Source organism: Glycine soja, chromosome 2 (assembly GCF_004193775.1).
Source record: "Glycine soja cultivar W05 chromosome 2, ASM419377v2, whole genome shotgun sequence".
Lineage (NCBI taxonomy): Eukaryota > Viridiplantae > Streptophyta > Magnoliopsida > Fabales > Fabaceae > Glycine > Glycine soja.
Window position 1 is genome coordinate 22114612 of NC_041003.1, and position 71687 is coordinate 22186298.

The 71687-nt window shown below is 38.6% G+C and overlaps 5 protein-coding genes, 1 non-coding gene and 1 pseudogene across 7 annotated transcripts; 4 read left to right on the forward strand and 3 right to left on the reverse strand.

Annotated features, from left to right (window-relative positions):
• The first annotated feature begins 3322 nt into the window (after positions 1-3322).
• Positions 3323-4315, forward strand: LOC114373754. The gene is made up of 3 exons (XM_028331281.1): positions 3323-3776; positions 3894-4032; positions 4153-4315. The coding sequence occupies exons 1-3, from the start codon at positions 3323-3325 to the stop codon at positions 4313-4315; spliced, it is 756 nt and encodes a 251-aa protein (XP_028187082.1).
• Positions 4316-7974: 3659 nt separating this feature from the next.
• Positions 7975-8890, forward strand: LOC114373758. The gene is made up of 3 exons (XM_028331294.1): positions 7975-8367; positions 8442-8633; positions 8726-8890. Exons 1-3 carry the CDS (start codon positions 7975-7977, stop codon positions 8888-8890), a joined length of 750 nt encoding a protein of 249 aa, XP_028187095.1.
• A 1833-nt stretch (positions 8891-10723) lies between these two features.
• LOC114373767 (protein MAIN-LIKE 2-like) lies at positions 10724-11760 on the reverse strand. The gene is made up of 2 exons (XM_028331307.1): positions 11386-11760; positions 10724-11290 (listed from the first exon to the last, which is right to left on the reverse strand). Exons 1-2 carry the CDS (start codon positions 11758-11760, stop codon positions 10724-10726), a joined length of 942 nt encoding a protein of 313 aa, XP_028187108.1.
• A 10813-nt stretch (positions 11761-22573) lies between these two features.
• LOC114404609 lies at positions 22574-22680 on the reverse strand. The gene has a single exon (XR_003665055.1). It is a non-coding gene; the product is annotated as a small nucleolar RNA R71 (small nucleolar RNA).
• Positions 22681-33128: 10448 nt separating this feature from the next.
• LOC114373784 lies at positions 33129-41527 on the forward strand (the record flags this gene model as incomplete). The annotated part of the gene is made up of 2 exons (XM_028331330.1): positions 33129-34331; positions 41513-41527. Coding segments are annotated over 2 exons (1218 nt in total), but the record flags the coding sequence as incomplete, so codon positions are not given.
• Positions 41528-48496: 6969 nt separating this feature from the next.
• Positions 48497-56814, reverse strand: LOC114391485 (CDPK-related kinase 1-like). Of its 2 annotated transcripts, XR_003662166.1 has the most exons (12): positions 55600-56814; positions 53703-53833; positions 53374-53415; positions 53133-53241; positions 52215-52293; positions 51830-52126; positions 51617-51732; positions 50709-50742; positions 49858-49965; positions 49719-49781; positions 49467-49634; positions 48933-49174 (listed from the first exon to the last, which is right to left on the reverse strand). XR_003662166.1 is itself a non-coding variant. In XM_028352494.1 (11 exons), exons 1-11 carry the CDS (start codon positions 56098-56100, stop codon positions 49037-49039), a joined length of 1752 nt encoding a protein of 583 aa, XP_028208295.1. In that variant the 5' UTR covers positions 56101-56807; the 3' UTR covers positions 48497-49036. The 2 variants fall into 2 exon arrangements, 1 of the variants encoding a protein (XP_028208295.1); XM_028352494.1 differs by lacking the exon at positions 50709-50742 and having other exon boundaries at positions 48497-49174; positions 55600-56807.
• A 3966-nt stretch (positions 56815-60780) lies between these two features.
• LOC114373793 lies at positions 60781-64254 on the forward strand (annotated as a pseudogene).
• Positions 64255-71687: the final 7433 nt, after the last annotated feature.

The window sequence follows — 71687 nt, forward strand, 5'->3', positions numbered from 1 at the left end:
GGAAACTGGAAATAACCATGCCCTTCGGAGAAGCTTTGCAGCAGATGCCACTCTACTCTAAATTTTTGAAAGATATGTTAACATGGAAGCACAAATACATTCATCAGGAAAACATTATAGTGGAAGGAAATTGTAGTGTTGTGATCCAGAGGATCCTTCCACCCAAGCATAAAGATCCTGGGAGTGTAACGATTCCTTGTTCAATTGGAGAAGTCAATGTGGGAAAAGCTCTTATTGACCTGGGAGCCAGTATCAATTTGATGCCACTCTCCATGTGTAGAAGATTGGGAGAGTTGGAAATAATGCCCACTCGAATGACTTTACAATTAGCTGACTGCTCCATTACCAGGCCATATGGAGTAATTGAAGATGTTTTGGTCAGAGTAAAACATTTTATCTTCCCACAGATTACAGAGAGATTGAGGCTATCTTATGCATACCGGGCCGAGGGTTCATTTTGAACGCTGAGGGCCATCCTAGGAGGATTCTCAGGAAAGATTTGACTACTTTAGCCCAGGTGTGGAGTGTTCTCTCATACTCCAACCTGGCCCCCACATCACATACCTCTAATCTGACAGTGGACAGAGCTAGGATGATCTTTGGCCTAGTCTCTCGCATGGACATGAACATAGGAGCTCTTATTTCTGGCCAGATGACTTTTATAGCCCAGTCTAACACTTCTAGACTTGGGTTTCCTACTCTGATCACCGCCATATGTAGAGCCAAAGGGGTTGTCTCTGACAGCCTTACTTTTGAATGCCTGAGCCCAGTTATTAACTTGGCCTACATCAGGAAGAACTGTTGGAATCCTGAGGATCTAATAGTTTCTATCTGAGGGGCTAGGAGGGCAAGGGCAAGATCAGCTGAGCTTCCTTCCATATCTGCAGCTCCTACTCTAGCATCCACTTCAGCAGCTCCTTCTGTCCCAGCTCAGACAAATTCTCAGCGCTTTGAAGCCATGCTTCAGAGCATTCATAAGGGACAGATCATTTTATTTCAGAGTTTATAGGTGGTGGCGCCTCCAGGATCCATTCCTTCAGCCCAGGTACCACAGCATATGGAGGATGAGCCATCTGAGGCCACCATTCCAAAGCCATTTGTTGTAGGGGAAGAGGCAGGTGAGACAGGTAGTTGCTGCCACTCCTGAGAGATCTCTTGAGGCCACTTTAGAGCCTTCTGCACCAGTGGAGGACCTACCTTCACCTCAGCATACAATAGACCTATCCTAGAGATACCTGAGGACCCGACCACACTGGTCCTGACTCTAGACACTTCTCCTCCAACTACTCCAATACTTCATCTGACAGATGAAGAGGATGTTCAGACACAAGATACATAGGACCAGTCACAGGAATTCTAAATTCCTGATGATGCTTTTTGATTATTATTATTATGATTATAGTTTCAGTACAGTATTTCTTTTATGTTTATATACACTGCTAGTTTTGTTTATGGGTAGTTGATTTGCTCATTCTAAAGCATATGGAACAGTTTCACTTGATTTTGATGATTATGCAATGAAACACTTTTATCTTTTTATGAAAATTGGTGTATGATTTGATTTTGAATTGAATGCATGATTGTGATTGAGTTTGTGTTTCTTTTCATGAGTTTGAGCAAGGGTGTATTTTAGACAAAGAAAAAACAAGAATGTGAACTTGCAATTAGAATTGTTAGTCAGTAGACAGATTGATTGAGAAAGAAAAACTTGAACCAAAATCGGTGAGAGTGTGATCTTAAACTGTGAGTGAACGACTAGCTGTGAGTAATAATCTTTGCATCCATCTCTGAATTTTAGAATGAAATGTATAAATGAGGACATGATGAAGGCCATGATTGTGTATATACAAGCCATTTGACCAAAAAGCTTACCTTGAATTATAATTGTATCATTTACACCCTTTGTGAGCTGAATGATTTTATCAATAATTGAACCCTGAACCTAAATGATTATCTCCAGATACCTTGTTTAGATTCTAGGAGAGCATATGGTTCAAGGAAAATTTACCCCAAATTTGGGGGAGTGGAACTGATTGGGATGCAAAGAAAAAGATAAAGCATCAACACACACAATAAATAAGTTGTGTGTTAAACAAAAGAAAGAAAATAAAAAGAGCAATCACACAACAAATAAGTTACTTTCTCTCTCCTGGTTTCCTCCACTCTGGTGCATGTTTTCTCCGTTCTGGTGCGTTTTCTCCGTTTTGGTGCTTGTGCTGTGCGATTTTTGTCGGTGCTGGTTGTGCTTGTGCTCTGCTTTAGTGTGATATTTATCAAGTAAGGTATGTAGCTGGTTTGTTTGGTTGATTGTTTATTTTTGGTAGTAGAATGGTGTAAGATTCGACGCAAAAAATTTTCTTCCGAGTAAGACATTACAACTGCGGAAGAAAAAAACTTGTTCCGAGGAGTCTCGCGGAAGACGTCTTCCGTGAGATTCCACGGAAGAAGCAGTCTTCCGCAGTTGACATTACAACTACGGAAGAAAAAAACTTGTTCCGAGGAGTCTCGCGGAAGACGTCTTCCGTGAGTGTCCACGGAAGAAGCAGTCTTCCGCAGTTGACATTACAACTGCGGAAGACAGCTTCTTCCGTGGAGACTCACAGAAGACGTCTTCCACGAGACTCCTCGGAACAAGTTTTTTTCTTCCGCAGTTGTAATGTCAACTGCAGAAGACAGCTTCTTCCGTGAAGTAATTTGTTTTATGATTTTTTTTTAAAGATTATTTTGAATGTTATTTTGGTTAATTCTATTTGTAATTTATGTGAAACATAAAAATATATTTGTTGGTTGAATTGTTGATTTTTTTTGCCTAGGTTGAGGTATTTTTTGGTTAAATGAGCTTTGTAGGCTATAATTTTGGAATTATGTAATTAAAAGTTGAATTTGGTTATGTATATGTAGATTAAATATTTGTGTGAGGTTGTCAAATGTTGAATTAGTTTGATATTGATAGTTTTAAATTTTTTTGGGTTGCTGTATTGTTCAAATTATTTAGTTGAATGTTGAATCAGGTGATAGTTATACTTTGAATTAAGATGGATGAAGATCAATGGGCATATTACAGTGCGATGTCCGAAGAAGTTGATATGGATTTTCAAAATGAAGAAGAAGATTGTGGTGTGAATGAAGCACATGTTGATTGTTCAGATGCTTTTAATACTTCTCAGGTAATCATGTCGATCAGTTTTAATTGTCTGGTCTAATGTATGATTTGTGTAAAAATTAATATGTCGTGGTTGTGTCCTAGGTCTTTGAAACCCAAGAAGATGTTTTGAAGTGGGCTCGAACGGTTGCCCATGAAAATGGTTTTGTTGCAGTAATTATGAGGTCTGATACATATACTGGCAGCAAAGGAAGAACTTCATTTGTCTTAATTGGGTGTGAAAGGAGCGGTAAGTACAAGGGTAGGAAGAAAGAATTTGTTAGAAAAGACACAGGTACTAGAAAATGTGGTTGTCCATTTAAGATTCGTGGAAAACCAGTGCATGGAGGTGAAGGTTGGGCGGTGAAGCTGATATGTGGGATTCACAACCATGAATTGGCGAAGACCTTAGTTGGACATCCATATGCTGGAAGATTGACATATGTTGAGAAGAATATCATTGTTGATATGACGAAGTCGAATGTGAAACCAAGAAACATCTTGCTAACGTTGAAGGAGCACAACAGCAGCAGGTGCACCACAATCAAACAAATCTACAATGCAAGAAGTGTTTACCGTTCTTCAATCAGAGGAGATGACAGTGAAATGAAACACCTAATGAGGCTCCTTGAACGTGACCAATACATTCATTAGCATAGATTGAAGGATGAAGATGTGGTGCGTGATTTGTTTTGGTGTCACCCAGATGCAGTTAAGTTATGTAACGCATGTCATCTTGTTTTTTTGATAGACAGTACCTACAAAACAAATAGGTACAGGCTCCCATTGCTTGACATTGTGGGGGTGACACCAACCGGGATGACTTTCTCTGCTGGGTTTGCATATCTAGAGGGTGAGCGCGTGAACAATCTTGTATGGGCATTGGAACGGTTTCGAGGCCCTTTTTTAAGAAATGATCGCCTTCCTGTTGTTATTGTCACAGACAGAGACCTAGCCCTGATGAATGTTGTGAAAGTTGTGTTTCCGGAGTGTAAGAATTAGTTGTGCAGGTTTCACATAGACAAGAATGTGAAGGCAAAGTGTAAATCGCTTGTTGGTCAGAAGAATGCTTGGGACTACGTAATGGATAGCTGGGGTAACCTGGTAGGTTGTCCTTCGGAACAGGAGTTCCCTGAGTACCTTCAAAGGTTTCAAGTAGCGTGTTCCCCGTGACCAATGTTCACTGACTATGTAACGACCCGCCTCGTCGCTACGGTATCCACACTCTAATATTCGATAATTTCAATTTTTATAAAAAGAACTCCCTTAATTTTTGATTATGAAAATAGAAGTGATTTTGTCACAACATAAATTCATCCAACAACAAGCCATTACTTAAGTGAATATGCATAATTACATAGAAACAATAATTCGGTACATGTCATACACATAACGAAAATTAAATATGTTCATATATATATATATAATTAAAATTCCAGTTTTACATCTTTAACTCAACAAAATAAAACTTAAAAACCAACTACGGAGGAGTTGATTACAAAACACAACTCTCTCCCAAAATAACGCCAACGTCATCATGTCGGCTCGGCGGCTCCTCACCAGAATCTTACTCCCTACACCCTGCCACTGTCATTCTGCTCCCACGAACAAGGTTCGTGATCATCATAGGTATCAACCACACGATACAAAGTTGCAAGGGTGAGTTTATTATAAAAGAACCAATACCAATTCCAAATAACCACAATTAGCAAGGAACATAGGAAAACATGATAAGCATACACAACAATCATTATTCAACACTCATATCCAACAAATATTCATCATTCACATCCAACAATTACTCATCATCCATCCATGGACCCAATCAAGACTGCACAGAATGATGCATGCACCTGACTCAACACTCAGATGCAATGTGGTACGTACCAACAACAACCAAACCTCAGGAAATAGCCTAAGCGTGTCCACACGACACTCTCACTTAGGGAACTGTGCTAAGTTTGTCGAGACCACCTGGTTGTGCACGTAACAGCCCCCCTCCCATAGGTGATCAGCCTGGGAGCCCAAAGGTGTTCCCTACCAGGTGACAGCCCCCTAGTACAAAGTACACTTGGCCACAGTTACTCTATTTCCTGTGTCGTATGAGTTATGATCACGGCCAAAAGTAAGTGCCAAAGACCATGGACCAATTAAAGCGCCTAAGCATCCCCTTAGAAATGCTTAGATTCTCTAACCATGCTAGTTACCCACGTCTGGGCCATCCGACAAGGTCAGTGCACTCTACCCCGCATGACATACACTTCATACGACGTATGATCGTGGCCAAAAGCTAGTGCCAAAGACCCTGGAAGGTCAGTGCACAGTGCCCCCCACGATCATACACAACATCCAACATATGAACGTGGCCAAAAGCTAGTGCCAAAGACCCTGAAAGGTCAGTGCACAGTGCCCCCCACGAACATACACAACATCCACATGCCAATGCATTTCCAACATCAATCAACAAATCATATTTCCATGTTATTCACAACATAAATATCATCTCATCTCAATGACGTTATCAACAACAACAACAACCTCGTTTCATATTCACATATTCATCAATAATAACAATTGATGTTGACATGGTCTTTATTAACAATGTCATCTCAAATCAATATCATCATAATTATCATTATCATCACATATCAATTAAAATCTTCAATAGCAACATCAACAACAATTCAAACAAACACAACAGTATCATTTCCACACGCACGGTCTTCAAACAACACATTTCAAACAACCAAAACAATATCATTCATCACAATACATACATACATACATACATATATATATATATATATATATATATATATATATATATATATATATATTGCATCCCATTAGTTAAAACGTAATTTTCTTTGAAGAAAAATCAGCATGCAACAGGGACAGGCAGATATCCTCATAGCTAGGTTCCCTGACCCTAACTATGGTGTTAAAACGGTAAATTTTATAATAAACTCCCCTCACCTATCGTGAGCTACCCCGCGGATTCCTCGTCGCGTCACTTGAAGATTCCTTTTTGTCCTTGCTCGTCGATTCCACACAAGCCTCTACCGTGCCAAAACGAAGGAGACTTAGTATGGATTTCAGAAAACAAAGCTAGTAACAGTGCTTTGGGTCAAACACCCACATCACTACATGAAAGAGCTGAGAGCATTTTGGGTTTTACAAAGGAACGTCATTTGAAAATTCCGACCACGCCAATGTGACTGGGGTTCAGTGTAGGTTACGAAAATAACATGCATTTCATGAAAGTATAACGTTTACAAAGTCTCTTTCTCTAAGGTTTTTCAAAGGAAGCATAAGACATGCAATGGCGGTTCCAAAGGCAGAAAAGATGCAAAGACAAGATGAAACTAACAAGAAACAAGCATAGAACCATGGTTACCTCGAAAGAAAACGAAAGGTCATATTAGGATTTTCGTTCTCTACCGAAACCGCAAGCCAAGTTGGAAATTCTGTTTCGGTTGAAGGGTTCCTCTCGGTGCTGGGTTTTCAATGGAGAACAATGATGGTTTGTGGTGGCTAATGGTGGATGTGGGTGATGGAGAAAGTACTTGGAACTTTATAAATGGATTTGGAAGAAAGAAAGAAGAAGAAATGGCGTTTTTCCTAAGCTACACAAAAGCAAAGGCTGAAATGCTTAAATAAGAGATGCTCTCGGGAACGGAAGCTTCTAGCACACTCCCGAAATCTTCTCAAAGATCCCAACGGTCAGATCATGGAAAATTGTCTTGTGAAGTTGCAGACCAAATTTCGAGAAGATCCAACGGTTAACGAAGTCTGAGAAGTGTGTTTACCGAGGCAGCTCCATGTAGCTTTCTCTAGAAGCTTCATTAAGAGGCTTCCTCCAGAAGCTTCCTCGTGGCTTCTTTGAGAAGCTTTCTCAAGAGGCTTCTTTGAGAAGTTAGATCCTTATCTATCCATACCCCTCTATTAACTAAATTAACTTCCTTAAAAATAATTACGAATGAAAATAACGCAACAAATAATCAAACATCAAACATAATTACTAATAATATATAGATATATATATCAGGGTGTTACAGACTACATATGTGAGACATGGATTGTCCCTCACAAGGAGAAATTTATCTTGGCCTGGACGAATAAGGTGATGCAGCTAGGCAACACAACAACAAATAGGTATTTAAATGTTTTATTATATTAGTCAAGTTTCTTTTAATGATTGTTTGGAACATTATTGTTATTAATTTGTCTTTTCTGTTGTGTGTTTTAAATGTAGGGTTGAATCTGCTCATTGGTCTATGAAGAGGATATTACAGAATAGCGTTGGAGACCTTTATAGTGTTTGGGATGCAATGAACAACATGATGACGCTGCAGCACACTGAAATTAGAGCATCATTCGAAACAAGTACGCATGTTGTTGGTCATGTTTTTAAGAAAACCTTATACAAGAGGCTTCTGGGAATGGTGTCAAGGTACGCTTTAAATGAAATTTCGGTTGAGTTTGAGCGCGTACGTTATTTGAAAGACAATGTGTCTTCTTGTGGGTGTGTCTTGAGAACCACGCTAGGTCTTCCTTGTGCATGCGAGCTACAAAGGTATGATGGTGGCAGCATCCCACTGGATGCAGTCCATATGTACTGGAGGAGACTTAATTTTTTAGACCAGGGGCTATGTGAGGCCGAAGTGAGCATCAAGGAAGAGATGGATAGAATATATAAAAGATTCGATGAACTTGATGTTTGTGGGAAAGTTACTTTCAAGAGTAAACTCCAAGAATTCACGTTTCCCGATGAGACCTCTATGTGTCCTCCTCCAACAAAGGTTAAGACGAAAGGTGCCCCGAAAAAGGTAATGAAAAGAAGCGAAAGATCGACAAAGCGTGATCCATCTTATTGGGAGTATGTTGATGCTTATCATTCGGTTCAAAACAGCAACACCTCAGTCAGACCCAGTGCATCATCTTTTGCACCACCGAAGCCAGCAAGGATGATCCCCATGTTGGATCAATTTCCGCCATTTATGCATGGTTTCATTGAGGATGTTGTTGATGTGAAAGCGGATGGTAATTATGGATATCGATCAGTTTTCGCTTTGTTAGGTATGGGAGAAGAGTGTTGGGCCATGATGCATAATGAATTGATTAAAGAACTTGGCAAATGGTCGCAAGACTACATAAAGATCTTTGGTGGCACGGAGAGATATGAACAGCTGAGGTTGTCCCTACACATGGATGGGTTATCCAAGGTATGTGTTTTATGCTTTTTAAAAATATAAGTAATGTTTACATGACTGACACGTGTATTTGTTATGTGATTTAGGTTAGTATGGACAAATGGATGGATATAACAGATATGGGATATGTAATTGCGTCAAGATATAATGTAATCCTTGTATCATTGTCACGACAACAGAGCTTCACATTTTTTCCTCTCAGAAGTCGACCACCGGCCAATTCTGCCGCGCACCGCATAATATGCGTCGGGCATGTGTATGACAGTCATTTTGTTCAGGTCCATTGAAAATTCGTTTACTCAAATAATTTCAATTATTGAATGTGTTGGTTTGTTTGTTTAACTTATTATTGTAATTTCACTTACAACAGGTTTTTCTGAAAGATCGTTGTCCCTTACCGCCTATGGCGTTGTTGTGGTCAAGCAATGCGTATCCGGAGGCAAAACAATGGCCAACTGCATATGTAGGTAGAATGCAACAATACTTAAGCCTAATGACAATTAATACAACGCATGTAGACCTAAGTGGACACTGAACTTGTAATATTTATGTATGTATATGTACATTGGATTTATGTTCATGTAATTAATCAATTGTTCCGTGAACAAGTGTTACTGTGTCAAATTGTTATATTTGTGTTGAACTGAATGATAGTTATATGTTTCTAATAAGCCGAAAACCAACTTTTTTTATTTTTGGTGCCTCCGTTTGAGGTGCGATTCGATGGAATGGGGCGCTGCTTTTATTTTCTTTGGGTTCCTTGACGTGCAAACATGCCAAATAGCGGCCCTGGACAGTCTCAAGCGGCTCCCACATAATTTTAAAAAAAGCCCGAACAGGGGTACTTAGGCATGTTTCTAAAAGGCACAAAACCAATTTTTTTTATATATATATATGGTTAAAATATGAGGGCGAGCCCTGGTGCAGCGGTAAAGTTGTGCCTTGGTGACTTGTTGGTCATGGGTTCGAATTCGGAAACAGCCTCTTTGCATGTGCAAGGGTAAGGCTGCGTACAACATCCCTCTCCCATACCTTCGCATAGCGAAGAGCCTCCGGGCAATGGGGTACGAAGTTTTATATATGGTTAAAATATATAATTTCAGAATAGTTATAAATGTTAACATTTAAATTACAAATTATTTTATCTTCTTTATTTTATATATTCAAATGCCATTATAAATGTGACTCATGTATGTGGTTTATATTTAAATTTCAAACCATATATTTATAGAGAGAAACAAAAATCATAAATGATGTAAGTAAATGTGTTTTATGACATACATAAACAAATACAAAAATTAATAATTTAAGTACAATAAGAATATAAATCCTAATCTATGCGGTGTCTCTGGCACGGCCTAAGACTTCCATCTGTGGTGTCACCTCTAGCTCTCCTCAGACAACGAGTCATGATGTCATGTAAGTCAGTGCCCTTAGTGACCATCCTGAGGTTGATGACCCGCTCCAAATCCTCAGCAATCGCTCCTAAATCCTGAGCCATCCCCTGACATCCTTCGCAGTGAACCTGTCACAGTCAAAATAACAAAGTCAATATCACATTTTAAAAAATTTAAATTATGAAAAACTACAGAAGTTATGTTTACCACTGAATGCGTAGGGAGATCGGTCGTGACTGAAACCTCGGGGATGGGTGGCTCGACGAACTCCTCATGATGAGGGGGAGGCGGATGTCTCGACGCAGCAGTCTCCTCGGTCCGCGTGACGAATAGGTGCGATATCCGAAAAAACCACTCCATGTAGTCTGCTGCCACCTGTCCAGGAACTACACAAAGCTCCCCTGAAGGCACCAAATGGTCTGGAAAATTCAGCCACCGGTCATCTATATCGTCACCCGTCAAAGAATCACAAACCGGCAGCGGAGGGACCGTCTGAAGGTAGCCAAACTGTCGAAGAACCCGCTCAGGTCGAACGTACACCACAATCTGACCCCACCTGAGCTGGCTGGTGTACGACGATATCAAGTCAAAGGCTCTGACTCACCGGTGCTCACCATAGGGCATCCAGCACACATCAGTCACACTCAGGGCATCCAAACGTCTCCGATACGGGGCTCCCTTGATCCCCGTCATATGAGCCTTACCTGTAAGCCACCTGCAGGCTCGTGGGCTCCCCTCATCATAAGCATCATGAACGACGGATGTATGCACTGTAGGAAAGTGCTCGTATATCCAACACTACAAAGACATAGTCAACATCAATACGAAAAAAGAGATTCAATGCTACTTCAATTTAAATTATCAGTGATAATACGTACCTGGAGAAGTGTAATATAACCGCCCAGCTACCGTGTAGAGGCTTGCGACGCGTCATTCAGATGGTCGTACATGTGGACTAATGCAGCCGCCCCCTAGGCGAATCCCCCTGCCTGGGCCAGGTCCCTGAAAGCCTCCAGGTGCACGACATGTACATGGGTTGAACTCTTGTTGGCGAAAAGAGTACAACCCACCAAGTGGAGCAGATACGTGCGGGCTGCTACAACCCATCGTCTGGTCTTGCACTGGCTCTGATACAAGTCTCGAAGCCACCCCAACTGGACATGAGGCCCACCAGCCTGTCGGGTCTCAAATGTAGCCTCCTCATGACTGACCTCAAGAAGCTCCGTCAGTAGACCAATGGCGTCTGAAGTAATAAGCGACTCGAACGTATGCAGCGCGCCAGTGATGGGAAGGTGTAGGAGTGACGCCACATCATTCAACGTGATCGTCAACTCGCCTATTGGCAGGTGGAACGTGCTAGTCTCACGATGCCACCTCTTGACGAAGGCGGATATCAGTCCAGGATCAGTGGTGATAACAGAACACCTGATCAGTGGACTCAATCCGGTGCCAGCAATCAACCCTTCGATCTCAGGCGCTGGTCTCCCAATTTTATCTACTTTTCTACCGTGGGAGACCAACTTCAGATCGGGTCGTTCCTAAATTGAATAACAATTTACAATAACGTGTATATAAAAAACAATCCAACTACAAATAATTTTTATGTAATTACTCAACATTAAAAACTACGTACCCGTCCACTCCAGATGCTGTGTGCGACATGCTCAGCAAAATCAGTCAAAATCGATGGGTCGCGTGGTCCATCGGGGAAACCCTCATCTGCAGCAGGTGACCCCAAGCTCCCATCAGTAGCCACTCCCTCTGTCTGAACAGCATCGGTGGCGCCTGTCATCTCTGGGGTGGCATCAGACACATGAGGAACATCCTCATGCAACTGAGGCACATCCTCAGGTCTCTCTGTCACGTCCTCACGCAGATGAACCTGTTGCCTACGTGATGAAGCAGTAGGTCTGTGACGCAGAGGAACATCAGCCTCATGCGTATCCTCACTAATGCCTCTACCTCTACCAACTCCTAACGCACGACCTAAACCTAGTGTTCTAACCATGATCTGAAATCATGAAGAACATTTATTTTTTTCTATCAAATTAAATATTCAAATAATTGGTAACAAAGCTTTGTCATTACAAATTTGTTCAAACACATGTTTTGTATGTTTCTTACTAATTTGGTCAAATTAAGTTTTCAATGTTTCTTGGACACGATGTTCTCATGACATGTGTGACATTCTCATTTTGGATATCTGTGACATTATGCTTCATTATGAGGGACATGTAGAACCAAGGTGTCATACCCTAATTTCGTCCGGGGATTATTACTTGATAACATGCAACCTCTGGTTAGCCGCTTTGAGATACTTGGCGTCCTTTGTTGCACAATAAATGAAGTCCTGAGACGTGTCAGAAATCAAAAGGAAGCAGGCTTGCGCGATCCGTGAAATTCCGTGATGTGGCGGAAATCGAAAGATGTGTTTTTGCGCGATCCATGAGTTTCCGTAACTTCTTTGAAAGCTAAAAAAGAGTAAATACATAATCCGTAAGGATTCGTAACCTTGTGGAAGGAAAATAAGTATCGTTACAAAATTCGTAAAGATTCGTAACGTTACGGAAAAATAATTACCAAAAAAAAATAGAAGGGGGGTGCATTGAGTAAAAAGGGGGTACAAATAGCAATCTGGCCCACTTGGGCCTTCCAGATCCTTCCTCCAGAAGGCTGTTGCTTCTGGAGGAAGCAACCTTGCTCGCCTGGGCGAGCTGGGTGGCAAGCTCCTGCCCTATTTTGCTATAAATAGGGGGAGGAGTGAAGAAAAAAAGGGTTCAGCCTTCTTGGCACTTCTCTCTCTCTCGAAATTGCTGAGGAAAATTATTTCCATGAAGAAAATCCAAGCCGAGGAGCTTCCGTAACGTTTTCGTAACGTTTCCGTGAGTAATTATGCGAAGATTCTCGACCGTTCTTCAACATTCATCGTTTGTTCTTCGTTTTCTTCAGTCTTCAACGGGTAAGTACCTCAAACCGAGCTTTTCAATTCATTCTATGTACACGTGGTGGTCCACATTTTGTTTCATGTATTTTTATTCTCGTTTTCATTTGCTTTTTATACCTCCTTTTGACGTGCTTAAGCCATTTATTTAAATCATTTCTCGCCTAATCTAAAAATAAAATAAATTTCCACCGATCGTTCGAATTGTATCATCCGTTAATTTCAGTTAAAATGAATTCCGACCGTTCGGTCGTGCCGTAACTACGTCGGAAATAAAAAAAAGGTAAAATAATAATATAATAATAAAAAATACCTTTTAGTAAAATAAAGCGAAAAATCAATCGGACGTTTTCTCTTTGGGATTTCTCATTCTTAATTGAATTGACTAATAACTAAAGTGAAACTAAGGCTAAAATCAACTCGTCTAGTCAAGCTCGTCCACAAAAAATAGGGTTTTGAAAGTTTATCATTTCAGTTTCTTACCAAGTAAAATGGATCGTTTTTAAGGTCCAACGCCTTAAAATGATCACCCTTCAAGTAAAAAGAATCACTTGATTCACGTATAAGAAAGAACTACGTAGGTCTGATTTCCTCTTTGATGGAGGGTACGTAGGAGCAAAAGCCCCGCTTTTGTCGACCTCAAAAAATAAAAAGAAATAAAAGATAAGGTAACACAATTTCTACAATTCTAAAAAATAGGCTGTTGTCCTTTGAGACAAACGTGAGAAGTGCTAATACCTTCCTCAAGCGTAAATACAACTCCCTAACTTAGAATTTTCATTTTGACCGGTTTCCTTCGGTTTTTCCGACGTTTCCCACAAATAAACGTTGGTGGCGACTCCGCGCATCTTTCCTCCTTTGGAAGGCGCACCCATGAGCCTCGCCTCGCTCGCCCGCAAAAGGGCACGTTGCGACAGTTGGCGACTCCACTCGGGACTAATTTTGTGAGTTAGGCCTATTTTAGGAATTGTGGAATTGTGAAACTTTGGGTGTGCTTTTATTGAACTGTGTAAAATGTAAATAATTGTTGTCTATTTCGCATTCTTTACACTGCATTCTAAGCACCCACGGGTTTGAGTAAAAAAGGGGCCCTACACCCGGGTTCATGGGAATTTAAGGAGTGGAGGTGAATCTATCATCATGCTAGGTCTCCGACTTGCTTGATAATAGTGAAACCTCGTCTAGAGATTTCTCTCTTTATAATGTGTTGTCGCTGGTATTCCATACGGCCACAATATTATTATCTTGAGTGATGATACCTCTAGAAAACAGCCGTGTGAGTTATGAATTGTTGGGGAGTAGTTATTAGAGACCCCTAGATATTGTCCTAGGTTCCCAAATAGGGGCAAAGAGCAAACACGCTCCGTGCCATTCGTTCTCATGCATTTTTTTGTAAAATAGCACTAGTTTATAGTTTTGCTAGTGATGGTTGGTTTCTTTGGAGTAATACGTAACCTTTTTAATGCTACGTTGAGGCGCCGTCATGCCCGAAACGTAGCATTAAAATTGGATCTCTGCGGTCTCGTATGTGTGAATTACCCCTTTGTGTTGTTTTCTTTCCGTTTCATGCATACGCATTACACCATTCATGTCGGAGTCTTGATCCACCCCCTTTTTAGGTAAATAATGGGGACAAATCCAAATGGCAAAAGGTTTTATCAAGTCAAGGTTAAAGGTCTAGATGTCACTAGCCTCAAGGAATTGGGACGATTGATGGGACCCCTCTAAAGGCAAGCCTTCCGCAAAGTTTACGGGAAGATTCTACATTTGACCGTAGCGGAGGGATTTACGGAAGCTGTTGTATCCCTCGCCCAATACTATGACCAGTCGTTGAGGTGTTTCACGTTAGGGGACTTCCAAATGGTGCCAACTATTGAAGAGTTTGAAGAGATATTAGGATGCCCTCTCGGGGGGAGAAAACCGTATCTTTTCTCCGGCTTTCTTCCTTCCTTGAGCAATATTGCAGCTGTGATTGGAGATTCAGCAAAAGAGTTGGATCGCATGAAGCAAATTCGGAACGGCGTAGTGGGCCTGCCTCGGAAATACTTGGAAGGCAAGGCAAGGGATATGGCGAGCCAAGAGAAGTGGGGCCCGTTTGCAGATATTTTAGCTTTGCTGATTTTTGGGGTTGTCCTCTTTCTGAATGTTGACGGTTTGGTAGACTTAGCCGCCATTGATGCTTTCCTCGCATATCACCATAGCAAGGAAAGTCCAGTGGTGGCTATCTTGGCAGATTTGTTTGACACCTTTGACCGGAGGTGTGAGAAAAACAGTGCACAGATTATCTGTTGTTTACCCGCTCTCTGTGTGTGGTTGATTTCACACCTATTCCGACAAGACACAAGACACCCGTGTCCGCTTCAAAGCTATCGCTCATGCGCCGAAAAAGGAAGAGTCGATTGGGACCAACATTTGGCTGGGATAGGGGGCAGCGCGATCAATTGGTTTCCTCGTTGGAAGGAAGGCAAGGAAGGAGTTCTTTTCTCGTGTGGGGACTACCCTAATGTTCCACTGATAGGGACTAGGGGTTGTATTAATTATAATCCCACACTCGCCATAAGACAGGTAGGGTATCCCATGAGGGGAGCGCCAACCGAAGAAAGTCTCTCACCTTTCCTTGTGAGGGATCTAGGTGCGCAAGGTCTCAAGGTTATACAAAGAATCCACAAGGTGTGGAGGAGTCCGTTGAGGAAAGACAAGGAGCTTAGAGGCATCCTAAATGGAGTCATCGGAGGTTATCATGGATGGCTAAGAATTCATACGCGAGAGTTAGATTGGCTCTCCAAATTGAAAGTTATCGATGAGGAGAACTTCGAAGCTCCGGAGGAAGATGAAGAAGTCCGAGCTCTAAAATTAGAGCTAGGGAAGGCGAGACTCGCCAAGGAGAAGTTCAAATCAGCTGCTACACACATCCAGAAAGAGTGTACCGAGTTACAAGAGGAAAACGCGGCCACTGTAAGAGCCCTTGAACAAGAAACCAAAAGGGCCCGCAAGGAGGAATATGGCCGAGAGAAATTCCGAGGAGCATTGTGGGGTAGCAACAATGAGCTCAAGCTCCGAAGAGAGGAGAGAGATCGGTCATGGGTGCATGACATGATCTTAAAAGAAGAGTTAGTTGCTTGCGCGAGGTCCAAAAGGAGTTTGGCTCAACACTTGGAAGCCACGGAGCAAAACATGCTAGCTATCATAGGGCAATACAAGGAAGAATTAAACCAGTCCATGGCCCATGAACAAAAGCTAGTGGAGGTTTTTGCACAAATGTATGCCGAAAAAGAAGCAAGGGGGAGGGTGATTGATGCACTGCATCAAGAAGCGACTATGTGGATGGATAGGTTCGCCTTGACCTTGAATGGAAGTCAAGACCTCCCGCGTCTATTAGCCAAAGCAAAAGCCATGGCCGAAGTGTGTACTACCCCCGAGGAGATTCATGGGCTAATCAATTACTGTCAACACATGATAGATTTGATGGCCCATATAATTAGGAATCGTTAGGTTCTCTTGTAACACCTTTTGTATAATTTTGGCTAGATGAAAGCTTTGTTCTTTTTATAAAATGAGAAGTTTTGAACTCATCATGTTATCTAAAAAACCTTGGGGTGGATCCAAGTGCTCCGATCATCCATTTGCATACTCATGTTTTGGTGGCATACTCACTGTTGTTTATTTCTTTAGGAATTTCATCATAACTAAGAAAACACCAAGGCACCCCTATAACACTCGATCCAGAAAAATGGATAATGAAGAGGGCGTGCAGGAACAGATGAAGGCCGATCTATCGGCCTTAAAAGATCAAATGGCTTCCATCTCGGAGGTCATGTTAAAACTCCAAAAAACCATAGAGGATAAGGCCACGGCAACCGCCTCCAGTACAGTTAGGGAAGCGGAGCCAGTGCTGCAGCCCGCCTTGAATCCGGGCCTAGACAGAAACACGGCCGTGTTCGGTCGAAGGTATAGTCCGCAAGCTTATCGTTATGGCTTGCCTCCGGACTTCACCCCCCATGCCACCCCGGAAGATTTAAGCCAAGCCCCTACTTTCGAGGGGCAACTCCCGCCTTATGACGACTATCCCGGGCAAGACGATGAGGAAGGAGATACCCATCTTGGCCCCCTGCTCCACCTCAAAGATCCGTCCCCACATGAACTACCCCAGCCGAACATAGTCCGCCATATCCGGGCCTCACCCACACCCATAAAAGAATATGTTCCCTTCGCGGAAGATAAGGGAAAGATTGAGGCGCTTGAAGAGAGGTTAAGAGCAGTCGAGGGCCTTGGCAATTACCCATTCTCGGACTTAGCGGATTTATGTCTCGTGCCCAATATCGTCATTCCTCCCAAGTTCAAAGTATCGGACTTTGATAAGTACAAAGGGATGACATGTCCGAAGGGGCATCTTCGGATGTATTGCCGAAAGATGGGGGCGTATTCTGCGAACCAAAAATTGTTGGTCCATTTCTTTCAAGACAGCTTGGCCGGGGCAGCTGTAGCATGGTATACCAATCTGGAAGCTTCCCAGATCCGATCATGGAAGGACTTGGCAACTGCCTTCATTAGGCAGTACTAGTACAATACGGACATGGCTCCCGATCGGAACCAGCTTCAGAGTATGACTAAGCAAGAGCATGAGTCCATTAAGGAATATGCCCAAAGATGGAGAGATCTCGCAGCCCAAGTCGTACCGCCCATGACGGAAAGGGAGATGATCACAACTATGGTAGATACGTTACCCACGTTCTACTATGAAAAGCTGATAGGCTACATGCCAACTAACTTTGCGGATCTCGTCTTCGCCAGAGAAAGGATTGAATCTGGACTACGGAAAGGCAAGTTCGAATATGCTTCCAATGTGGCCCCCAACAACAACAGAAGAGCCCCAGTAGTGGGCACGAGGAAAAAGGAAGGAGACGCCCACGCAGTCACCACCGCCCCGACGTGGATGAAAGCACCCCAAAATATCCAAAGCTCATACCAGCCCAATCCCTCAAATTTTTTAATCCTAGCCAGGAATTCCCTCCCGACTCAAGTAAAAGGACCACCTGCAGCAGAAAGAGCGCCGACCCAATGCACAGCTCCAGCCGCACCCCGGCCAGTTAATAATACAGCCCCCGACGCGACCTATAAATATGCACAGCACCCGCCCCCGAAAGACAACTTCCCTCCTATTCCCATGCCATACTCCGAGTTATGGCCTTCATTATTGGAGAATCATTTGGTGGTGGCCATACCTGGGAAGGTTCTCCAGCCACCCTAACCCAAGTGGTATGACCCGGGTGCCAAGTGTGTGTACCATAGTGGAGTTCTCGGACACAATATTGACTCCTGCATCCCGTTCAAGTATAAGGTGCAGCACCTGATTAGTGTCGGCTGGCTATCGTTTCAGGAGGAAGGCCCAAATGTTAAAACCAACCCGCTAGCTAGTCATAGAGGGGCTAGCGTGAACGCCGTCAAAGAGGATGGGCCATCGCGGGCAAAGAGATTAGGAGACGTAGCTACTTCTAGGCGCTTCATCTATCAATCACTGCAAGCGGCATGCATGGTCTCCCGTGGCAGAGGCGAAAGGCACGAATGTTTATTTCACCTCGGGGATTCGCACGACATGGAAACCTATCCCGCGGTAGAAGAATTGCTTCAGCGGCTCATGGACTGGGGGCAGTGATATTTTCTTCTATTTTCTAAACCCTTTTTGCACCATTTTAATTATTGATTGGTCTTAATTGTCAATTAATTAGGCAGTTTTATTATTTGGGCTCATTTAGCTAATTTGATGTTTTTAATCTAATTTCAGGAATTAATGAAATATTGGGCTTAATCCGGATTTTAGTTGTGGACTTTGTCATACCCTAATTTCGTCTGAGGACCTTTGCTTGATGACATGCGACTTTTCTTTGGTCCTTGCAAGGTGCTTGGCACCCATCATTAGGCAATTTGTGAAATTCCAGGACATGCCGGAAAACCAAGAAAATATTGATGCACAATCCGTAAGTTTCCGTGACACACCGGAAATCAAAGGGAAGCATCGTTGCTTAATTAAGTGAGGTTCCGTAGCATTCCGTAAGTCAAAAAGGGGATGATTATGTAATCCGCAAGGTTCCGTAACATTACGGAAAGAAAACAAGTATCGTTACGAAATTCGTAAGTTTCCGTAACTTTACGAAAAAAGAATCACCAAAAAAAAGCAGAGGGGGATGTACTTAGTAAAAATGGGGGTGCAAATAGCACCCAGGCCCACTTGGGCCCTCCAGAATATTCCTCCAGAAGGCTGTTGCTTCTGGAGGAAGCAACCTGGCTCGCCTGGGCGAGCTGGGCGGCAAGCACCTCCCCTATTTTGCTATAAATAGGGGAGGAAGTGAAGAAGAAAAGGGTTCAGCCCCTTAGGCACTTCTCTCTCTTTCGAATTTGCTTGGAAAAATTGTTTCCGTGAAGAAAATCTAAGCCGAGGCGCTTCCAAAACGTTTCCGTAACGTTTTCCGTGAAGAATTTCGCAAAGGTTTCAACCGTTCTTCGACGTTCTTCATTCGTTCTTCATCGTTCTTCGATCTTCAAAGGGTAAGTACCTCGAACCAAGCTTTTCGATTCATTCTATGTACCCGTAGTGGTCCACATTGTGTTTCGTGCATTTTTATTCTCGTTTTGTTTACTTTTTATACCCCCTCTTGACGTGCTTAAGCCATTTTACTTAAGTCATTTCTCGCTTAACTTAAAAATAAAATAAATTTCCACCGAACGTTTGAATTGTATTATCCGTTAACTTCGGTTAAAATAAATTCCGACCGTTCGGTCGTGCCGTAACCACGTTGGAAATCAAAAAAAGAGGTAAAAAAATAATATAATAATCAAAAAACATCTTTTAGCAAAATAAAGCGGAAAATCAATCGGACGTTTTCTCTTTGGGATTTCTCATTCTTAATCGAATTGATTAATAACTAAAGTGAAACTAAGGCTAAAATCAACTCGCCTAGTCAAGCTCGTCCATAAAAATAGGCTTTTGAAGTTTGTCATTTCAATTTCTCACTAAGTAAAAGGGATCATTTTTAAGGTCCAACGCCTTAAAATGATCACCACTTAAGTAAAAAAGAATCACTTGATAAGAAAGAACTACGTAGGTCTGATTTCCTCATCGCAAATTGAGGAATACGTAGGAGCAAAGGGAAACACCCTTGTCGACCACAAAAAGAGAAAAATATAAAAAGGGTATAAAGGATATAAGGACATAAAAGGGAACGTAAAAATCAAAGTCATTTTTGCACATTCGATTAAAGGCTGCCGTCCCTTGGGACGGACGTGTGGGGTGCTAATACCTTCCCCGTGCGTAAATACAACTCCCGAACCTTTCACTTAAAAGTTCGTAGATCGCGTCTTTTCCGGTTTTTCCGACGTTTTCCTCAAATAAACGTTGGTGGCGACTCCGCGCGTATTCCTTTCATGGAACACGCATCCCGTGAGTCTCGCGTCGCCCTCCCGCCGAAGGGTAGGTTGCGACAGACTTGAAGAGGGCAAATAAAGCAGCGCTTACCTTAGTTAATTTCTAATTAGGAAATTTCGCAATTTTATTTTATGTTGTTCAGTGTTTATTTTGTTTTGGGCCAGAGTATTGTAATAGGGCCCAGTGACTTTGAGTGACTCTTTTTAAATAGTTGCCTTGGGATTCGTGCAAGGCATTCTATTCTGCTATTTTCATTATTCAAAGCTTTGGTTTTAGGTTTTCACGTTTTTCTGTTCCCTTGTTACAATTTTCGTTCTTAATGCAAATTTTCGTTTTCTGCTTCTAATTACGAGTTCATTTGTGCTTCTTCTTCTACTTTCATTTACGTTTCTGTTCATTTACGTTTCTGTTCATTTATGTTTCTGTTTCATGTTTCATTTGCGTTTTCTGTTTGAATCCATGGAAGGCTAGATTTTCTGGTGTTGTTTCCTTTTGATGACGAAGCCCAACTCTCTTTGAGGTTTCGCTTGTAATGTGGGTTCCTGGCAGTTTTCCCTTCACCAGTTATCCCAATTTCGTGAATATTAATCAGTGCACGCTTCGTGTTCGATTAATTGCCTCTGAGCCTAACTTGCGTTCATGCTTAATGGACGAAGGGCTAACTGGTGTATGTGGTGCCTAATCACGTATTGAAAACCCTAAGTTGATTTTCGCTTAGTAAATTGAAATAGGGTTGGATTAAGTGGTTGACTGTTAGGGACGAATTTTCCATAACCCATGATAAGAGAATGGCTTCTGAATCAGAGGAAACAACCCGTTTTTAATATTAGTATTTTCGTATTCTAGTTTACTTGTTCTGCTCTTTAATTACCAAACAACCAAACCCCCCCCCCAATCGTTACTGTTACTGCAAGTATATTATGAACATTTGGTCTGTCACTGCTCGTTGGGAAACGACCTAGGATCACTTCCTAGTTACTGCATTTTCATGTTTATTTGATTCGGGTACGGCCTCGATCAAATTTGGCGCCGTTGCCGGGGAGCAGTGTCCAAAGGTTCATAATAGCTAGCTAGTGTTGTGTGTTTAATCCTTTCGTGTTTTATGTTTAATTGTTAGTATTGTGTTAGTATGTGTGTTAATGTTGTTTAGTGTCCTGGTATTTTGTTTAATGTGTGTTCTGTTTCAGTTTTCCCATTTAGCGTTTCCCCTGTTTCAGTCTTGGGTGTTTTGCTGTGAAGAGTGTGCTTGCGGCAAAAATAGAGTAGTAGTAGAAATCAATTAGAGACGGATTTTAGCGACCACCCATGCTGAATTATTTGAGATTTTTTGTTTTAGTAGCTAGGGTTGTTATTTTTGGCTGAATTTTTTTGTGGTAACTTCTTTTAATCCATATTTTGTGGGAAAAATAGCTAGAGCCTTTAGTTTGGTCAGATTTGAAAGTTCCAAAAAACTAGCAAATTTTGTGTATGTCAAAACTTCAAACGGCCATAACTTTTGCTCCGGTTATCAGAATCGCAATTATTATATATGCATTTGGGGTAGAAAAAGATTTCCTATGCCATGGCAGCTGGCCTATGGCCGGCTGAGGTCTCCATCGTCCAAAAAAAGCGATTCTGTTAAAAGTTTTTTATTTTTCAAGTTTTATTCACTTATTTTTCTTAACTTACCATTTTTAGCTTTCATAGTTAGACTTTGAATTTTTGTCTGAAATTTTTTGTGCTATCTTCTCATCATTTTATAAGGTTTATCACAAAATTTAAAGTCATTTGGATATCATTTGAGGGTAGCTGTAGTTCAAACCTACACCTTTATTTACATGATAAGGCAACTAGTTGTGTGCATGCTGAATGTAGTGTATGACTAGAGGCAATCCATCTGACTTACAACCCTTTGATTCTGAGATAGATAGGACATTTCATAGATTAGTTAGGCATCATTTTATACCTTTTGATCATTCTGAGCATTCCATTACTGGTGAAGCTGTGCATTCTGTTATTGGTGATTTTGAACATCCTGATCTTGAGCATTATAATTTTGAGCAATCTGATTCTGAGCATTCTGATTTTGCACATTCTGAGAACATGGCACAACCTCCACCCCGTGAGAGGACTCTAAGGGAAATGGTTGCACCTGATTTCACCTACGAAAGCTTGTGCATCCAATACCCTGATGAGGATGTCCCATATGTTCTTAAAACTGGACTGATTCATTTGCTTCCAAAGTTTCGTGGCCTTGCAGGTGAAGACCCGCACAAACATTTGAAAGAATTTCACATTGCCTGCTCCACCATGAAACCCCCAGATGTCCAAGAGGATCACATATTTCTGAAGGCTTTTCCTCATTCATTAGAGGGAGTGGCAAAGGACTGGTTGTATTACCTTGCTCCAAGGTCCATCACGAGCTGGGATGACCTTAAGAGAGTATTCTTAGAGAAATTTTTCCCTGCTTCCAGGACCACAGCCATCAGGAAGGATATCTCAGGTATTAGACAACTCAGTGGAGAGAGCCTGTATGAGTACTGGGAGCGATTTAAGAAACTATGTGCCAGTTGCCCCCACCATCAGATTTCATAACAACTTCTTCTCCAATATTTTTATGAAGGACTCAGTAATATGGAGAGAAGTATGATAGATGCTGCCAGTGGTGGAGCCCTTGGAGACATGACTCCTGCTGAAGACAGAAATTTAATTGAGAAGATGGCCTCCAACTCCCAGCAGTTTAGCGCCAGAAATGATGCCATAGTCATTAGAGGAGTGCATGAGGTAGCTACAAACCCATCTACATCATCTGAAACTAAGAAGCTTGAAGGCAAACTGGATGCATTGGTTAACTTGGTAACCCAGCTGGCCTTGAATCAGAAATTTGTACCTGTCGCAAGGGTTTGTGGTTTGTGCTCCTCTGCTGACCACCATACAGACCTTTGCCCTTCCATGCAGCAACCTGGAGCAATTGAGCAGCCTGAAGCTTATGCTGCAAATATTTACAATAGACCTCCTCAACCTCAGCAGCAAAATCAACCACAGCAGAGCAATTATGACCTCTCCAGCAACAGATACAACCCTGGATGGAGGAATCACCCTAACCTCAGATGGTCCAGCCCTCAGCAACAACAATAGCAGCCTGCTCCTTCCTTCCAAAATGCTGCTGGCCCAAGCAGACCATACATTCCTCCACCAATCCAACAACAGCAACAACCCCAAAAACAGCCAACAGTTGAGGCCCCTCCACAACCTTCCCTCGAAGAACTTGTGAGGCAAATGACTATGTAGAACATGCAGTTTCAGCAAGAGACCAGAGCCTCCATTCAGAGCTTAACCAATCAGATGGGACAATTGGCTACCCAATTGAATCAACAACAGTCCCAGAATTCTGACAAGCTGCCTTCTCAAGCTGTCCAAAATCCCAAAAATGTCAGTGCCATTTCATTGAGGTCGGGAAAGCAATGTCAAGTACCTCAACCCGTAGCACCTTCCTCATCTGCAAATGAACCTACCAAACTTCACTCTATTCCAGAAAAAGGTGATGACAAAAATTTACCTAACAATTTCTATGCAGGTGAATCTTCTTCCACAGGTAATTTTGATTTGCAGAAGCAGCACATTCCCCCTCTTCCATTTCCTCCAAGAGCAGTTTCCAACAAAAAAATGGAAGAGGCAGAGAAAGAGATCTTGGAAACGTTTAGAAAGGTAGAGGTAAACATACCTCTGTTGGATGCAATAAAGCAAATTCCTAGATATGCCAAATTCTTGAAGGAGCTGTGCACTAATAAGCGGAAGCTTAAAGGAAGTGAACGGATTAGCATGGGCAGAAATGTCTCCGCATTGATTGGTAAATCTGTTCCTCAAATTCCTGAAAAATACAAAGATCTAGGTACATTCAGCATACCTTGTATCATAGGGAATAGTAAGTTTGACAATGCCATGCTAGATTTAGGAGCTTCTGTTAGTGTTATGCCTCTGTCTATTTTTAATTCTCTATCTCTAGGCCCCTTGCAGTCAACTAATGTGGTAATTCATTTAGCTAATAGAAGTGTTGCCTACCCTGTTGGTTTCATAGAAGATGTCTTAGTTAGAGTTGGTGAACTGATTTTCCCTGTTGACTTTTATATTTTGAATATGGAAGATGGATTTTCTCAAGGATTAGTTCCCATCATTCTAGGCAGACCCTTTATGAAAACTGCTAGAACTAAGATAGATGTTTATGCAGGCACACTGTCCATGGAGTTTGGTGATATAACTATTCATTTTAATATTCTGGATGCTATGAAATACCCATCTGAAGATCTTTCTGTATTTCGTGCTGAAATAATTGACCATGTTGTTGATGAATACATGACTGATCTTTATTCTAATCTGCATGCCTCTCACTCTTCATGCATTGAGTCTGAAATTGTACTTGATCATATGTCTGAATTTGATGCTGAGAGTGAATCTGAGAGTGATATTGATTGCATGCCTGGTGGTGGTGTTTTACCTCTTGAGATTGATTTTATAGAGTCAGATAGGACTAACCATGTTTCAGGAAGTACACATACCTCTGACTTTCTTTATGAGGTAAAGGCTGAGAAACCATCCCCTTCCACCACTGTCCAGCCGACCACACCAGAATTTAAGCCTCTGCCAGATAGCAAGAGTTTTCCAATGATTATATCTGCCTCCCTTGCTGATGAGCAAGAGGAGAAGTTGTTGTCAGTTCTCAAGAAGCATAAGAAGGCTATAGGCTGGACCCTGGCGGACATTCCTGGTATTAGCCCATCCACATGTATGCATCGAATAAATTTAGAGGATGGAGCTAAACCAGTAAGACAACCACAGAGAAGACTAAACCCGATGATTCTTGATGTAGTGAAGAAGGAGATAACCAAGCTTTTGCAAGCTGGAATCATTTATCCTATCTCCGATAGCCAATGGGTGAGTCCCGTCCAGGTAGTCCCGAAGAAGACTGGCCTCACAGTGATCAGAAATGAGAAGGAGGAGCTAATTCCTACTCGGGTGCAGAACAGTTGGAGAGTCTGCATTGACTATAGGAGGCTGAACCAGGTTACCAAAAAGGACCATTTTCCCCTACCATTCATTGACCAGATGCTTGAACGCCTGACAGGTAAATCCCACTACTGTTTCCTTGATGGTTTTTCTGGTTATATGCAAATTACTATTGTTCCTGAGGATCAGGAAAAGACCACATTCACCTGCCCCTTCGGCACTTTTGCTTATAGGAGGATGCCTTTCGGCCTATGCAATGCCCCTGGTACCTTCCAGCGGTGCATGATTAGTATTTTCAGTGATTTTTTAGAAAATTGCATAAAGGTGTTTATGGATGATTTCACTGTATATGGATCCTCTTTTGATGGTTGTTTGAATAGTTTGGAAAAAGTTTTGAATAGATGCATTGAAACTAACCTTGTTCTAAATTTTGAAAAATGTCATTTTATGGTTGAGCAAGGTATAGTTTTAGGCCACATTATTTCCAATAAGGGTATTGAAGTAGATCCTGCAAAAATTTCTGTTATTTCACAATTTCCTTACCCCTCTTGTGTGCGAGAGGTGCGATCTTTTCTTGGTCATGCAGGATTCTACAGGCGCTTTATAAGGGATTTTAGCAAAGTAGCCCTTCCATTGTCCAACTTGTTGCAAAAGGAGGTGGAGTTTGACTTTAAAGACAGATGCAAAGAGGCTTTTGATTGCCTCAAAAGAGCGCTGACTACCACCCCCATCATCCAGGCACCCGACTGGACAGCCCCTTTTGAGCTTATATGTGATGCATCAAATTATGCATTGGGGGCTGTCCTTGCTCAGAAAATTGATAAATTGCCCAGGGTGATATATTATGCTTCTAGGACTTTAGATGCTGCCCAAGCAAATTATACTACTACTGAGAAAGAGCTTCTAGCCATAGTTTTTGCTCTTGAAAAATTTCGATCTTATTTGCTTGGTACTTGCATTATTGTTTATACTGACCATGCAGCTCTAAAGTACTTGTTGAAGAAGGCTGATTCTAAGCCTAGGTTGATCCGATGGATGCTCTGGCTCCAAGAGTTTGACTTGGAGATCCGTGATAGGAGCGGAGCACAAAATCTAGTTGCTGATCATTTAAGTTGGATCGAACGTGTATCTGATGCAGATTCACCTATTCGGGATGATTTCCCGGATGATCATTTGTATATACTGTATAGTATTTCTGACTCTCTTTCTACTCCCTGGTTTGCTAATATTGTCAATTATTTAGTTGCTTCTGTTTTTCCTCCCTTAGCATCTAAAGCCCAAAAAGATAAAATTAAAAGTGATGCTAAGCATTTTATTTGGGATGACCCCTACTTGTGGAAATTGTGCAGTGATCAGGTCATTAGACGGTGCATTCCAGATCATGAGACTGACTCAGTCCTGCAGTTCTGTCATTCTTCCGCACCGGGAGGTCATCTGGGTGTTCAAAGGACAGCTCGCAAAGTGCTTGATTGTGGTTTTTATTGGCCCACCATCTTTAAAGATGCGTGGAAGATCTGCAGCACTTGTGAGCAGTGTCAGAGAGCAGGAAATACACTTACATGGCGACGACAAATGCCTCAGCAACCTATGCTATTCTGTGAGGTGTTTGATGTCTGGGGTATAGATTTCATGGGTCCTTTTCCTGTCTCTTTTGGTTATGTTTACATTCTCCTTGCAGTTGACTATGTTTCAAAATGGGTGGAAGCCAAGCCCACTAGAACTAATGATGCTAAAGTTGTCGCAGACTTTGTCAGGTCTAATCTGTTTTGCAGGTTTGGAGTACCTAAAGCAATTGTTAGTGATCAAGGAACCCATTTTTGCAACAGGACAATGCATGCCCTGCTTAAAAAGTTCGGGGAGGTACACAGGGTATCCACACCATACCACCCCCAGACTAATGGACAGGCAGAAATTTCTAACAGGGAAATCAAGAGAATTCTAGAGAAGATTGTGCAGCCAAGCAGGAAAGATTGGAGTACCAGGCTTGGTGATGCTCTCTGGGCACATCGGACTGCCGACAAAGCACCCATAGGAATGTCTCCTTATTGGGTTGTCTTTGGAAAGGCATGTCATCTTCCAGTGGAAATTGAGCACAAAGCATACTGGGCAGTGAAGACTTGCAACTTCTCTATGGATCAAGCTGGCGAGGAAAGGAAGTTGCAACTGAGTGAGTTAGATGAAATCCGCCTAGAAGCCTACGAGAATGCCAAGTTCTACAAAGAAAAGACCAAGAAGTTCCATGATAGTATGATAGTTAAAAAAGACTTTGTGGTACAGTTGAGATCAAAAGCGACTCCACAAACAAGAGCTTCAAGGTCAACGGACATCGACTTAAGCCATTCCTCACGAACCCTTCTTTAGTGGACGTAGTGGTGGAAGAGATTTCCTTACTCCACCCTACTCTTCCTCCACCATGACTTAGGGAGTTTTTCTTTTCCTATCTCCTTCTTTGCTTTTATTACACTTGTCCGATTCTCTTTGATGATTTAATTGTTTTTAATCTTTTAATTGTGCTACATTGAGGACAATGTGTTGTTTAAGTATGGGGGGGAGTGTTCTTTGGTTTTGCTAGTTTTGTTGGTTTTGTTAATTTGTTAGTTGTGTTAATTTGTTAATGTTGTTAGTTTTGTCGGATTTTCAGTTTAACATTTTGGGTCAATTTTGTGTGCACGTACGAATTTGCATGTTTTTCTTTGAATTATAGGATATGTTCAAGAAATGGGTAATTGTTTTGAAAATAAAAGTTCTTGACATTTTGTGACTTGAAATCCTTGATTCTTCTCTACATGTCATGATAGTTTTGAAAGCTCAATTTGAAAGTGATGAGTTTACCTTTGTGAGAATTTGAGCCATCCATCATCATAATCATTTGGTGTGTTTTGCCCCATTGATTGCTTGCACAATAGCCTTGGCTTGATTCTTGTTGATGCGTCCTAATTCACATGCATATTTGGAAATGATTGAGGCAATTTTGTTCTTATAAGCTTCTAGCCAAATGGACTTACCTTGAATTAATTCCTTTGATAGCCCTTTTGAGCCTTGTTTCCCTTTCCTTGTTTTGAAGCTCACTACAAGCCTTAAGTGAAAAACCATGATATCACCATATCCTTAAGGAATTTTGGAGCTTTGGAATTGTTTTGGGACTAAGTGTGGGGGGTTTTTGTTTCATTGGAAAACTTGTTTTGTTGGCTATGCTTCATGATGTATTTTGGGCCATACTTGATGTACATTGTATATTGGTTAAATGTTGGACATGCTGAATGAAATGTTGTTTCTCAAAGGCTATAGAATAAAAAAAAAAGAAGAATAAAAAAAATTCGAGAAAAAAAAAATTCGAAAAAAGAAAAAGAAAAGCAATAAAGTTGAGTGAATAAGATCTTAAATGGCACAAGAATGATGAAACTCTTGGTTCTACTCTTCATGTTTAATTTTTATCTTTACTTCTTTTTATTTTCTAATTTTTTTTCTTAATATGCACTTATTCCCCTTTGCTCCTCTATTCCTTTGGGATTTAGCCACTTATTCCATATTTCTCCATACCTTGTCCTTGGCCCCATTACAACCTTAAAAGACCTTTTGATCCTCATGTGCTTGTGTTTGTGGGTTGATTGTCAATTTTAGAATCTTGCCAAGTCTATGTGGTGTTTGCTTTCATGGGTGCTTTGAGGGTAAATAGTAGCCTAGACACTTGAGAGATAGAGTGTATATCTTGTGAGGCTTTATCACTTTTCATTCTTGAGCTGATTAACTATTTTGCCATGATTGGGTTGCTTGGATGATTTTCATGAATGTCTTGACTTTTTAGATCTCCTTATGTTAGATGTTACCCATTCCTTTCATTCCTTGATGTTCATTGAGAAATATATGAATGTGTTTGTTTGTCTCTCTTTGATATCCTTGGATTTTGTTCTTTGTTTCATTATGCCCAGGAGTGCAAAAGGCTAAGTATGGGGGGTTTTGATGTGCCATCATTTTCTTCTATTTTCTAAACCCTTTTTGCACCATTTTAATTATTGATTGGTCTTAATTGTCAATTAATTAGGCAGTTTTATTATTTGGGCTCATTTAGCTAATTTGATGTTTTTAATCTAATTTCAGGAATTAATGAAACATTGGGCTTAATCCGGATTTTAGTTGTGGACTTGAAGAGGGCAAATAAAGCAGCGCTTACCTTAGTTAATTTCTAATTAGGAAATTTTGCAATTTTATTTTATGTTGTTCAGTGTTTATTTTGTTTTGGGCCAGAGTATTGTAATAGGGCCCAGTGACTTTGAGTGACTCTTTTTAAATAGCTGCCTTGGGATTCGTGCAAGGCATTCTATTCTGCTATTTTCATTATTCAAAGCTTTGGTTTTAGGTTTTCACGTTTTTCTGTTCCCTTGTTACAATTTTCGTTCTTAATGCAAATATCCGTTTTCTGCTTCTAATTACGAGTTCATTTGTGCTTCTTCTTCTACTTTCATTTACGTTTCTGTTCATTTACGTTTCTGTTCATTTATGTTTCTGTTTCATGTTTCATTTGCGTTTTCTGTTTGAATCCATGGAAGGCTAGATTTCCTGGTGTTGTTTCCTTTTGATGACGAAGCCCAACTCTCTTTGAGGTTTCGCTTGTAATGTGGGTTCCTGGCAGTTTTCCCTTCACCAGTTATCCCAATTTCGTGAATATTAATCAGTGCACGCTTCGTGTTCGATTAATTGCCTCTGAGCCTAACTTGCGTTCATGCTTAATGGACGAAGGGCTAACTGGTGTATGTGGTGCCTAATCACGTATTGAAAACCCTAAGTTGATTTTCGCTTAGTAAATTGAAACAGGTTGGATTAAGTGGTTGACTGTTAGGGACGAATTTTCCATAACCCAGGATAAGAGAATGGCTTCTGAATCAGAGGAAACAACCCGTTTTTAATATTAGTATTTTCGTATTCCAGTTTACTTGTTCTGCTCTTTAATTACCAAACAACCAAACCCCCCCCCCCCAATCGTTACTGTTACTGCAAGTATATTATGAACATTTGGTCTGTCACTGCTCGTTGGGAAACGACCTAGGATCACTTCCTAGTTACTGCATTTTCATGTTTATTTGATTCGGGTACGGCCTCGATCAGGCAGCTTGAAGTGTCCATAGGAGGAAGGGAAGAACCACAAATTTGCATGCAGTCGGAAGAGAAGAAGGTTCCTCTAACCCCCAAGGCCCTAGTGATATGTTTTACTAGGAAAGGGACCGACTCCACACCCATATACCCCTGGACAGCGCCCAAGCCAACGCCATTTGCATATCAAAGTAATAAGGTCATTCCGTGGAAGTATACCTTTCCCGCGTCCAGCGAAAGAGTTGCAACCGAAGTTGACTCCCTATCAGCTAAGGTAACCAACATCACCGGCCTCAGTGGCGTAACCCGCAGTGGTCGGGTGTTCGTTTCCCCTCACCCGGCGGAATTGCCCTCTAAAGGGAAAGCGCCCATGGTCCAAGAGCCCACAGATATAGCCACCCCCTCGAAAGAAGCAGATCCTCCAGTGGTAAGAGGGGCCGAAAAGAAAGAGGGACTTCAAGGAAAAATAGTGACTTTGCAAGAGGCCCATGAGTTCCTCCGCCTCATCCAACAAAGCGAGTTTAAGGTAGTCGAGCAACTGAATAAAACTCCAGCAAGGATCTCCTTGCTTGAACTACTCATAAACTCCGAGCCTCATCGTGCGCTGTTGATGAAGGTCCTTAACGATGCCCATGTAGCACATGATATCTCAGTGGAGGGTTTCGAAGGCTTCGTTAATCATATAACCACCAACAATTATATCGCGTTTGCGGAAGAAGAGATTCCCGTTGAGGGGAGAGGACACAACAAGGCTCTACATGTGTCGGTGAGATGTATGGACCACGTTGTCGCAAAGGTACTTATCGACAATGGATCGAGCTTAAATGTAATGCCGAAGACCACTTTGGAAAAGCTTCCTTTTAGTGCGTCACGTTTAAAACCAAGCTCGATGGTGGTGCGAGCCTTTGATGGTACTCGGCGGGAAGTGATGGGGGAAATCGACATTCCCATTCAGATAGGCCCCCACACTTGCAACATGGTGTTTCAAGTAATGGATATAAATCCCGCCTATAGCTGCCTCTTGGGAAGACCGTGGATTCATGCCCTGGGAGTGGTCCCTTCAACGCTTCACCAGAAATTGAAGTTCACAGTGGGTGGACTTTTAGTGATAGTGTCGGGTGAAGAGGACATGTTAGTGAGCTGCCCCTCCTCCACACCATACGTAGAAGCGGCGGAAGAATCATTGGAAATGGCTTTCCAATCCTTTGAGGTGGTGAGCTGCGCCTCTGTGGAACCAAGTCCGTCACTACCTTCTCTCTCCAAAGTGGCCATAATGGTGGCGCGTGTTATGCTCAGGAACGGATTTGAGCCCGGAATGGGTCTAGGCAAGGACTGCCTCGGGAATGCCGACGTGGTCGATATCAAGGGAAATCCATACAAGTATGGATTAGGGTATGAACCCGCGATGCCGGGGAGGAGGAACGTGCCATCAAGATTTCGGGTGGATAGGGTATGGCCCGGCCGTATTAGCCAGTGTTTCACCAGCGCTGGAATGGTGTCCGAGGAGGAGGTGGCCGCAATAGAAGAGGAGTTCCCTCAAGACCCACCAAGTTTTGTGCAACCATGCCACCCCGATTCCCAAGTGGGGAACTGGCGCGTGATAAGCCAGTCAGAAGTCTATACCGCGGATTCAATGTAATTAGAGCCTATAGATTTTCGTTCTCTTTTGTTTTGTGAAACCTACCTTATTAAATAAACAAAGAGATCTTGTTTCATCTGTTCTTGCAATACCACCCTTTCTCATATCATTTTGCATGTTTTTTGTTTCTTTTGCCTTGTTTGGTATTGATATGAGGGTCGATTCTTTGAGGATCCTAACAACGAGGGTTTGACAATCGATTTCGATCGAGATATAAGCCAAACGATAAACGAGGAAGAGAAAGAGGACGTCCTGTCACCAGAGTTGGAGAGGTTGGTCGCTCAGGAAGAACATGAAATGAAGCCTCACCAAGAAGAAACCGAATTGGTAAACTTGGGGACCACGGAGGAAAAGAAAGAAGTAAAGGTAGGAACCGGTATGACCGCGCCTATCCATCAAGGCTTGATAACCCTTCTTCAAGAGTATCAAGATGTCTTTGCATGGTCATATCAAGACATGCCCGGTCTGGATTCCGACACTGTGCAGCATAAGTTGCCTTTGAATCCTGGGTCTTCCCCGGTTAAGCAAAAGTTACGAAGAATGAAACCCGAGATGTCCTTAAAAATTAAAGAAGAAGTAAGGAAGCAGTTTGATGCAGGATTCTTAGCTGTGGCCCGGTACCCGGAGTGGGTGGCCAACATTGTCCCAGTCCCGAAAAAGGATGGCAAGGTTCGAATGTGTGTAGACTACCGGGACTTGAACCGGGCCAGTCCAAAAGACAATTTTCCCTTGCCACACATTGACATATTGGTAGATAATACAGCCAAATTCGCCCTTTTCTCATTTATGGATGGTTTCTCGGGGTATAATCAAATAAAGATGGCACCCGAAGATGTAGAGAAGACCACTTTCGTCACCCTATGGGGGACAATCTGCTATAAAGTGATGGCCTTCGGGCTGAAAAATGCTGGGGCAACCTATCAGCGTGCCATGGTGGCGTTGTTCCATGACATGATGCATAAGGAAATAGAGGTCTACGTAGATGACATGATTGCTAAGTCTCGGACTGAGGACGAACACCTTGTCAATCTGCGTAAGCTGTTTGGAAGGTTGCGGAAATACCAATTAAAACTAAACCCAACGAAATGCACCTTTGGGGTGAAGTCGGGGAAGCTGCTAGGATTTATCGTAAGTCAGAAAGGGATAGAGATAGACCCCGAGAAAGTGAAGGCCATCCTTGAAATGCCGGAACCACGTACGGAGAAGCAGGTTCGGGGATTTTTGGGCAAGTTGAATTATATCGCGAGATTTATCTCGCAACTCACCCCTACCTGTGAACCCATTTTTAAGCTATTACGTAAGAACCAGGCGGTCCTGTGGAACGGTGACTGCCAAGAGGCCTTCGAGAAGATCAAACAGAGTCTCGCAAATCCCCCGGTGCTCATGCCACCTGTAACAGGAAGACCTCTTTTCCTGTACATGACCGTGTTGGACGAGTCTATGGGGTGCGTGTTGGGTCAGCATGATGATTCTGGGAAAAAGGAGCAAGCCATCTACTATCTGAGCAAGAAGTTTACTGCATGTGAGATGAATTACTCAATGCTGGAAAGGACGTGTTGTGCTCTGGTATGGGCATCACATCGGCTTAGGCAGTACATGCTCAGCCATACCACATGGCTTATTTCCAAAATGGATCCCGTGAAATACATCTTTGAAAAACCGGCCCTCACGGGACGAATCGCTAGGTGGCAGGTACTATTATCTGAATTCAATATCGTTTACGTCACCCAAAAAGCGGTAAAGGGAAGTGCCTTAGCAGATTATTTGGCCCAGCAACCCCTCCAGGATTATCGGCCGATGCACCCCGAGTTCCCAGATGAAGATATCATGGCCTTGTTTGAAGAGAAGCGGACGCACGAGGACATAGACAAATGGATTGTTTGCTTCGATGGGGCATCTAATGCTTTGGGCCACGGAGTAGGGGCAGTCCTTGTATCCCCGAATGATCAGTGTATTCCTTTCACGGCTAGACTAGGTTTTGATTGTACCAACAATATGGCCGAGTACGAAGCATGCGCCCTCGGGGTTCAGGCGGCCATTGATTTTGATGTAAAACTACTCAAGGTGTATGGAGACTCAGCTTTGGTGATACGTCAGTTGAAAGGAGAATGGGAAACTAGGGATCCGAAGTTGATACCCTATCAAACTCACATCTTGAGGTTTGTCAAGTACTTTGACGACATTTCCTTCCACCACATACCTCGGGAAGAGAATCAAATGGCTGATGCATTAGCCACCCTGGCATCCATGTTTCAACCTGCCCCACACGGGGATCTTCCGTACATCGAATTCAAATCTCAAGGCAGGCCGGCATATTGTTATGCAATAGAGGAAGAGCAGGATGGGAAACCGTGGTATTTCGACATCAAGCAGTATGTCGAGAACAAAGAATACCCACCAGGGATTTCTGACAATGACAAAAGGACGTTGAGGAGATTGGCTACTGGTTTCTTTGTAAGTGGTACTATCCTATACAAACGAAACCACGACATGACCCTCCTACGATGCGTAGATGCCAAAGAGGCGAACTTCATGATTGAGGAGATCCACGAAGGTTCCTTTGGGACACATGCCAATGGGCATGCTATGGCCAGAAAAATTCTTAGGGCCGGTTATTACTGGCTCACCATGGAGAGTGATTGTTGTGCCCATGTAAGGAAGTGTCATAAGTGTCAGGCATACGCGGACAATGTCAATGTTCTGCCACATCCTCTGAATGTTATGTCCACCCCTTGGCCTTTTTCCATGTGGGGAATAGATGTCATTGGGGCCATCGAACCCAAAGCGTCGAATGGTCACCGCTTCATTCTTGTGGCGATAGATTACTTCACCAAATGGGTCGAAGCAGCTTCTTATACTAATGTCACAAGGAATGTGGTAGTTAGATTCATAAAGAAGGAGTTGATTTGTCGATACGGACTCCCCAGGAAGATCATTACTGACAATGGCACCAATCTGAACAATAAGATGATGCAGGAGATGTGCGAAGGCTTCAAGATCCAGCATCACAACTCTACCCCTTATCGGCCAAAGATGAATGGGGCCGTAGAGGCTGCGAATAAGAATATTAAGAAGATTGTTCAAAAAATGACAATGTCATACAAAGATTGGCATGAGATGTTGCCTTTCGCCCTACACGGATACAGAACCTCGGTACGAACTTCTACTGGGGCAACGCCTTATTCCTTGGTTTATGGGATGGAAGCAGTGCTCCCATTTGAGGTAGAGGTTCCTTCTCAGAGGATAATGGCGGAGTCAGGCCTAGAAGAGTCAGAATGGGCTCAAGCACGCTACGACCAACTTAACCTTATTGAAGGTAAGCGTTTGGCCGCCATGAGCCATGGGCGTTTGTATCAACGAAGGATAAAGAACGCATTCGACAAAAAGGTACGCCCGCACAAGTTCAACGAGGGGGACCTCGTGCTGAAGAAGATGTCCCATGTTGTTAAAGATAATCAAGGCAAGTGGGCCCCGAATTATGAAGGACCTTTTGTGGTGAAAAGAGCTTTTTCTGGGGGTGCTCTGATACTCACTGATGCAATCCTACCCCGCAAGGGCATTGGATAGAAAACTCCAAGTAGATTGGGCCTTAGGGTTCTTATGAGCCTTAGGGTAGATTTTGGGCCCATGGGCTAAGTACGAGCCCACTTATCTTTGTAAATATTAGATTAAGGTTTCATTATTTTTGGGCCTTGTATTTAGGGCTCCATAATGTAGGTAGGGTACCCTAGAAATATAGGATTTTTCAGCCCTTGTATTTTAGGGCACCTAGACTAGTTTTTGTATTAGGGGTAGTTTTGTAATTTCACATGCACTAAGTGGATATTTGATGTGTGTGGTTGGAAATAAATTTAATTGAATTGGTAGAAGCCCAATCCAATTAAATTTTAGAGGGGGAGGTGAGCATTTGCTTACTACACCCCATTGTCACATCATATAGTCACACTTTGTGCATGTCCTTCATGCTTTTCATGCCTCATGACACCTAAGCACACTTAGTGGAGAATCTTGGAATTGATCTTGGATTAGTGGGCTGAACCATAAATAAAATTCTCTAATCATAATTAGTGAAATTTTGGCTCCAAAGTTTGGCTCCACAAATTCAATTTCAAATTCAAGTGAAATTTGAATTTCCCTCCAATTTTGTGTGACACTTAGGCTATAAATAGAGGTCATGTGTGTGCATTTTTTTCAACTTTGATCATTTGAATATTAACTTCAGATTTCAGAGGTCTTTTAGAGCACAAAATTTCGTGCTCTTCTCTCCCTCTCTCTTGATTCATCTCCTTCTTCCTCCAAGCTCTTATCCATGGCCTCCTATGGTGGTGAGCTTCTTCTAGACTCATCTTCTCCTTGAAGTGGCGTCTCCTCTCTCTCTTCCTTCTCCATTCTGCTGCCATTCATCTTCCAAGAATCAAAAGAATCCATTGATGAAGAAGATCCTAGGCCTACAAGCTCCAATGGAGCTTACATCACTCACCCACATGGATGGCGAGGAGTTGCCCTCACTCGTGAACTCCGATGTAGTTAAACGTTATTATGCTTGAAGTCTGGGGCAATCGAGAGGACCGTTGCACGTTTTTTTTAATTTTGAGTTTTTGTTCTTCTTGGTTTCCTCCAGGGATTCCCTTCCTCTGTATGTGTCTCGTTCCTTTAAAAGAAGAAAAGATGGGCGAGGTTTTAGTCCTCCCTTTGGTTTCAAACCTTGTGTTTTAGATTTGTTATAGCTTGAGCCCTCTTCGCTCGGTGTATGGGGTGCCCCAAACGCTTATTTAAAATTGAATCTAACCAGCCTTTACTAAAATAAAAATCATTGCGTTAGAAACATTCATACATGCACATGCACATGCATATCTTGTGATAGCAAGGAGCAGAATCGTCTCAGGCCACGGTCAGAAGTCAAGACAAGTCAATGGCAGAAATCAACCAAGGTAAGACGATGACCGGTCACGATTGGTCGCATATCGTTTGGCTCTTACTTGCAGGTACTTAGGGATGGAAGCGAATGGAGGATAGGATCGCGACCGGCCAAGCGCCACCCCTTCCCGGCGCTAAACAAGCAGAGAACGTCGCTGCAAGGCAGCCCAGTATCCTTTGCGTTCGCAGTTTCTTTTACTATTGTTTGTTTTAAATAAATAATCGACACCTAATTCTAATTTAAGTAGGTTCAAGTGGGCAAACGCTAACCCATAAGGAAGGAGGGGACATGGTTAATGTTCCCCTCAAAAAAAAAATGTGGCAGGTTAGCTCGCCTGGGCGAGCAACCCCTGCATTCAAAATATAAAAATGAGGGAGGGGAACGTTTTTGCATCCAAAAACTTCCCCCCCCCCCCCCCCCCCCCCGCTCATTCAAAAGAGAGGACTTAGGAAGGCTTGCGGTTCTTGCTCCCTCAAGCCACTTTTGGTTGCCTTTTGCTTTCATTTTTGGTGTTATTGTTCACTCCAACAAGTAAGTATTCAATCCTTGATGTTTTCAGCTTCCCATTGGTATATTTTCTTCATCTTTTGATGCTCCAAATTGTGGGAATATGCTTGTATTTGTGGGGCAGTTTTGGTTTGTTTTTATGCTTGTTTTCTTGAATTGAGGATTTGAATGAGAAGGCCTTAGGCCTATGCTGTATTCCGAAGCAATGGGGCGTGCCACATTGTCCCCATCCTCTTGCAATTTATGTCCAAACATGCGCTCACCAAGTGCTCAGTGAAATGCCCCAATGATGTATGAATATGATTTTGTAAAATTGGGAGAGTGGGACTGTTGCTTATATGTGGGTACGGCATAGGAGATTCAAAATAGGTACCCAAATGCAATTCCGAGCTTAGGAACCCAAACTTGTAGCTTCAATGCAAGGAAACATGCTTATGGCTAGGAATTCAAAATTTGGTTTTAGAATTAGAAAAACATGAAAATTAGGACTTGCTTGTGAGAGTTTTTGCTCGAGTTTGGGCTGCCCCATGTTTGATACTTTACATAGGGGTAGCGTGGAAAAAGCCTTGCAATAGTATGTATACATAGGTAAATATAAGGAGCATGAAATTCCTAGCAAAGTGTGAATGATTGTCTTCCTAAATGAATGTATGATAGCACAAAATTCCCTTTTGAATGCAAGTGTGTGCATAATGTAAATAGCTTGCCAATATGAATAAATGTGAATGAAACAATAAAAAAATTTGTATGATATATATTTCAAACATATGTAGGTAGTTTGTAAATAGCAAATGTTTAGGATATAAATTAGGTGTAAAGTTTGACGCAACACTTTGAGCATGAAAGTGTGTTTTCTTTTTCAGAATGTATATAGGTGTATGGCAGTTAGGATATGTTGGATGTTCTTGCATGTTGACATGAGTAATAGGATATTTTCTACACATACACGTGTGCATAAATGGATTACATGAGTTTGGTCTAAATCAGAGGGATTAGCACGACCTTTTTGCGTTAAGATAAGCGTTATCTTGTAAAGCTAACTTCTAAATGTTTGTTCTCGCAGGAAATGGCCCCGAGGAAACTTGCCTCAAAGAGATCCAGGAAAGATAAAGCGGCCGAAGGAACTAGTTCCGCTCCCGAGTATGATAGTCACCGCTTTAGGAGCGCTGAACACCAGCAGCGCTTCGAGGCCATCAAGGGATGGTCATTTCTCCGGGAGCGACACGTCCAGCTCAGGGACGATGAGTATACCGATTTCCAGGAGGAGATAGTTCGCCGGCGGTGGGCATCACTGGTTACCCCTATGGCCAAGTTTTATCCAGACATAGTCCTCGAGGCAATCCTCCATTCTCCCCTTTTTTCGGAGCTGTGTTTCATGATTGCCTAAGTGCGGACCCTCAAGGCAATCCTCCATTCTCCCCCTTTTTCGGAGCTCCATGAATTGCGTTTTCGTTCATGTGTCCTCCACTTTCGAGTTTGGAGCTGTGTTTCATGATTGCCTAAGTGCGGACCCTCAAGGCAATCCTCCATTCTCCCCTTTTTTTTTCGGAGCCCCATGAATGTTATTGCCTAGTGCTGTTCATGTGTCCTCCACTTTTGAGTTTGGAGCAGTGCTTCATGATTGCCTAAGTGCGGACCCTCAAGGCAATCCTCTATTCTCCCCCTTTTTCGGAGCCCCATGAATGTTATTGCCTAGCGTTGTTCATGTGTCCTCCACTTTCGAGTTTGGAGTTGTGTTTCATGATTGCCTAAGTGCGGACCCTCAACGCAATCTTCCATTCTCCCCCTTTTTTGGAGCTCCATGAATTGCGTTTTCGTTCATGTGTCCTCCACTTTCGAGTTTGGAGCTGTGTTTCATGATTGCCTAAGTGCAGACCCTCAAGGCAATCCTCCATTCTCCCCCTTTTTTTGGAGCTCCATGAATTGCGTTTTCATTCATGTGTCCTCCACTTTCGAGTTTGGAGCTGTGTTTCATGATTGCCTAAGTGCGGACCCTCAAGGCAATCCTCCATTCTCCCCCTTTTTCAGAGCCCCATGAATGTTATTGCCTAGCGCTGTTCATGTGTCCTCCACTTTCGAGTTTGGAGCTGTGTTTCATGATTGCCTAAGTGCGGACCCTCAAGGCAATCCTCCATTCTCCCCCTTTTTCGGAGCCCCATGAATGTCATTGCCTAGCGCTGTTCATGTGTCCTCCATTATCAAGCGCGGAACCTTTGGTGACTGGGGAATATGTTCTTCTGTTGTTTTCCGGATCGATTCCTTCGCCAGATATGTGTATATGTGTATATGTATATTATATTCGTTGTTCTTGTTGTTGTTTGTATTTTGTTTTGTGCAGAAGAAAAAAGAAGGAGTAGAGACGAGAGTTGTCATCACGGAAAGAGCAGGACGGACGAAATCAGTGTCCTATCTTTGCTTTCCTCTTATCTCCGATGAGAGGTAAGTAAAGAGGGGCAACTGTCATACCCTAATTTCGTCCGGGGATTATTACTTGATAACATGCAACATCTGGTTAGCCGCTTTGAGATACTTGGCGTCCTTTGTTGCACGATAAATGAAGTCCCGAGACGTGCCAGAAATCAAAAGGAAGCAGGCTTGCGCGATCCGTGAAATTCCGTGATGTGGCGGAAATCGAAAGATGTGTTTTTGCGCGATCCGTGAGTTTCCGTAACTTCTTCGAAAGCTAAAAAAGAGTAAATACATAATCCGTAAGGATTCGTAACCTTGCGGAAGGAAAATAAGTATCGTTACGAAATTCGTAAAGTTTCGTAACGTTACGGAAAAAGAATTACCAAAAAAAAATAGAAGGGGTGCATTTAGTAAAAAGGGGGGTACAAATAGCAATCTGGCCCACTTGGGCCTTCCAGATCCTTCCTCCAGAAGGCTGTTGCTTCTGGAGGAAGCAACCTTGCTCGCCTGGGCGAGCTGGGTGGCAAGCTCCTCCCCTATTTTGCTATAAATAGGGGGAGGAGTGAAGAAAAAAAGGGTTCAGCCTTCTTGGCACTTCTCTCTCTCTCGAAATTGCTGAGGAAAATTATTTCCGTGAAGAAAATCCAAGCCGAGGCGCTTCCGTAATGTTTCCGTGAGTAATTACGCGAAGATTCTCGACCGTTCTTCAACATTCATCGTTTGTTCTTCGTTTTCTTCAGTCTTCAACGGGTAAGTACCTCAAACCGAGCTTTTCAATTCATTCTATGTACCCGTGGTGGTTCACATTTTGTTTCATGTATTTTTATTCTCGTTTTCATTTGCTTTTTATACCTCCTTTTGACGTGCTTAAGCCATTTATTTAAATCATTTCTCGCCTAATCTAAAAATAAAATAAATTTCCACCGATCGTTCGAATTGTATCATCCGTTAATTTCGGTTAAAATGAATTCCGACCGTTCGGTTGTGCCGTAACTACGTCGGAAATCAAAAAAGAGGTAAAATAATAATATAATAATAAAAAATACCTTTTAGTAAAATAAAGCGAAAAATCAATCGGACGTTTTCTCTTTGGGATTTCTCATTCTTAATTGAATTGACTAATAACTACAGTGAAACTAAGGCTAAAATCAACTCGTCTAGTCAAGCTCGTCCACAAAAAATAGGGTTTTGAAAGTTTATCATTTCAGTTTCTTACCAAGTAAAATGGATCATTTTTAAGGTCCAACGCCTTAAAATGATCACCCTTCAAGTAAAAAGAATCACTTGATTCACGTATAAGAAAGAACTACGTAGGTCTGATTTCCTCTTTGATGGAGGGTACGTAGGAGCAAAAGCCCCGCTTTTGTCGACCTCAAAAAATAAAAAGAAATAAAAGATAAGGTAACACAATTTCCACAATTCTAAAAAATAGGCTGTTGTCCTTTGAGACAAACGTGAAAGGTGTTAATATCTTCCTCAAGCGTAAATACAACTCCCGAACTTAGAATTTTCATTTTGACCGGTTTCCTTCGGTTTTTTCAACGTTTCCCACAAATAAACGTTGGTGGCGACTCCGCGCATCTTTCCTCCTTTGGAAGGCGCACCCGTGAGCCTCGCCTCGCTCGCCCGCAAAAGGGCACGTTGCGACACAAGGCATGCTTTTTGTTTTTTGGTTTAGTATTTTGAAAATAGGACAGAATTTAGGAGACACAATTCTCCTAAAAGTTGAATTTGAATAATGAAATTGTTTGCTTCCAAGGGAATAATCAAATCAAACATTATAAGATTTACTTCCAAGGGAAATATAATAGACAGAATTTTTTGTTTTTGGATCATGTTTAAATTCTTTTTACAGCTCAAACATGATTAGACAAGCTTATAACATTGCTTAGATTGTGTAGGTATCAGATTAGACAAATTTGTTTTCAATATCAAAAGAATTCCCATTGTAATTGACAGGTTGCAGGCTATTAGATTAGATTAGACAAATTTCTTTTCAATATCAAAATAAATTTAGAAACAGAGTAACACAGGAACTTTGTTTTCTTGTCTCATATTTTTTCTTAATTACATGTGTAACAGTAGTCTAATAGTTGCATATTAGTATCCTAACTTAACTTTTTTTTTTCTTAACCCTCTCATTCATCAGGGAAAAAGAATCCTAACTAATCCACATAATTTATGCAGTGTATACAGTCATTTATACATCCTAACCAAATGACAGCAAATAACAATTCAATTTAGACATCCTAACCAAATGAAAGCAAAATACAATAGGTGATGTATCAAAATTAGGGAGTTTGTGTAAGTTAAATACCATATACACTTTGTAATAACAAATAAATGAAAAATAATAATTACTAATATCATTAAATTGGTGGTTCAGACAAAATTTTCAAAAAAAATAACCAAAAAACACCAAAACATGCTCCGCGGAAGACGTTTCGAATGTTCTTCCGCGAGAAGGATAGGTTGCCTGCAGAAGAAGGTTCCACAGGTTCTTTCGCGACCAGGAAATGTTGCCTGCGGAAGAAGGTTCCGCAGGTTCTTTCGCGGGATCCGCGGAAGACATAGTTCTTCCGCTGGATCCCGCGGAAGAACCTTCGGAACCATCTTCCGTTGGATCCAACGGAAGAACCTTCGAAACCTTCTTCTGCCAAAACGCGCGGAAGAACCTTCTCCCCTTTCTTCCGCAGGTTCCCGCAGAAGAACTCCTTCTTCCGCTTCAATATCCAACTGCCCCTCCCACATGCGCGGAAGAAGGTTCTTCTCGCGGAAGAACCTTCGTCTTCAACCTCAGCCACCACACATCACTCATGTCGTCTATCCTACGGCCATTAACGCTTCCAAATGAAGACACGAGGTTAGAACACTAACCTGGATGGTGGAAGAAACAAACAAAGCTAGTCAATGGAGGATGCCAATACCTGTGGAGGAGAAGGGAACCAAATTTCAAAGCGCGGAAGAAGAAGCTTGTCATTGTATACACAGAAGACGAAGGAAGAAGACGAACCTTTTTGGAAGGATGGAGAAGAACGAAACCAAGGAAGAAGAAGCTTGCGGGGAGGTTGCTGGGTGCACGGGAGAAGAAGGAAATCACGGAAGAAAACGTTTTTTGAAACGGAAGAAGAAGAAAATGTTTTTTTTTTAAATATATTAACTTTTATTTTTTAAATGAAGGGTATTTTAGGAAGTTCATTCAATTGCTGGGTGCACCAGCAATTTTGTTGGGTGCACCTAGCAACAGCCAAGTGAATTTCGTGCCTATGTTGTCCTCCTTTCCCTTAGCCAATGATTGGTCCTCCAATTGAGCATTCCCTTTTTTGTTCTGGGCCCCACCATTTTTACGACTCTTCCTTTTAACTACCAGCCATTCTCCGTGAGTTGGGTCATCATTATCCACGTCAGGTTGGAATTTTGAATTGATATCCTACATATTTGCAACAAAGATATTCTCTTTAATTCTAATTGATTCAATACCTTCCGTTACGGGATTCTCATTTAATGGTGATGAATATTGCGTCTTCCCTGTGTTCGTGGTAGCCTCCCTGGTAACTTCTGCTGCCTGTGATGGTTGTGAAACCACCTTAGTCTCCTTGCAAGGGATAGGATGAGTTTGGCAATCCCTTGAGAAGTGACTGTAACAACCACATGAAGAGAAGATACAAAGCGTTGGATCATTCTAAAATTTGAACAAGACCTTTGGAGCTCAATTTCATACATTCTCGCCGTTGGGATTTGTGAAAAAAGTGCATAGAGGGAGAAATTTCCCTCACATGAAGACAGTGAAATTAAGATTCCAATCCCTTTTTCTTCTCTCTAACATTTGGAAACCCTACCAGAGCAAACAAAGAAAAAGTTTAAAGAATCTTAGGAAATCACTAGAGATACCGCTATCACTTCTAGACTACACACGTGAGTCTACTTAGAAGTAAGGGATGAATTTATTGCAATTAGAATTATAATGAACATGTGTAGGGATCTTTAGAGGATCAAATTATGGTTTATTTTGGGATGTTTACTGTACTATAATTCTTCCTTTACAATTATAATTATGACATTGTTATGTTTGACGGGCTAATTGATGTCCTTATGCTAATTGGCTGATAAAATTGAGTGTTCGTGGTGTTTTCGTGTTTTTGATATGTGATTTTCATTTCTTTGATTTTGATATAATTATGTGAAATTGTTTGAGGGGTTTAATCATATGAACACAATATATTAATATTATTACTTTGTGACATGTATATGATGCAAGAGGTGTGATAATGTGTTGTCTTGGGATTATGGTAGTATGATGAACTATGTGTAAGTAACAAGTTGAGTATGTGTTAAATTGTGAAATCAGACATATATTGAAATGTGTGCATTGAGTTGTAAGGTATGAATTCTACAATCACACAACTGTAAGACCCTTTAAGGGCGATGAATTTTTGCACGACAAGTATTGTGATGGGATCCATTGTGGGAACCCGACAAATTGAATCATTTTGTGGAGCGATGAGTTACAATGATTTTGAAAATAATTGAGTAGTTATGTGTAAATATGTAATTCCGCATTTCAAAGTGATTCAACTCGTCGGGTTCCCACAATGAATCTTATCACAATACTCATTGTACAAAAATTCTTCGTCCTTAAAGGGTCTTATAGTTGTGTGATTGTACAGTTTATAACTCACAACTTAATGCACACATCGTAATACACATGTGATCTCACAATTTAACACATACTCATATTGTCACTTACACATAGTTCATCATACTTCCATAATCCCAAGACAACACGTTATCACAACTCATGCATCATATCATGTCACACAATAATAATATTAATATGTTATGTTTATATGATTAAACCCCTCAAACAATTTTACATAATTATAGGTTGAAAACACGAGCACTCAATTTTATCAACCAATTTGCATCACTGATCGAGGCCGTACTCGAATCAAATAAACATTAAAAATGCAGTATCTAGGAAGTGATCCTAGATTGTCTCTCAATTAGTAACGAATTTGGGGGGGGGGGGTTGTTTGTTTTTGTAAACTAAACAGCAAGCAAACTTGAATAAGAAAATAACAGAATTAAAACATGTTGTTTTCCCTTGATTCAAAAGCAAGTCTCTTATCCTAGGTTACGAGAATTTGTCCCTAATCAGTTCAACCACTTAATCCAACCCAAAATTAATTGACTAAGCGAAAATTAACGTAAGACTGTCATTATGTGATTAAGCAACACATACACCAATTAATTCCTCTCACATGTCCATTGAGCATGAACGTAAATTAAGCACAGAGACAATTAATCAAGCATTAAGCATGCATGGATTAATAGCAACAAATACAGAGCAATTGGTGAAGGGAAAAATTGAACAGAATTCAATAGTAATAACAAAACCTCAAAGAGAGTTGTGCTTGATCCTCAAGAGAAAACAACACTGGAAACTCAGTCTTCCATTAATCAGCAGAAAACAAAAACGAATTCAAGGGCAGAAGTAGAAAACGAAATTGCACGTTGAAGCAGAAAATGAAATTTATTGCTACGTGAACAGTGCGCGTGAACAGTAACATGCAAAACCCTAAAATTCTCCTATCTCTAGAGTCTCTTCTCACTAAAAACCCTGGTGCTGTTATATATGTCCTCAGCCCCAAAGCTTACAAATCTATTTTAAGTCCAAGCCCAAAACGAAGTAAAATAAAACTGGGCCAAATAAAATAAAATTGGACGAAATAAAATAAAATTTTCTTCTCTCTTCAAGTCCAATCCGGTTCAGCTCAATTCCGGATCCAAGCTCAATTTTACATAATTATATCAAAATCATAGGTCAAAAACACGAAAACATGAGCACTCAATTTTATCAACCAATTTGCATCACAACATCAATTGGTCCGTCAAACACAACAATCTCGTAATTATAATCGTAAAGGAAGAATTATAATACAGTAAACATCCCAAAATAAATAACAATTTGATCTTCTAAGGATCTCTAAACATGTTCATTCTAATCACAATTGCAATAAACCCACCCTTTACCTCTAAGCAAGCTCGCGTGTGTAGTCCGGAAGTGATAGCAACGTCTCTAGCGGTTCCCTAATATTCCTCAAGCTTTTCCTCTGGTTGTTCTGCTAGGGTTTCCAAGCGTTAGAGAGAATGAGAAGGGATTGAAACCTCAATTTCACTATCTCCATGCGAGGGGAATTTCTCTTTCTACAGACATTATTTTGTAAATTCCAACGGTGGGAATGTGTGAAATTGAGTTTCGCAGGTGGTGTCTAAATTTCAAAATGACCTAAAGGTTAACGAGTCCAGGATTGTAATTTTACTGAGACAGGTTTGAGTGTATGTGGAAAAAAGAGAGAGTTTTGGAAGAGGAAGAAGGAAGAACGAATTTGAGAGGAAGAGAAAACGTAAAAACATGATGTAGAAAATGTGAAAACTGAACTAATATGTCTCTATTTATAAGTTGGATACTTTGAGTCTTATTTACGAAAAACGGAATGCTACACCCAGCAAGCAAAATACTTTCATCATAAAAGTAAAGATTCAGTCCCGGGAATCTAATCCAAACCATTGTTGGATCAATCATTGTTGATGGAGACACAAATGCTAGAGTCCATGTTTGGATTATCAAATAGTGGTCAAATATCATCCAAGGACCATTCTCAATGATCTTTTTCCTGTCCTCATCCAAATTCAGCTTGACCACGAAAAAGTCATTGCCAATATCTATCATGTCAAATCCCACCTTTAACTTCCAAATTCTAGATAGTTTGTCCTTCATGATATTATAGCCAATGTGTTTGTCAAGTAGCTTCACGACTAGCGCATCTTGCCATGGTTTACACAAACCCTCGAAAACGGAATCCTCAATATAAACCATTGGGTTAAGAGGGTTACCATCTTGATATTCTATTTTCACTTGGATTCGCTTTCAAAAGATCCACCCTTTTACGTGTTGTAGGTTTTTCATTATTTTGCATTACTTTGTTACGAAACGAGACCATGTTCTGAACTATTTCACCGCCCCCTCCACCGTCCGGAGGTTCTTTACCCAAGCCCTGATCACCCAGTGTTCACAGAGAAACCGTAACCCTAGTGGCTCTCCATTTATTTAAAAGTTACTTTTCGTGTCAATTGTTATACCAATGTTCTTTCCAACTTCTTGCATAATTTGTTGAAGTAGTTTTTATAGAATTTCCATTTACTTCTTGCTTAAATGAGTTGCATCAAAAGTATGTTGTATCTACCTCCTTAACATCTGTGGAGGCTATGTTGCCATAGTACTCCCTACAACATGATGATTTTGCATTAGTTGATTTTACATGAATGTTCCAACATGTGTCCTTTGTGCCGCCTAGTTTGCAATGCTTGCATCATGAACTAGTCTTTTCCTATTGATTGATTTGGTTGATTTCCCATTTGTTACCATAGCTAATTTTTCAAAACAAAGATTTTAGATTGGCTCCTCAAAATGATTTTTCTCCTACTTTCTTCTCTTCTATCTTCTGAAAACACTTCACGAACCTTTGGATGTGGCTTAGTTCCAAGGGTTCTTCCACATACTTCATCAAGGTCTTTATTATGTCCAACTAGGAACTTGTAAGTCATGTCTTTCTCCACTAGTCATGTATTGTTTCCTGTCTTCTAGGCACTTCCATTTGATTTCTTCGTAAATATCAAGTTGTTGCTGATATCATGTGGACTCACCTTGTCGTAAATCATGAAGTATATTCTTACTAAGATTTCAAATTGTTGTCCACGTTTAAATGTCTCTTATGTTGCATCTCATATTTCTCTAGCAAATAATACTTGTACATAAAATTTTCTCTGATTCCATTGCTTGAGCTTCCACTTATCGGGGCCAATATGACTTTCCCTTTGATATATTACTCTCCCTTGGATAAAAGATCCTAACAGATCTTGTCCATTGGATGGAATTATGGATATTCAATTTGTGGCTACAAGACACTCTAATTGTGTTCTAATATGAATGATTGATTACAAGGGATATAATTTGGAACCTAGGTCAATAATTGTACACTAACATCATTAGGCATCTCCTTTAAAGATAGCAAACTAAAAAAGGAAAAACATATGCAAGACCTTTTAAAATAATAAAAGAAGAGCAAAATATGTTTGAAATCTTTGTAAAATTTAAAAATTATTAATTTTGTCCTCGTAAAATTTTTCATATTAATTTGACCCTCATAAAAATAAGACATGTTTTTATTAGTCCTCAATCATAGTGTTATTAGATCGTACTGACATGATTCACAATCTTACAAGTATAATTTGATTACAAATGAATTAAACAATTTCTAATGACTAAACATCCCAAAAATTTGTAATTTTTTTTATTTCCTGAATAATTTTCTTGCATTTTTTTAATGAGATTACGAGAAAAGATGAAACAATAATACATTTTGGTATTTTCTTAATGTACTTGAAAAGATAGAAAAAATAATAATTAAATTTATTAGTCACATAAGAAAACTATCTAACAAAAATTACTATTGAAAACCAACAAAAATTTATTTTATTTCTATAGGAACCGGATTAATATAAAAAATTTTATAGGATGAAATTAATACTTTTCAAATTTAAAAGGAATCCCAAACGTATTTTGCCCTAAAAAGAATGTTCTCCTAGATATGCGAATTCGAATTTTAATGCTAGAAATCTGAAATTAATATCCTAAATTGTAGACTCAATCACTAACATATTGAGAATTGAACTCCAGAAGCTTTTGAATGTCTGCAAAACTTTACACTGATATCGTTAGAAGTTTGGTCCCATCTAAAGATATTATGTATGGATCATTAACCAAATGCCACCCATATATGAGGAAAAAGGTTTTGCATTTGCATAGTTTGCAAGTTATAGATTCAAAACTCCATAATGCTATTGTATATAAAAGTACCATTCCTTGTTGCCTTGAATAATAATAACATATAAATACAAAAAAAAAAAAAGCTAAATATTTGTCTACTATCAAGGAGTTCACGTGATAAGGTTTATTGATAGGTGCCATGGGTACACAAGGGGTAAGCCCTTAAGACAACTCAACATTTTTCAGAGGTTCTGATGGTCCTAAGTACAATTTTTGGTCTAGCTTTCAACTGTACAAGCATCTAACTCCAGAACCACCAACCTAAAGTGAGTGAGAAACAAGGAGGGGAATAGGTTGTGTTTGAAAATCTTGGAAAAGAGGGATTGATATATGTTGCATAAAGCTTCAGAAACAAATTCCTATCAGCCACTGCTTTCAACTTGCAGAAGCCATCACTGAGGTCTGCTGATGGAGTTAGCATCAGCAGACCATCAAAATAATTAAAGGTAACATGGGCAAGAAAAAACAATAGCAACTGTGTGCATTCTCTCAGGCCTTCTGAAATGCACGGGCAGAAACCCCATGCAGAAGCCTAACAAACCCCAAGAAACTAAGCTTCCCGTCTGATTGTCTTATCCAGTCTTGAAGTACTACATGAACAGGTACTGATGGACTAAGCCCAAGTTCCTGAAACATAGTTTTAAAGAGTTTAGTACCATTATACATGTGATGAAGGATTATACTATATGCATCTGATCAAAAATCTCATTAGAGGTATCGATCATGTTGATACAATAAAGAGGAGAATTAAACACAATCAGTTAACAAGTTCCAGGGAATAAACTAATCAGGCTCTTGGTTCTAATTATGCCCCAAAAAGAAAGAAAAAAAATCATAGCAGCTTAGGTATCATACACTACATCTAATCATGTAACAACATATTGGTGGTAATATTAGACACAACGGGATGTAAAAGTACCGAGGCAAGCTCCTCAATCATAATTGGTCTATTTCCTTCCTTTTCAAAAAGCTCATAGGCACGCCTTGCATGTTGCTCCCAGGTCTCCATTCCCTCAAGTTGGTGCACACTTATAGCAGCAGCACAAAACTCCTCAAAATCTAATTTCCTATATTGGATAGAACTAACCTGCAACATGGATGACAAATTAACTTTTCAGTTAAGCTAATTTGTTAAAACAGTTAATGAGGAGTGATGATCCCTCAAACTTACCATACTGACATATTCTAAGACCCGTGAATCCTTTGAGGCATCTGTGGAGCTCCTCAAAACAGCCTGCCAATATAACCGTTAATGCCTTAAAGAAATTTGAAAAACGAACAATAACTTCTAACTTCAGATATGTGCTGACCGTCTTAAAGTTCTGCATAGAAATTAATCCACTTTTGTTTGGCCCTAACAGAGTATATTGATCTCTGAGATATGTTAGCTGAGCTACTGTTAATGTCTTTGCAAGAGCCTGAAAAAATGACAATTTGTATCAATAAACATCCATGCTTCTAAGAGCAATTGCTAAAGGTTACGTCAAGAAACATGGAATAGTTTATTATACTTGCAAATGGTGACAGGAAAGTTCACAAAGCTCTCTTAAACCAGTCAATAAATTAACTAGTTATTAATTGATCAGTGCAAAGATTTCTATGATTCTCTCTCCTTAATTCTTCTCTTAAAATTTGTTCCTTTTGACAGGGGAGGTTAAATCTGTTAGGATATAAGGAGAAGGGAGAGTTAGTTAACATAGACTATTAATGAGTTAATTAGTTAGTTAGAGGGATTTATTAGATATAAATAGGGGAAGAAGGACGGGGGAGAGGGGGATCTTATCATTTGTGAAGGGGAAACCCTTGGAGGAGAGTTTTCTCTCCTATTTTCTGTTCTTTTCTTACTAGTCAATAAAATCCTTTCTTTTCTTTCTCATTTCAATTCTTGGTTCCAAACAAAATCCCTATCTGAAAACATTTAGTTTGAGTTTCTACCGATTTTAGCAATTCATCCATTCTGCTTTCCTTTTACGTTATAATTGAGCCATCTCATTATTAAAGAATCAAGGGAAGCAGTTAACTTTGAACTTGAACTTTGGAGACAAACTTTGGAAATAAAAGGTTGTCGCTTACATAGGAACAAGACAAAGTATATACATCATAATTTTATAAAAGAAAAGAGGAATATGAGTAGGAAATAAAAATGGGAGAAATGTCATACCACAGGTTTCGAAGTTTAATATCTGGATTCCATACTACAAAATGAGGGGAAATTAATAAGGATGCCATGCCACACACATGATACAAGAAGGATGGCTCATGGCTAAAATGGAAAAAGGCATCAAGGTCTAATTGTGATCACAAAATAGCTACCAAATTCAAAAGTATGTTTTCTCATTTTGCTATACATTCAGACATACTCTATGGTAGGGAATGTTAAGCTTTAAAGGGACAACACAAGAGAAAGGTAGGACAGTGGGAGTAGCAGAAAAGAGAATTTTAAGATGGATGTTTGGCCACACAAGAAAAGACAAGATACAAAATGATTTTATTAGTAGAGAATGGTGTAACACCAATTGAGGAAAAGATGTCAAAAAAAGTCGGTTAAGGTGGTTTAGACATGTACAAAGAAGGCCAGAGGAGACACTAGTGAGAAGAGTACATTGCATAGTTTATAGTTCTGCAGAAAGAGAAGGGGGCCAAGAAGGACTTTAGAGCAAGTTGTCAAGAGGGATCTCATGGTAAATAATATCTCTGAAACTTAAGTCTTTAACCAAGTTCAATGTCACTGTATGATCTATATGGCTTTATTGATGTTGTTGTCGTAAATTTGAAAGCCTGACCAAATCCCAACTACTTTAGATAGCTTTAGCAAGTTTCACTAGTTCAATAAGAGGTATTAAGTCTCAATATTGAGATATGATGAGAAAATTTGAGTAATTTTCACTTACTGTAGCATCAAATCATTTGATGATCCATGATTGAAAATAGTTGACTTTTCAAGTAGTTGTCATATTCAAACTCATTTAATGATGTCATAATGCATGATTAGACGATAGCATAAAAAAAATTTACAGTATCAAAAGAAAAAATCTGAAACCATAGCCAAATAACACCAGTACCACATACCCGTAAAGCAGATTTGCGTAAGGAAGACGAGCAAATGTAAGCTTTAACAAGCTTGTGGATTATCATATCCAAAGGTATCCTCATATCATCATGATGATTCACCAGCCATGGATGACCTATGCATAAAATCAGGCTATAAGCAACAGAATTAATGAGATAAAAAGTAAGAATATTGATACCATATACACCACCATGGGAAATGGGAAGACATACTTAGTGCCTGAGCTGCAGTCAATCTTTTACGGTAATCCTTATTCAACAACCTCTTTACAAAATCTTTAGCATCAACTGATAAAGAAGGCCAAGGAGCCTCATCAAAACTAGGATCTGCCTTCAGTACAGCCCGAAATATACCAGATTCTGTCCGGGCCCAAAAGGGACGGCTTCCACATAAAAGAATATAAGCAATTACACCAATGCTCCACATATCTGCTTCAGTCCCATAAGATCTATGCAAAACTTCTGGAGCTACATAATAAGCACTTCCCACAATATCATTCAACCTCTCATCTACAAAAAAAATTCTGATTGTTAGCACTGGTTGTTATATTCTGTCAATAAAAAAAGAGAAGTATAGAAAGCAGGCAATATGCCCAACCTGGCTTTACATAGTCAGACAATCCAAAATCAATGGCCTTCAACGAGGAATTGTCATCCTTAGAAGTGAAAAGAAAATTCTGAAGCATAAAACCAATATTCTTGATAAGAAAAACATCAGAACAATCTAAGTTGAAGTAATATATACACCCATGTAAAGAAATATTCAACTGCACGCCATTTGACTCATAATTAACTTTAACACAAACAGTTGTCATTCAGAATGATCATTAACCTATAAAGAATGAAGACGAAATAACTCCAATATATGTCATTCATATATTCACTCCATAACTCCATTATTTCCAGGGCTGGCAGTGGCACAAAAAGACTAATTTCTTTCTAAAGTGGAAAGGTACATTTGAAAACATTGAACATATTATGGTATCATATGATAAAGGGACACCCAAACTGTGATGAAACTAACATTTGGAGCATCACTCCATATGAGTTAAAAGCCTAAGCAGAGAATAAATTTGTTAGGTTTATGTTAGCACTAACTACGAAGTAATTAACAAAATTATTGAACATGCTAAAAAGATCACCTAATGGGATAAGGCTTTTGTTGTTGTTATTGACTGTTGTTGTCATTAAAAATTCTAAGAGGCCAACAAAAACATTCTTAATCCTTAGTTATAAACATATTGGGATATAAAATGCTACAGAGTAACTGATAAGAAAATGCATTAGGTAATTATACGGTATGGAAACTTGCAGGAGAATTGTGTTCAATTCTGTCCAGTATTCAAGTACAGCAAAAAATTTCCAGGACTTGCCAGTGCAGTATCAATATTAAATGAGAAACTTAGTGGAAATGTAGTTCTATGATGTAATTAATCCCAAAAACAAGAAAACCTCAATGCCTAAGTTTCTCAACTACCACAAGAAAAATAAATAATTAGCTTTCTAACTTAATCACCTCTGGCTTGAGATCACGGTGAACAACACCTTGCAGATGACAAAATGCTACCACACTCAATATTTGGATCATAACTACTCTGGCATCCTCTTCTGAGTACTTTCCACCCCTACACCCCACAATTGAACTTGTTCATGGTTTGAATGTTAATATATGCATGGGTGAAATAATTAAATCAGAATGTCTCTGTACTTTTTCCCACCTTGTGGCACAGAAAAAGCAAATTGATGAAAATTGTTACCTGGAAAGAATCCTATCTAGCAATTCCCCTCCTTTGCATAACCTGATAGCATAAGATACATAAGAATGTAAGCTCTTAATGTGTTAACTTCAATTAACTCCTTCAAGTTTCCTGCTCAATAAATCCAATATGTAAGAAAACAGCATAATTATTATACTGCTTTGGAAGTAAATTCCTGATGTAAAAGAAGCTTATGCCAATCAGAATTAGTAACACTAATCACACACATAAGTCTGCTTTTCCCCAGAAAACTCGTTCAGATTGAGATTATAATACCAGTAAAGGGGATTCACAACATGGTTAAAAGAAGAGTACTAGTATCAACTTACTCCATAACTATATAAACATTGGCATCATCTTCATAGGCTTCATAGAATTGCACCAGATTTTTATGTCCTGTTAAAGCCCGCAATATCTTCACTTCTCTCCTTACATCCTCTATAGCAATTGCCGTGGTCATCTGCCAATCATCACCATTTTCATAAGACACAAAAGAGCACACTACTGGATTCCATAATCAACAGACACAAGGAGAAAATGATCATAGTTGTGACACTTGAACTTCATCCAGAAGTCACTTTGAGAAAATAAATCCACGGAAGGTACTTCATTAAGAGCGGGGGCCGGGGGGGGGGGGGGGGGGGGGGGGCGGTGGGAGAGAGTGGTGTAGTAGGTCCATAAAAGTATTAATGGTTCCAAATTTTGCCAATTAATACATTTTACACCTGATTATACATGCAAAGGAAAAAAAAGAACCAAATTGTCATACACACATGGTTCAAAATTAGAGTTCACACTTTGCAGAATGTATTCCCAAAACAGCTATTCCCACCTACTTTACAAAATGGCATTTTCCCTATAAAGACAAATCTTGCAATCATGAGAGCATTGATGGTGAAAAGAACCAACAAATTCCTGATAACTGGCTTTAACTAACACAACCAAGGTTTTAAATTACACTCACGAACAGTGCAACAGTTTCATCCCAATCTTTAATATTTATGGACAAGTGCAGTTATTGCGGCCATAATGGCAGTCACAAAAACTCCAAAAATCTTGGTATTGCAACCTTAATTACTTCAAAATTCTTGATACAGCAACCTTAATTACTCCAAAAATCTTGATATTGCGACCTTAATTACAGTTGCGAACAGTTTTTTAAAACCTTGCAGTATGCACACAACAGATGCTTTTATCTTTACATGTCAAATAAAAAAAATACTAAAGAAACAAATATAAAAAAAAGTACTAAAATCATAAATCAAACACGTTTTTAAAATTAAGGTCAGCAACCGCAACTGTCATATCAAACATTGCATGCCTTTAAGATCTCCCCATCCATATTGCAACCACAATTTACGGCCACACATTTTGCCTGCAACTTCACTAGTCACAACATAACCGCAACTACATTTTTTTGAGACAACAAATAGAACCAATACAAAAAATAAGTGAAGGGATGTATTTATCTTCCTCATCGTGCATAATATTTTTCCTCATCAATATTTTAAAATATTGATTTTACTTCCATAAATTTATTAATTCATTTTCAGTTTCTACACTTAAAACAACAACATTTGTTGAATGATCAAAAAACAAAAAAACTTGTTTTTAAGTCATGATAAGAGACCTAAAAAAACGTGTTTCCTTAAAATATAGAAATTATAAAAACATTTAGAGTGTGTTTGGATGGAAAATTTTAAAATTCTGACAAATTTTAAATTTTAAGAATTTCAAATACTTCAATTGAATTTTTTTTATTTTCAAAATTTTGTGTTTGGATAAAAAAAATTAAAATTATGAGATGAAAAAAAAATGAATGAAAAAAAAAAATATGATTGGTGTTCCTCTATCCTTACTCCAGACCGATCTTTTATGAGTTTAAAGAAAAACAGAATTTCACCTTTTAGAAAAAAATTAAAATTTCAGATTTTTAATTGTTTAAAATTCTATTTTAAAATTCCAAAATTTTAAACATTTAAACAATCAAATTTCAAATTCTCTTAGTAAATTACTTTCTTGAGTTCCAATTTTTTATCCAAACACACTCATAAATATTTTTTTCAACCGCAAGTTATCTAGACTTCTATTTGGCATTCAACCAATTCCCCTCGACAACTTTTAATATATTAAAATTTTATAGAAAATAAACTAAATTTCAAAATATTTCAAACAACCAAAAATAACATATTTGATCATAGCAATGAGAAGAATTATTATCGAGACCTTGGCTTTAGGAATGACTTTGACGGCAACATCCACGCCCTTGAACGCCCCCTTCTTGCCCTTGGCAGAGCAGGTGTACCCAAAATGCCCCCGGCCGACTTCGTCACTGAGCTCATAATGAGCCGAAAACTGCTTAGCAAACCCAAAGCTCTTGTCAAGACCGACCTCGCACTCGCTCCCCTCCGGTATGGCGGCTTCGTTGGGCTTGACGGAGCCGTGGCGCCGGGCGAGCAGCGCCCGAATGTGCTTGGCCGGCGAGGGCGGAGGGAAGGGGCGCTTGAAGATCCTTAAGGGTGTTGAGCTGACACTGCTAGGGTTCGAGTTTGAGGATGGGGAGTTTTTGAACCAATTGGGGAGAGGGCTTGGGCTGTAGAATGGGAATTTTGATGAGGCTTTGGGGGGTTTTGTGGGAGTTGGGTGGTCACTTGGGAATTCTGATGGGTTGTTGGTCTCTCTTTGACTTTGTTGGGTTTCAATGGGTTTCCCATGGCAGATTCCCATCAAATCAGAATTCTAAAAGAATAACAATAAGAAGAAGGTGGTGGAGGAGGAGCAAAGATTTCACTACTAAAGTGAAACTTGAGATCAGGGAAGTGCCAAATTCAGAGGCTCTTGAGTTTTGAAGCTCAAATATAGAAAATTGAAAAGAAAAAAAAAAGTGAGTATGTACTGTGAGAGACAGAGAGAGAAGGGACTGTTAGCAGAAATTAGAGAAGGATGAGGAGAAGAAGAAGAAGCAAAGATTTGAACAAAGTATAAAACTTGAGATCAGGGAAGTGTCAAATTCAGAGGCTTTTGAAGCTAAAAAATATTGAAAACCAAGGAAAAAGAAAAAAAAAAGTGAGGTATTTACGGGGGGGGGGGGGGGGGGGTTGGGGAGGAACTTTTTTTTGTAAAAAAAAAAGTGTTTTTTGGTGGGGTTGATCAATGAAACACCAGAAAATAGGAGGGAGGGAAATTTCCTGAACGAAAATCAGGGAAATTTTTATGGCCTTTTCAGGGTTGGAAATTGAAAATCTGAAAGAATTGATCTGTAGGAGAGAACCTTCTGTGGTTGGAACAAGGGAGAGAATTTTTTTTTAAAAAAAAAAAAGAATGATGGGAGGAACCAAAGGAAGAACACTGGAGAGAAAAAGTGAGGGAAAGGAAAGATGCTTGCTTAGCAGAAGCCGCAAGGAAAAGAAAACCAAGCCTCCTTTTTCTGCTTTTTGTAAGGCTTTTTTATTTTTATTTTTATTTTATTCTCTAGCTGTTAGTGCTTCCTTGGTAAACAGTTTCTGTGTAGAAATACACTTTGTCACAGAGAGAGAGTATTCACTGTATTGTTTCTTGTCTGACAATAATGGCGAGTGGGGTTCGCTTTGGATCCTTCCAGCCTGTACTTACTGACCGCAGAAAAACTGAGATGTTAGATGTATTACTACACTATCCATTTCGCATGAGAACAATGTAATTACAAGTTAAGAAATTCAAGTTTTTATACAAAAACAAAAGGATTTTGCTAATACTACAAGTTTTCAAGATTTTAAGTATTTAAAATAAAAAATTGTTGGAAAATAAAAAATTTATTAAATCATAATAAAAAATTAACTCTGAAGATAAAAGTTGATAACTTTTAGTATTACTAATACTTATTATTATTAAAAATAATGAAAATTAAAAAGGAGAAAACTCAAGCAGCCAAGCTTTCACTGTCCGTGCGTAGTTAAACTCTTGAGTTTGACCTTATTTTATTATTGGCCTTGAAAGGCTATCTTTTTTTTCTACTTTATTTATTTTTTTGAATTTTTGCATGGTGGGTCTGTTTTGTTTTGCCAAATAAGTGGCTTAAGATGGGAAAAACATTTCAATTATGGGGAAAACTAAGGCTGAAAGCACATTTATTTGGTCGTTTGACTCTCCGTAGAATTCTTTTTCATTGTTATCGAAAGTTTTCTAATTTCTTATGGAAATTATAATTATACACTGAATGAGTTATTTATTTATTTTTATGATGAAATCTGCAATTTATTTTTGAAAAAATACTCATTAAGTGTAAAGTGGTTTTGTGGGAAGATGAAAATTTTAAATTTGGATGTGACAATTAATTTTATAAATAATTTAATAATAAATTGGTTTTTAATTTTACAATTTAATGTTAATTTAGTTATAAAAAATATCATTTATTATCAAATTTATTTTTATCATTACAATTTAATGATAAAATATTCTCAGAATTTTAACAGCAAAACTAATCTTTTGCATCTTTTATATATTTAAAAATTAAATTTTTTAAATTTTTTATTTTTTAGGGACTAATTTTATATTACATTTTACACTTTCAAAAACCAAAATTATTATTCATCATTATTTTTCTTTGGGTCAAGTTGATTAAATTATGTATTACTACTATGTAAGAGGCAAAAGGGAATGTTGAAAACGGTCAATCAAAATAATATTATCAAAAGAAATTTAATTTAATTGGTTCAACTTTCATAAATTTTCTAAAATTATCTTGGATTCTTCTGATTGATAGATGAAATAAAAATCAAACTTAAATGCTAAAATGTTTTAAAGCAGCCATTTCATGACTTTAAAAATAAACATTTTCATGAAAACTTCAATTGTCATGAGTACATTAAAATTGCACTTCTCTAGTCATCTTGAACACAACATTTTGGGCATAACTAGTAGAATTTATTTTTCATTAATTACTAATCTAAAATAGTGTTGACTAATTAAATTTTATTCAGTATATAATTTTTAAAATACTTATTTAAGAAAAATGTATTTTATAGGATCTATTTATTCGTATACCGTTTTATTTACAATTTATAATAATAAGTATTTTTTAAATTCATAAATTAGATTATAATTATAATTCATAATAAATAAAAATTTTAATAATATAAATTATGTTTTAAATTATTCTACAAATAATTTAAACATTGTTTTGTTGATTAAAAAATTTAAATATTAATCCAAAATTCGGAATTTTGATATTTAAAATTTTATTATTTTAACTTCTCATTGTACATTATGCATTTATTTCTTAAATTAATATTTATTTTATCCTGTAAAGCATAAATAATATATATATATATATATATATATATATATATATATGATATTTGTCGATGGCATATTCACTTATTATTTAGAATAAACATTTAACGAGTTATAATTTCTATATAAGAAATGCTAGAAATACACTTTCCTAAGTATTTTTAATAGGTTATAATTTATTTATTGAATTTTTTTAAAATCATGAAATTTTGTAGGTGTCATGTTTATTTTTAATAAATTTTTCTTTTAATATTCTAGTTTTTTTTATAAAATTAATCCTTAAGAGAATATATATATATATATATATATATATATATATATATATATGAGTATATTCTTATCACTAATTTTTTATATATTTTAAGAAAATCAAAATTATAACTTATTAAATTAATATTTCTAAAGAAAGTAGGACGTAGGTCAGCAAATTCCTATTATTATATTCAATTGAATGTAATATATAGTTTGTGCTCTAACATTTTATTTACTCCTAAACTCTAGCCGTTAGCTGGAAAAAAAAAAAAAAAAAAAGCTGCATAAAAAATAGGTTCGCACATGGAGGGTCCCAATGGATCAGTCATGAAAGGGATAACACAATTCGTTACAATGAAGCAAAGAAGCCCATATATCACGTAACCTCAAGAGAAAACTACTTAATTGGTCAAATTGAAAAGGCATCGAATGCTTATTAACTATATTGGAAATTATGGATCGATAAGAATCCAATAGGGCATGGACAATGCACAAAAGGATAATATAAATTATTGTTTATACTTATGTAATAAACAAGAATGGTTATAATTTTTAATATAATATTTGTATTCAGTGGCGGAGCCAGGAAAATTATAAAGTCTGGGCAAAAATTTAAAGATAGCAAATTCACATTGTATATAATATGTAAATAGTAATCAATCAAAATAAAAGAGACTCGTCATTTTGTCAACAAAAATATAGTTTAAAATAAAAGAGATAAACATAATCTTACAATAGCGGGTTAAATAAAATTACGAGGCAAGTGTCCTTTCCGAGACTTCTTTGCGGTAAATGTTCGAATAATATCAATATCATCAAGTGACTTGAATATCTCCCGCTCGGTGTAACATACCATCAAGTCATTGAACCACACATCCATAGGCGGTTTCAAGGCCTGGCTACCCTGGGCAATTGCCCAAGCTCTGGCCCAAATTCATTTGGTAAAAAAAAAAAAAAAGGTAAAAATTAAAAGAAAAATATTAAAGAAAGGGCAAGAAATTGAAAGGGCAAAATAATTGTAAGAGTTAAAAATTAAAAGGGCAAAAATATAGGTAACAGAAACAAAAGAAATAAAGCTTCGTCACCGCAGCAACACTGTAGAAACCTTAAAGCTTCCGCCATCGACACCTACTGGTTCTTTTCCGACTACCGCCTTCCCCTTTTTTTTCGGTTAGTAATTGTTTAATTTCAACTAATTGTGGTTTTAAATTGAAACAATTAACACAAAGGTAGCAGAGAAGAAGAAGAAGAAAAATTTGGGTTTATTTGCACCGCCTAGTAGTAGCAGACACAGAGAAGAAGAAAAATTTGGGTTTGTCTTTGAAAGGTTAAATATTTTATGTTATATAGAAGTACTAACATTGTGAAAATGGGTCCCATATTTTTCAAGTTTATCTAAAATCTCATATGGTGAAATTATAATATTGTATCATATTGATAACTTCAATAAATTTCATTATAAAAAATATTTACTTTATAATATATTTTGTCATTTTGTGTGCTGCTAAGTGTCAGATTAAGCTACTACACAGCAAGATTCATTGGTTATAAAAGTTTTATTGATAAGTCAAACTAAAGTGTGTATCTAGTAATATTATAAGCATATAGTATTATTTATAATAGCAGTAAAAAGATCTTTTACAGTGGAATCATACCACTTGTAAATTTGTTTATTGATAGATAAATTATCTACAATAAAGGTTTCTTTTGGTTATCTAATTTTATTAGTTTCTATAATGGTGTTTAATTGAATATAATATAATGCTTGTTCCTACTCTTTATAAATCATAAGAGATTACTTTTATTTTGAAAAACTATTCTTATTTAAATTTTGATTCTTATGATTTTAATTGTTAATTGAGTATTAACTTAAGATCATTTAATTTCAGAGATGAGGAGATTTTTGGTTGATAGAGCAAGTATTGAGAATGTGAATGTTGTACAACAAGAAGCCGAATTAGAACCGCCACCTAATGTGGTTAATGAGTTTAACCCAAATGAGATTGTGCGTGATCCAGGTCATAGGAAACAAATTAATGAGTATGCTCCGGATATTCAAGATCAAGTGAGGAGGGCATATATATTGAAGGGTCCAATGCAACCACATTTGCCAAGCTTTCCTCGTACTCCATTTGGAAGTGTTTCTAGAGCATTTAGTAAATCATGGTATAAGAATTACACATGGTTAGAATACAGTGAGATCAAGGATGCAGCTTATTGTTTTTATTGCTTTCTCTTTAAGCAACCCGGGAGGGCCGAACACTTTGGTTTTGAAGTCTTCACTAAAAGCGGATATAGAGATTGGAAGCATGCATCTCAAGGCTTGAAAGATCATGTTGGTAGTCATAATAGTTTGCACAACTCATGTGTCAAGCACTACGATGATTATAATAATCAAAGACAAAGTGTGACAAGTAAGTTTGCTAAAGCAACCAAGGAATCAGAAGAATTGTATAAGATTCGTTTGACTTGTTCTTTAGATTGTTCAAGATATCTCATAGCACAAGGCATGGCTTTCCGTGGCCATGATGAATCCTCTACTTCGCTAAATAAGGGCAATTTTAGAGAGATGGTAGATTGGGTAAAATCTCAGAATGAACAAGTGAGGGATGCTTTTGACCGTGGTGGAAAAAATTGCACAATGACTTGCGGTGACATTCAAAAGGAGCTTGCAACGTGTTGTGCACATGAAGTTACCAAGGTGATTATGGAAGAGCTTGGTGATAGACAATTCTCCGTGCTTATTGACGAGTCACGTGATATATCCGTCAAAGAGCAAATGGCGGTGATGTTGAGGTTAGTAGTTGTATTTTCCAATTTCCAATTTTCATTACCTATTATTCTCTATGCCGCCAAGTAAACTGGTTGAATTTGTTTTAGGTTTTTGAATGACAAAGGGAATGTTGTGGAACGATTTATTGCTCTACATCATGTCACAGATACTTCATCTAAGTCATTAAAGGATGCTCTTTATGGTATTCTTGATAAGTACACATTATCTATTTCAAGGATACGAGGGCAAGGATATGATGGAGCTTCAAATATGAGAGGTGAATTTAATGGTTTGCAAAGAAAAATTCTAGATGAAAATCCTTATGCTTTCTATGTCCATTGTTATGCTCACCGTTTGCAATTGGTTGTTGTGTCTGTTACTAGTAGTTGCTCATCTATTCATGATTTCTTTGAGTACATCACCTGTAGATGCAATTGGCTTTGATGTTTTGATGATGATCATGATGATGTGTTGCAATTGATGCAAATGGGCTTTTCAAGATTAAAATTCAAGACAATACTTCAAGATTACAAGGCACAACATCAAGATGATCACTAGAATATTAGGAAGGGAATTCCTAATTGAATTAGCAAAGGTTTGGCCAAGTGATTTAAAATAAAAAGTGTTTTTCAAAGGTTTTACTCTCTGGTAATCGATTACCAGAGGATGTAATCGATTACCAGTGGCCAAATACGTTTTATAACAGCTATAAAAATTTGAATTCGAAATTTTAGACTGTGTAATCGATTACACAATTTTGGTAATCGATTACCAGCAGTTAGTAAACGTTTTAATTCAAATTTTAAAAGCTGTAATCGATTACACAATTACTGTAATCGATTACCAGACAGGAATTTCAGAAAAATAATTTCAAGAGTCACAACTTTTCAAAGGCTTTACTCATGACCACCAATGGTCTATATATATGTGACTTAAACACGAAATTGCTCAGAGATTTTTTTTTGTACAACAAAGTGTTTATCCTCTCAAAGAGCAAATTCATTTTATCCTCTTAAGAATTCCTTGGCCAACTTGATTGCAATTCTTTAAGGAATTATTTGAGTGCTCAATCTGTAAAATCCATCTCTTTCAAGAGAGATTTGTTCCTCTTCTACTTCTCATTCTCTAAGGGATTAAGAGACTGTGAGTCTCTTGTTGTAAAGGATCTCTAAACACAAAGGAAGGATTGTCCTTGTGTGTTTAGAACTTGTAAAAGGAATTTACAAGTTAGTGGAACTCTCAAGCGGGTTGCTTGGGGACTGGACGTAGGCACAAGGGTGTGGCCGAACCAGTATAAAACTGAGTTTGCATTTTCTCTTCCCTTAATCTCCTTTATTTATTATTGCTTTATATTTATATTCAAGTTGCTTCATTTGAATTAATATTTAAGAAGATTGTCATTAAGGGAATTCATAACTTAAGTAAAAAGTAAGATAGATTTTTAATTAGGAGAAAAGTTTGGAATATCTTAATTCAACCCCCCCCCCCTTCTTAAGATATCTGAGGCCACTTGTCTAACATCACCTTGATTGTGAATACAACAAGTGCATCTTGTAAGAGGAGGGATGCTTTGACAGAGGCACAACACAAAGATATTTTAAATAAACTTGAGAGTGGTGAGATATCTAGAGGAAGGGGCTTACACCAATCATCTAGTCTCACTAGACCCGGGGATACTAGATGGGGTTCACATCATACTACATTGCTTCGTTTGGATCAAATGTGGTCCTCCGTGTTAAAGGTGCTTAGTATGGTTGATGAAGATGGACGTGGACCATCTCAAGCAGCAGGTTTGATAGAAAAAATGGAGAGCTTTAAATTTGCTTTTATTTTGAGGTTAATGTTAAAGTTGTTTGGTATCACAAACGAGCTTTCAAATATATTGCAAAGAAAAGATCTTAATATTGTGAATGCCATGGAATTAGTTGATGTTGTCAAAGCTCGGTTGGGCACAATGAGAGAGAGTGGCTGGAATAATTTTTTTGCCGATGTCCAAGGATTTTGTGTTGCTAAAAGTATTCTGGTACCAAATATGGATGACGAAATACCAGTTCGGGGTCGTTCAAGAGCAGAAGGGAGGACTATCACTAATCTTCATCATTACCGTGCAGAGATTTTTTATGTTGCTATTGATAAAATATGTGTGGAGATGGATCACCGCTTTAGTGAAGGAAGTAGCATTATACTTGATTGCTTCTCATGTCTTGACCCCAAGAACTCTTTCTCCAAGTTTGATGTTGATAAGCTTGCTCGTCTTGCTGATATATGCAGACTTTTCTGATGATGACCGAGGAACAATTAGGGATCAACTTGAAACTTATGTGCTTCAAGTGAGAAGAAATGCTTCTTTTTCCACTTGTGAAGATGTTCAAAGTTTGGTTATGAAGATGGTTCAAACTGAGAAACATTTGGTATTTCCATTGGTTTATAAACTTATTGAGCTAGCTTTGATATTGCCGGTGTCGACCGCATCCGTTGAAAGAGCTTTTTCAGCAATGAAGATTATCAAGTCTAAATTGCGCAATAAGATCAACGATGTGTCAATTGTATTTGTAATTAAATTAAAGTATACAAGTAAACTTTAATATTTTAGCTTAAAAACATGAATACCAATACCACAATACTATTGATAATTGAATGAAATTTTAAAACATTAATAAAACAATAATTGTTAATTATTAAATAAATTTTACATAGTATTAAATAAATATGTTAACTATAATATGTACCATTATAATTTTATTTAATAGAAAATATTTTTTATTAATAAATTCAATCGATATATATATATATATATATTTGTCAATTTTTTTCAAATTTTAATAAATTTCATCCTTTTGTCCGTTAGTGTTTTTTAATATTAAAAATAATGAATTTGAACATAATAAAGATTTTTACACTATTATTTTATTAAATTTTATTATATGATTTTTGTAATTTAAAACCCATGATTTCTATAACAAAAAAAAAGTTATCTCCCCCTACCCATGCTCCTTTGGTTTTTCCCTTTATCTTCTTTCTTCTCTCCCCATTTGAATCTCTTTTGCCCCAACACCTAGGCTTCCTTCCACTACAAGAATTTCATACTTTAGTATTAGCCCAGACTCAATGCTAAAGCATGAACCGGATGTTCATTAGTGTTGGCTTTGTGGTAGTCATAAAATCAATGGTTAAATGGTTCAAGCTAATCAATTGTGTTGACAAAATGGTCTATGCAAATTGGCATCAATAGAAAACTAACACTTATGTCCATACTAGGGCAAAAAAAAAAGGGTTAATGCTACATATAGCATTGTACAAAGTTGACACTAATAGTGTTGACAAATTATCATCAGTTTCAAACTGATGCAAAGTTAGTGCCTAACATGGCTGACGCTATACCTCAAGCCTCCACCCTAATCCAACTTTTCTCCAACACTTGAATCTTCCATCTATGTTCCCCACTCTGAAATTTCTGTTTTTGAAAATAAACGTTGTGCGGATAAATGGCATAATTGAAGTTGAAATAAAAGAAGAAAATAACATAAATAATTAACCTTTGTGACATTTTAGCCTTTGTTATTTGGTAAACTCAACTCCAATTCCTACAAATGTTTGATGAAACATGAAGTGTAAGAAATATTTTAATCTTTATATGTTAATGTATTACCACAGAGAAAATTACTTTTCAAAATGATCTTGTTTGGTCTAATAAAGAAGATAAACTTGAAAAGCTTAGTGACTCAAATGTCATTAACTTCACATGGATTGTCAATCCTCGAGAAATGCTTTATGCATGTATAATAGATCCCTTTTTGGTGAAACTACCCAAGCAATCTAAACAATGCAATATGTTCCTATTTAATATTATTTTTTTGTCTAATAACTACTAACCTCAATTAAGCATCCAAATCTATACAAAAATATTCCACAATTTGTTTGATCTTATTCTAACTAACTAAATGAGTTCATGTGAAGCTCTAACCTTGGGGGTGTTATCAAGTTTGGAATCTCTATGTGGCTCATTTTGATCATATGAGTTGAAGTATCCTTGCAATGTTGGATAACCTTGATGTGTCATCAGTAGTCTTATCTTGGTCAAGAGAGTCAACTACAAGAGTATAAGTTAGACAAACACTTCATCTCATTGTTCCAACATGATGTAATTATCCATTTGTATTCCTCTTCTTGTTCTTATTTCTCATTGTTTTATGTTAGTTAATTCTCTTCCTTATTTTAATGTTTATTTGGAATCAATCATTCTAATACTCAATTGATTGCGTAATAGTGATCATCTGCATGTAATCAATAGATCTAGATAGAGAATATTTTATACTAAATTGCATGATCAAAACATTTAGGTAATCTCTGAGTGATTAGGTGATAACCTTGGAACCAACACCAAAACTTCTACAACAAGTTCTCTGAAACTTGTCAAAAAAACTCAAAACTTGGCCATTCATCCTCATTTCTCAAGAGCTGGTTAGGAGAGCAAGGGAATATTCCAAGCTTTTCCAAGTGTCCTTGAGTCATTGACCCATCAAGCTTAAGTACATAATTTCCATTCTCCATTTTAGATTTGATTTCCCCTTCATTTCCTTGTTCTATCTTCTCTAGTAATTTAAAATTTTCATTTTTACTCATGAAGGGAAACCTTTTGAAAGTTGGATATTCTTCATTTTTCTCTCAAAAATTTTGTGAGTTTCATCAAGAGGTAAGAGGGGTATTTCTCAACCTTGAATCCATTCTTGTTGTTGAACATGTTATTTCAAATTTTCATACTTGCTGCCCTGTACTGGATCTATTTTTTGGCTTTTTTTTCTTGCAATTTTGATGCAAAAAATGAGTTCCATGAATATTAAAGCCCAGGTTTTGACTTAAGGTTCACCTAAAACGGAATTTTCTAAAAAAAGTTACGAGCAAAACAAGTTTAGGGGACTTTTTGGAAGAAAAAAAATGAATTTTTTGTTACGAATTTGAAATGGGTTGTATTGTTGTATAGGCTGTTTTTATTTAATTTTTGACCTTTAAAATTATTTTATTCGGTATGAAAATGTAGGGTAGCATGTAAGATTTAAGAAAAATCAATTTTTAGAGCAACTGGAAAGTTAGAATAAAGTTTGAGTGCAAACTTGGCGAATCTGAACCATGTGTTGATTTTCGAGTACTAAATGACCTAATTTAACAATTTTAAGCTTAAAAATGAATTTTGAACATACAAAAACCTTCGTAGAGCAGTAAGGAACATTAAAATTGATCTCTAGTGAAATTACGTGACAATAGACTTAAATCGATAAAATTGCAAAAATTGGACACTTTGTGTTTTGTACTTCTAAATGACTAATTGAACATGCAAGAATTTTTGTACTAAATTGTTATAATTTAGAATGAAAAAACTTGAGCATGTGATTTCTGGCATTATTTATATGTTGCTTGTAAATTGTATCTGGTCTAGAACCTTAGGATAGTCACTGAATATGAGTAAGACCGTGAGAGTGTGAACTCCGGCAAAATATATCTGCAGAGAGCCTGCCATATTGTGTAAGATATACTTGCCCTTGTGCGAATCTAACATATTTTATGCATCAAGTTTCTAGCGTCGTTGTTGGGGACTAGTTGCAAAATTCTCAAGTAATTTAATTTTGTTAAACCAAATAGTTTTGTTTATAGACATTCTTTTATTATTTATTTAATTTTTTTTCTATTTATTTTTATTCTTTTATTTCCTATTACACTTGATCTTCTTCTTTGTTTTGTAGTGCATACAAACCAAGTCCCAAAATTTACCACTACAATATGAACCTAATATTGACAAGCTAATTCAAAAACTTCGTGCAAAAGTCTGTGAAGAGAGAGAGAAAGCAATGACAACTAATTAGGCTAATACGCTAATAAACTACTTCACCCCTACCTTGGGAGACACCAATACCATCTTACTACCCGAGCTGCTTGAGGGAGCCATATTTGACTTGAATCATGGATTCCTATAGATGTTGGAGAACAACCCATTCAATGGCACTGCCCATGAAGATCCTATGCAACACTTGAGGAAGTTCATCAAGTTGACCAACACGGTGAGACAAAATCATATACCAACAAAGTACATCAAGTTCACTGCGAGAAAATAGCATCACCACATGGAACCAATGCACAAGTACCTTCTTAAGGAGGTATTTCTCTCCCATGAAGACAAACCAGTACATTAGGGACATTGGGAATTTTGTGTAGAGAAAGCAAGAAAGTTTACTTGAAGCCTTGGAGAGATTGCAAGAGATGATAAGAAGTTGTCTACATCATGGCTTCTCCCCCACAAAGGCTAGTTCATATTTTTCAATCACCAATCACATTACGCATGAATCACGGACTGGATCAAGATGAAATAACACTCATCAATTTCATACTAAACAATTAGCAAGTGTTATGCAAAAATTATACTAAGACTCAAGCCTATATGCAATGTGGTACCATGTCAGTGAAAAACCACCATGAGGCGCTTAGGAGTACATAACAAGACACACCACACAATGGATATGTCAGATCACTCTCACTAAATAAAATCATAAGGTGATCAGTCAGGGCCACTCTATTTTGTGAGAATGCTCCAACCATATGGGATCAACATAGGCTTAAAGGAGCACTCAAACCAGTGTCTTTACCCCCAAGGCCTAGACTCCGAAGAATCCGTTAGGGCCTCACCTTCCTGATTCAGGTCCAACCCCTAAAACAATTTTTGCACGCAAACACTGCTCATGAATTATACAACATCTACAACCTCATACTCGTGTTTCAAACATGTTTAACACATTGCGCTACAATTTAACACTTTAGGTTCCTCACTAAGAATCCTACACTTTTCCTTTAACACTGAGCATAAACACTTTTCTCAAGGTAAACACCAGTTGAGTTATTGTATAATTCACAGCTCACAACAGAAGTATTGTCACATCAAGTGTTAACCACACACTTATTCACAACCAAATTCCATGTACACAATTTGACATCTCATAATGTCACAATCCATCATCACATGTTTACATGTATCTCAAAGGTTAACACATGTTCAACTTTACACTTGTGCTCAACCTCAACAACAATATTATACTCTCATTATAACAATTTATCACGCCTTATAACTCATATGCACATCACACAGTAATAATATTTGCATGAGACAACACACACACACACACACACACACACACACACACACACACACACACACACACACACACATATGTATGTATACACTAAATCAAGCTACCTTATTTTCAATCAAAAAGAGTTTCTACAACAATTAAATTAAAATTACATCAAAAGAAATACTACTAGGCATTAACTTGACAACTTTCTTTAATTTATTATTTTATTGTTACAATATATATATATATATATATATATATATATATATATATATATATATATATATATATATAACATGTTGATCATCATTGTGGGAAAATACAGAACAAAGACAATAATTTGTATAAAATAAATAATTAAAGAGAATATTATTTAGAGTATAGTTCATGTTAATTAACAAAAAACTTAATTTTTTAGGGTTCATACTCAACACAAAAACACATCAATTTCACGACAATTTCTCATTGGGATATCAATTGATTTGTCAAACATGTATAATTCACAGTTATAATTGTAAAGATAGAATCAAAATTTGTAGAAACACCCCCAAAACTCATTCCAATTGATACTCTAAGATCCCTACACATGTTCTCACTACTCCCCAATTGTGAATAACTCATTTCTTACCTCTAAGTGGGCTCACGTGTATAGTCCAGAAGTGATAGTAGCGTCTTTAGCAGTTTCCTAAGATTCCTTAACCTTAACCTCTGTTTGCTCTGTTAGAGTTTTCAAGCGTTAGAGAGAAGGAAAAGAGATTGTAGCCTCCATTTTACTGTTAAAGTGTGAGACTAATTTCTCTCTGCCAAAACATTATTTCTCAAATCCCAACGGTGAGAATGTGTGAAAATAGGTTCCAAAGGTGGTGTCCAAATTTCACTACGAACCAATGGTTGACAAGTTCAGGATCATAGTTTTACTGGGACAGGTTTTTGGTCTCTGCGGGAAAAGAGAAAGCTATGATACGAAGGGAATTTCTCTCACTTCAGACATTTTTTTCACAAATTACAACGGTGAGAATGTTAGAAAATGAGTTCCAAACATGGTGCTCAATTTTCACAATGATCCAACGGTTAACGGGTCTAGGATCATGATTTTACTGAGACAGATTTGAGTGTATGAGGGAAAAAGAGAGGGTTTTAGGAGAGGAAGAAGAAAAAACGAAATTGAGAGAAAGAGGAAGCGTAGAGACATATCATCGGTTTAAAAACTGACCTAACGTACCTCTATTTATAGCTAGGATACTCTCAGCCTATTATTTCTCTATTTTTATTATTTTATAAATAAGAATTCTATTTTATTTCCTATCAAATGAATAAATAAATTTTTTTATTTTCCTTCAAACCATTATTTTAATTAATAAAGTTATTTCTTCCTATTTATTTAATTATAAAAACCTCATCATTTTTCTAAAATTATTTATTTTTAAAGAAATAAAATCCTTTTTAATTTATTTGACGAAAAATGGAGTGTTACAAAGACCAAAGCAAGAAATGATACTAAGGTATGCTTTGGCCAAGTGTTTTACCAATGTCAATCTTGCTTGTAAACTCCACTAACTGTGAAGTACACAACGTTTGTGTCTTGTTAACCAATGATTTCCTCAAACCCAAAGCCACCGACGTCAACTACTATTTCACGCCGCCAACTACTTCGAGTTTACTTACTCGACGATTGTCATACTCTAATTTCATCTTGGGACTATCGTTCGTTGATCTTTTGACCCTTGCTAGTCGGCTTACTGTGTTGAACGCCAGTTACAGTGCAAAGCAATGAACCATTCAGTGTTTCGATCAGGAAGACAAAAGATACCAAGAAAGGAGGGCAAAAGGAGTTGCGCTAAGCGCGAAAAGCGGACTCTCGCTCTCGCTAAGCGAGATCTGCAGATTATAAATACGTTCTTCAACGTGAAAAACATGATTTCCCCCCTCTCCTCCTCTCCAAACGCCACCCAAACCCTAACACCTCCTTCTCCACCACCCACGACCACCAGTGGCCACCACGAGCCGCCGTTCCTTGCCGCCAAACCTCCATGCCAAGAAGAATGTTGTAATCGGAGCGGAATCCTCAGAATCCTCCTCAAGGATTCGATGGAGAAAATTCCCTCAATCCTTCATTACATAGCTTCTGATGTGCCATCATTTTCTTCTATTTTCTAAACCCTTTTTGCACCATTTTAATTACTGATTGGTCTTAATTGTCAATTAATTAGGCAGTTTTATTATTTGGGTCCATTTAGCTAATTTGATGTTTTAAATCTAATTTCAGGAATTAATGAAACATTGGGCTTAATCCGGATTTTGGTTGTGGACTTGAAGAGGGCAAATAAAGCAGCGCTTACCTTAGTTAATTTCTACTTAGAAAATTTCGCAATTTTATTTTATGTTGTTCAGTGTTTATTTCGTTTCGGGCCAGAGTATTGTAATAGGGCCCAGAGACTTTGAGTGACTCTTTTTAAATAGCAGCCTTGGGATTCATGCAAGGCATTCTGTTATGCTATTCATTATTCAGAGCTTTTGTTTTAGGGTTTTACGTTTTCTGCTTTGATGCTACTGTTCACGTAATGCAATTTTACGTTTTCTGTTTCTAATTACAATTTCGTTCTTGCTTCTTCTTCTACTCTCATTTACATTTCTGTTTCATCTACATTTCTGTTCATTTACGTTTTTGTTCATTTACGTTTCTGTTCATTTACGTTTCTGCTTCATGTTTCATTTGCGTTTTCTGTTTGAATCCATGGAAGGCTAGATTTTCTGGTGTTGTTTCCTTTTGAGGACGAAGCTCAACTCTCTTTGAGGTTTCGCTTGTAATGTGGTTTCCTGACAGTTTTCCCTTCACTAGTTATCCCAAATTCGTGAATATTAATCAGTGCATGCTTCGTGTTCGATTAATTGCCTCTGAG

Excerpts from the sequence above, each read along its gene's own strand:
- LOC114373754 (XM_028331281.1), top strand. The coding sequence starts at position 3,323 with ATGAGGTCTGATACATATACTGGCAGCAAAGGAAGAACTTCATTTGTC. Across the intron at positions 3,777-3,893 it reads CCTAATGAGGCTCCTTGAAC|ACAGTACCTACAAAACAAAT; the intron begins GTGACCAATACA and ends TTTTTTTGATAG. Across the intron at positions 4,033-4,152 it reads CTTGTATGGGCATTGGAACG|GTTTCACATAGACAAGAATG; the intron begins GTTTCGAGGCCC and ends TTAGTTGTGCAG.
- LOC114373758 (XM_028331294.1), top strand. The coding sequence starts at position 7,975 with ATGAAAAGAAGCGAAAGATCGACAAAGCGTGATCCATCTTATTGGGAG. Across the intron at positions 8,368-8,441 it reads ACATGGATGGGTTATCCAAG|GTTAGTATGGACAAATGGAT; the intron begins GTATGTGTTTTA and ends TATGTGATTTAG. Across the intron at positions 8,634-8,725 it reads ATGACAGTCATTTTGTTCAG|GTTTTTCTGAAAGATCGTTG; the intron begins GTCCATTGAAAA and ends CACTTACAACAG.
- LOC114373767 (XM_028331307.1), bottom strand. The coding sequence starts at position 11,760 with ATGGTTAGAACACTAGGTTTAGGTCGTGCGTTAGGAGTTGGTAGAGGT. Across the intron at positions 11,291-11,385 it reads ACAGCATCTGGAGTGGACGG|GAACGACCCGATCTGAAGTT; the intron begins GTACGTAGTTTT and ends TATTCAATTTAG.
- LOC114391485 (XM_028352494.1), bottom strand. The coding sequence starts at position 56,100 with ATGGGAATCTGCCATGGGAAACCCATTGAAACCCAACAAAGTCAAAGA. Across the intron at positions 52,294-53,132 it reads ACCGTGATCTCAAGCCAGAG|AATTTTCTTTTCACTTCTAA; the intron begins GTGATTAAGTTA and ends TTTATGCTTCAG. Across the intron at positions 52,127-52,214 it reads GTCTGACTATGTAAAGCCAG|ATGAGAGGTTGAATGATATT; the intron begins GTTGGGCATATT and ends TTTTTTTTGTAG.